This window comes from Eurypyga helias, unplaced genomic scaffold (assembly GCF_000690775.1).
Source record: "Eurypyga helias isolate BGI_N326 unplaced genomic scaffold, ASM69077v1 scaffold1046, whole genome shotgun sequence".
NCBI classification, from domain to species: Eukaryota; Metazoa; Chordata; class Aves; order Eurypygiformes; family Eurypygidae; genus Eurypyga; species Eurypyga helias.
This window is the reverse complement of record NW_010255797.1, coordinates 27,573-91,706: the sequence shown is the minus strand read 5'-3', so window position 1 is coordinate 91,706 and position 64,134 is coordinate 27,573. Positions and strand designations below refer to the sequence as shown.

General features: G+C 37.1%; 1 protein-coding gene across 1 annotated transcript; it reads left to right on the top strand.

Annotated features, from left to right (window-relative positions):
• Positions 1-25,043: 25,043 nt before the first annotated feature.
• On the top strand, positions 25,044-25,951 carry LOC104505190 (5-hydroxytryptamine receptor 7; the record flags this gene model as incomplete). The annotated part of the gene is made up of 1 exon (XM_010153404.1): positions 25,044-25,951. A coding segment is annotated over one exon (751 nt), but the record flags the coding sequence as incomplete, so codon positions are not given.
• Positions 25,952-64,134: the final 38,183 nt, after the last annotated feature.

The window sequence follows — 64,134 nt, the reverse complement described above, 5'->3', positions numbered from 1 at the left end:
GAGGCGAGAGCCAGCCTCGCAGCCTCTCCGGTCCGGAGGAGCCCGCCGGAGCAGGGTGTGCTGCCCCCGCCGCCCCGGTGCCGAGCTGTCCCTCTGCGCACCTTCCCTGCCACCGTCGCCAAGGGTCAGCACGAAACGGGAACGAAACCGTGTGCGTTTGCTGTGGCTCTAGAAATAATGGGGCATTCGCAGCCGCTTTGAAGTTTGCCACGTATGTATGTCTTTAAGCTGCTTTATACCGCGGCTAGATCTGAGCTGATTCTGCCGAACGTGGTGACAGTGTCACCCCACTGAGTTCAGTCGAGTTTTACCAGATCAGAGAAGGCTCAGGCTGGTTGGGGTTGGTTCGTTATTCTAATACAATCCCAGAATAGCTGCATTTCAACTGACAAAACCATTTTTGACAAATAAACTTTTCTTTGAAGGAAAATTGCTTTCAAATATTCCCCTCCCCACATCCCCCACCCCCTTTTTTAAAAAAAATTTCTTCTGCCCTCTTAAAAATCAAGCTATGCACACTGACATGTCACTGCTTCCCAAAGATACAGGCACTGGGGCAATAAGGAGGTTTATACAGACTGCAGAAGAGGATCCTCACATTTGGCCATGTCTAAGCATTCCTCTGCAGAGGGAGGCTAACAGATTGCTTTATTCCATGCCGCTCCCATTTTAAAATAAGTTGCAGTCTGTAACTTCTCTTCCACAGTCTGAATCCTACACCGAGAATTTCAGCATCTAGAGGGGGACTGTTTTCATTACAACTCAACACAATTAGCAGAAACTGAAGATCTTCATAAAGACTACTTTATCAAGTTTGATATCCAACAGCAGCCTTGACTGTCTGCTGCAGAAAGTTTTGGGAAAGAACTCTGCATTAGGCTTCCACAAAGTAACAGTGAGTTTCCCACAAAAGCCAGAGGTTGTCTTGTGCCAAGAAGCACCATAGTCTATATTATTTTCAAAACTTTAATTTCTCTACAAGCATCCTCTGCTCCAATGTGCTCTATTTTGTGATTTCTGTAATAGCTAGCAGTTGTCTGAATGCTGTAAAGCATCTCATAGCAATGAAATCCACATCCAGACTTTGATTGAGTATCTAAGGGTGGGTTTTTTTGCTGTTGTCTTGAAATTTGCTGTCTTTTAACTTGATTCCAGTATTGTAAGAAAATATGAATAGGCTTATTTACCTTCCCAACATTATTATCTGGTTTTATATCCTACCTATTTTTAAGATAAGCAATTTCATTTTTCCACTGTCTCCATGTGAAGTACTTCCATTCTTTGATTGTTCATGATGTCCATGTCTGAGCTCTCCGCCTCCATTTCAGATAACCTTTTGAAGACAGGTTAACATAATTAAGCTTTCTTACCCAAGTAAGGATGTGTGACTGATTCACATAGTAGCACTGGAGTAATTTAGTTTTACTCTTTTTAATTTCTTTACATTTGTGGTCACTGCTGTATGCTGAAGAGGGACTTTGACTGGACTGGTCACAGTGACGATCAGGTCTCTTGCTGTCTTCTCTCCATTCTCCCTCCACTGTCCCCAGAATACCAACAAGAGATATAGCTATGTATTTAGACCAGAATATAACCTATTATGGATGACTGATTTTCATTTACAAGTGATGGTTTAAGCCAGAGTTATTCTTCTTTTGTCTTTGCATTCCTACTTTCATCACTGAATGTTTACTGAGCATCATCTCTTCATTATGTTCATACTCTTGTCTACTCCCTACTTGAAAGCAAAATTCTGTGGATAATGATGCTTTAACCTCTGACACCCAAATCCATTATATGGTTAATAGAGGTGATGTCATCAATAAAAGGAGACAAACCAGCAATTTGTTAGCAAAGTATCTCTACCACTTTGCAATAAATAATAATAATAATAAAAATCTCTATGATTTGTAAACCTATTTAAAAATAAATAATCTCCTACTATTGTAACACAGTATCAGGCTAAAGATTATCTTGGGATGTTAACTAATCTTTGAATAGTGAATATGTACAAAATATGCATACCAGGGAGAAATTATGAAAGTTAAATGTGAATGATAAAATGCCACCAGTGTAGTATTGATTTTAATGGTGCTGTCTTACCTGCAGTTGTTCTTACACTTATGCAGTTAGGAAAGCCTTGGATGATCAACAAGGGAGATGTATCTGAAAAAATGAGTACCTCTAGATAAAGTATTGTATGTGATACAGGAGCTTGCAAATCACAGTGTCTATAGTGCATCAGAGGGTCAGGCCATTTTCACAAGGGCCATTTTTCCATGGGTTTGATGGAACATGTTTTATGTTATCTAGGAGGAGGAGATGTTCAGTGATACAACCCTTACTATCTCAGTGCAAAGAATACAAATACAAGAAGGACCAGGAGATCCAGAAGCAGGGGAGGAGTGAATGAAATTCACCATCCTTCAAGTTGGATGCTATCCTCAGTGCATTTAGATGCACTTAAATATTTTAGCATGATGAAGTGGTCCTGGGATCATGCAGGACACATTGTTTTAGGGAGAAGGGCTAAGACAGGGCAAAAAGGAACACTTTTGAAAAATAATTATGAATTTCACTGCCTCCTGGCTCTTTAGGACAGTTTAGGAAGCCTTTGTTGTGGTCCAGTAAAGTCTGTCCTAAAGGGAAAGATGAAGCTGTTGCAGGCAGTGTAGAGACAGCAAATAAGGTGGATATTTTAAAATTTTAGTTATTAAACCCCTAGATTCTTCCTGGAACAGATATGAGAATCAATTGAAGGTAAATAGCTGAACAAATGTTACTACTGAATTAATCCTTACAAGAAGAAAAGAGTTTGTTACAAACAGTTAGGCAAGGTTTGTAGAGAGAGGTAATATCTTTTATTAGACAAACAAATATAGCTGGTAAAAGAGGCTTTGAGGCCCTTACAAACAGGATAAAATGAGTAAATTGAAGAGGCTTTTTGATTTGTTTCTCTTGCACAAATATGTGCTACTCAGCTCATGCCAATGAGATCCGTGAAATGCCAGCAGCTGGCAGGCCTATCGCACACAGATATTTTCAGTTGAATTTATCAGTTGGAAATCTCTGAAAGACACAGATTAGCATGGAGTCTACAAAGGGACTGGTTTCATTCTGTTGAAAAAAAGCCATCCTTCTTTCCTAGTCAGACACATCAAATACTGCTCGTACTTTTAAAGTTGCTTTTACTCTAAATTGTATAAATGTTAAGACTGCACAGTATATGTTTGTATGCTATTACAGAGGATCCCTAACATTGTAGTGTACACGAGAAGGAAGCTTGTCTGGAAAGGTCATTTGATTATCCTCAAAGAACTAAATTTATACAGATCTTGAGATAATGTCCATAATGATACCAAGATTTGGACTATTACGCTTCTCTTCAGCTCATATCTTTATTTAACAACATGAAAACCTCTGCAGATCTTTATCAGGGTGACCTGAGATGAGCACATTATTTTTCAGGTATCTCTATCTTATTTACTCTCTGCTCTGGAATAGGGCTATCTGCTTCCAGGCAGGTCTGTCAGAACTAAAACAAATGTGATGGAGAAACAAGAGTATTTCTCCCTTTTTCCAATTTCATAAGGATTAAGCAGGCAAGACAGCTTGATATCCACACAATCTATATTAACTTTGCTATGCTCTCCATCCATTGTATGAGGGGGTACCTCTGGAGAAAGGTAGGAGTTACAGAGACTTTGGCAGGATAATTGTGTCTCAATAAATAATAGCCTCCCTGAAACATTTCTTATTAGTGTTGGGTTTTTTTTTTTTAATTTTTGATGTTGTTTTAGTTTTTGTTTGTTTGTTTTGTAGGTTTGTTTGTTTGCTTCTTTTCCTCTTAAGGATCTATTTTTCTGGCTCTGGATTAAATAAATTAAACTACATTTAGATTCCTTTACATTTAAGAGTAAGTGAACATCAGGAGTGAATTATGAGGGAAGGATACAAACCGTATCTTAGTGGGTGAATGAAGATATAAAGGGAATTAATAAAACTTAAACTTGTAGTGTTTGCCTGCTGATTCATCATGTTCTTCTGACCCAAGACAGCTATAGAAATCCTGTTTTGGAGAGTATCCACTGGATAAATGCATAAGTAGCAATTTTTAATTCAATTTAAAAATAGCTCTTTGGCTTAGAAAGTGATAAAGTAACATAACTACTCAGATAGAGTTGATGAATTATAACACTTTCCCCACACCCACACAAGTAATGAAACACTTTTTAGGGAACTTTTCCAATCTCTCTCTTTGCCAACAATTCACGAGTATTCCAGACTTCCATTAAAATGATGAGGACTTATAATTTGTATGCAAATCTTACCAAAGTGGGTCTTTTTATTGATCCTGAGATTTTTATACACAAGGATCAGTTTTGTCTCCTTCCCTGTTTGATCATTTTTGCCATGCTTCAAGTAAGCATGATGAGTACACTTATGCTTCCACTTTGAATATGTCAATCCTGAAAAGCTCACCCATTTCCAGTGTCCCAGGTGCATGCCTGGGAACTGAGGAACCCAGTGCATCAAAGGAAGAACTTGGGACTAAATTTAAATAAAGACTGAAGCACTTCAAACAGAATTCAGGTTTCTAAATTCTACCTACATCCAAAACTGATAATGTGACCTGAAAACCCTGTTGGCAATTTCCTAAGCCTAATGGCACTAAAGAGCCGTGCATGGCTTCCCATTCATAGGAAACTCTTCTATTGCCTTCAGGCCATGGGTGTAAAAGGCTGCTGTCTGTTTTGCCAGCCCAGCTCAGTTCCTTCAGAAAATACAGGTAGAATATATATGTAGAGATAAATGTGAAAAGATCCTGTAGGTAATCTATTTTGAATCTAGAATAAATATAGGCACCCACCAGCAGTGCCCCACATGAGATTTTGTTCAGTATATGTATTTACACAGAAATAAATGAAGAATCAGGGAAAACCTAAAAAGAACTATAGAAAAGTGTGCAGTGGAGGTACTGCAATCAAGGTCTATATGGCAGAATAAAGTTTTGGGATCGATATGGCAGCTAATTGCTAACCACGACCATCACAAGAGGCATTCTTTCCACTGTTCAGCCCGATAAATGAGAGTACTCTCTGAGTCTGTAAATAACTTGCTTAGCTTACAAAAGATACAGACAGCATTGATATGCAAAAGTGGAAAAAAACAGATTTTTTTATACCTTTCCATGTGGGTTTTCTAATTTTGTTCACTTAAAAAATATTCTTCAAGTTGTTGCAATTTCTTTTGGCAAAGAATAGTTCATGCTGAACACTTCTTCCATCTCCATTTTGTATTTTACATTGAAAAGAGGTACAACATAAATTCTTTACACCCAAATTCTTAGCTGAAGAAGTTGAATTTGAAGTTGGATGCATTAGGTAATATAAGGCAGTGCAATGTGTATCTCTCACTGAGAGCCAGCTCCAAAAGAGTAAGTGAGGCTGGGGTATTTTGCTGTACTGACACGATCACACTTCTTTAGGTACCTTTCTGTGGCATCTTCAGATATCTTTTCTCATGTCATGTAGGCAGCCTGCGAGAGATGCGGTTACTTGTAACCTGTTCTGGGCCATACAAATTGTTTTGTTATGTCTTTGCAGAGACATTATGCTTCATGACTAGACTGCCAGATGCACAATAAGTAAGATGGAAGGTACCAAATAAAAGATATTTCATCAAACAGATGAACCATTTTGTGAAGACTTAACAACTCAGGAGTAAAGGTGGTTCTTTTACCACCAAAAGGAGCGGAAGTTTTGTCCTTCTGCAGTGGGAACAGGCGTAAGATCTGAAATTTGATAGGTGTGTCTTGTGGCAGCACAGTAGAGGCTGACAGAAAGGTGACTGCAATGAGTAATGTTCCAAGGTATGCATGAATGGGGAATTACAGTTCAGTCAGTGCTAGGAGATTTCTAATTACACCACGTTTATGGGAATGTCTTTTCTTGAAATTGGCTATTGCTTTTTTCCCCCACATTTGAAACTATCTTCTGTTTGCTCCTACCAGGGTTTAACACTGGATGAGTTTTCAGAAGTGATTTTGGGGTCTCTAATTCTTGGGGGTTCATCCAGACATTTCAAAGGAGCTTGATAGTCAGAGGTAGGGGAACATTAATTCACATTTTTGCCAAGCAGGACATTCTGGAGATGTTTAAAAAGCGTTTTTCTTCCTGTCAAGGTCACAAAAATAGCTTCCGTAAGTAAGGTTGGATTTGATTCAAGATTCACAGGAAAAATGCAGTTCTAGAAATCCTCCTTTTAGTTTTTGAAGGGAGCTTTCAGAAATATCTCCTAATATAAGTCACAAAAATGCAAATACATATCATACCAGCAAGATGATGTAGTGTAACCTGTGTACATTCATCTTAAACTGTGTTTTCCTAGAACTAAATGAGTATCATAGAATGAAACATCAAAGCATTTATAAACATTATCCTGTGCTCGAAACCATGTTACTGTATCACTGGTAGCATGCTCTCACAACCTTCTAGAGGAACAAAAATTAATAAAGGAGTGTTCTTTGACTTTTCTGGAATAAGTTTCTCTGAACTTATTCCAGAAAATAAAAAAAACTTATTATTAAAAAGTTAAATAAGAAAAAAGTTAAAGAAGTTTAACTTCTTTAAGAAGTTGAAGAAAAAAAAAGTTAAAAAGTTAAATAAGAAAAACTTATTTATAAAAATCCCTGTAAACTATACAAGGAGAATATCTTGTTCCTTTAAAAGAAAGCCAGTATTATTTTTAATATTGTTGACTTTGAAACATTTATCGGAAACATGTGTAGCAACTTTTGAAACAGAACATCCCATTTCATCTGCAATTGATAGTGTACCTCTGGCACTGTCTTTCAGCTACAAACACCTCTTTTTTTTCCTCTCTCAGTAAATCACACAAAGCTCTGGTCTGTCCTTGGTGGACTAGGAAATCTGATGAAGGAGCTGACCATTGTAGGTGTTGCAGGAAAATAAAAGGACTTGACAAAAAGTTGAGTCTGCCAAAGTGCTGTTGTCGTACAAGAAAGACTGGGGAGCAGAATTACAAGTTCTGCTATCTGAGTGTACAGAGCATGAGCATCATAAAGCAAATGCTCACTGCAGTTTTGTCCTAATGGTCACTACTATTTGTAAGGTGAGGATAATTTCTTTCAGCTGGAAAGCTTCCAAGTTGGCTTCCAAGGATAGCCAACTGCTTCTAATGGCTCAATTCATAGTATATCTATTCCTGAACTGAAGATAGAAAAGAGAGATGTGTTTTTTTTTAGCAAACCCTTACTACAATGGTTAAGCTTTCCTTTCCAAAGACTGCAGTAACTAAATTTGTCATAGGGAAAATTTGTTTCTACTCTGTTTGAACTGACATAACAAAATTAAAGAGTGCAGCAGCTTTGTATTTATTCTTGTACCTTGCTGTTTACTCAGAAGGCTTTACATAGAACATCTAGATTACCTGATAGATATGGGCAGTTCTGTACATATTGGCATGTATGCAAATCAGGTAGTGACTCACCTCTAACAGTAAACAGTTTTTTTGGTAATGTACAGACAAGAATGTAATTTCTAATAGTGCCAGCTGTTCTAATAACACACAGAACTGAGATGTGCAGGGAAATCAAGTCAGTACTGACTATATTCTTCCTGTCTTTATCCTGGCTTCTGCTATCAGATTATGAGCTAGCACAAGAAACCTCTGAGGGGGAGTTAAATATCATCATGGGCAGCTATTTCACTGCAAAATGGTCATGACAAAAAAAACCCAAAACAAACAACCCCAAACACAAAGACAAGGAGGGACATTACAAAAATACTTCTTTTTCTTTCTTTTTTATTTTAGAGTAAGGAGAAACCAGGGTGAAGTCTATTCTTAGAGGTACATTGTGTCTTGGTGAAAAAGCTGGCAGCAAACTGTTTTCCTGAGATATATCAAGGAAATGGGTGTTTTTTTGGTACTGACAAAACTTGAAACCAAGTTTTTTAGCTTGTGGAAGTGTAAGTTAAAAATACAGCCAGAAGGAAAATTGGGCATCTTTTTTTTTTACAGTTTTTTATGTTCCTTTAAGGAGATTGTGGGAAGTGGAGGTAGAACCACATGAACCTTTCTCACATTGGAGCTGTTTGTCCTGCAGGGTGTAGCAGGTTGAGGAGCAGGCAGCAGCTTGCCACATATTAACAGTGCTGGAAAAACTGCTCACAGACCAAGGGAAGACTGGACAGAGTTTGTTGTACCTCAGACACCCACTGAGTTGGGTAAAACCAGACAGCAAGCAAAGGTTTGCTTTTTAAAAAAACACCCCTTTTTTTTGGAGAATTTTGTACAAAACCTTTTATTTCTAACAAACGATGTGATGAGTTTTCTGTATTTAAACAGATCAATTTTCTAGTTTTCATTTAAATAAACTTTGACTTTTTTGAGTTGAAAACTCTCCAGTCTTTCGGGGAGAGCTTGTTGTTGGAGACACATCATGAGGTGTCCTCCCAATAACCTGGCATGCAGCTGTGCCACCTTCACTCCCGCTGAAGAATACTGATTGGTAACCTTGCTGGCATTGGAATCATCATTCCTTATCAGCTACACAATTACCTGCCATCAGAGATATGGCCTATAGCTGCTGCAAGTTAAATTGATACAGAGCTTTCTTTAAGCACATTATTTATAAACTGTTTGCTTTCCATGAGAGATACGTTAGAAACTAGGTACAATGTGTTACAACATATGGTTTGCAGATCTCCAGAGAGGGACACAAAAGGTAACTGAAAAAAATCCAAGTCTGTTGTCAGTACTGTGTGTTTACTAGCTAGTTGATTGTTCCCATACTAAAAAGTGTAGAGATTTCTGAATCAAAGTAAAGAACAGTGGACTAGATTTAATCTGGTAACAGGTGTTTAGAAATTGGCAATAGGCATAAAAATTAGAATGTGAACATGGAAGGCATAAGCACAGATAACAGAAGTATATACTATTATCTAAACTTCATTGCAGAATTTGCAACATAACTGTCATCACGAATACAAACCATGAAAACATGTTGTGACTTTCATGAAATAGTTCAGATACACAGTACCATTTATCAGAATAATTTTCTGTAAACAGTTCTCTGTGTGGGTTGTTAAACTTTTTTTATTTGCTATAGAAGTCAACATCTAACAAATAATTGAAATACTAAATCCCTGAACAAAGTCAGTGTGCTGTCTAGCCACAAATTACTTGGAAATATTTATACCCATGACCCAAAACAACTACTGGCAAGATGCAAAGCTTTTCTTTAATAGTCTAGTAACATGTTTTGATGCTAAAATGATACAGTTTTGGCTCTAAAGACTTAATTTTTGTATTTTTATGTACTGCAGTTTCCCTTTTACCTTAACAGCCTGCATTCAGAGACCCACTTCTTAGCACAAGCAGTTTTAGTAACAATACTGATTGTAGTCTCTCAAGTCTATTGTCCCATATTAAAAAGCTATTGTTGCTAGATGAGTTTGGTCATTAGCAGAACACAAGCTTCATTTTTATAAAAATAACTGAAATTAAAATAGTATGGTGGACTGTTTGCTTGTAAATTAAACCACACAGGAAGGATCTTAACATTTCCAAAGCCTGTTACTTAACACGATGCTTCTGCACTGCTGCCTAAGTGTTGAAATGAAGGGGGCATCTTACCAAATATCCCAAACACCTGCAGTTTGCAGTGTGCTCCCTTGGATGTCCATAGGCTAGCTGTGGTGATTCATCCCACACTGATGCCAAAGTTCTGCTCCTAAATTCAAATGCACGTTTGAAGTTGTTCACCTGACAATGAAAACCGATAGTATTGGAAGCTGTAGGCACAGCAATAAACCTTAGGTATTTTAACCTTTATCCACACAAAGTTGATGCCATCACATCTCTGAGGAACCTTAGAGTTACCAAATTACTGCTGAGAAAAGCAATGGAATTACATACTGAGAGATGAGAAGAAGGGCTTTCTTCTGCTGATTCCACTTCCTTCACTGCTTTCATGTGTGGTGTAGCATCTGTAAAACGAATAGAGAAGAGAGATCTGGAATACTTGATAATCTCCAAATCCTGCTATCTTTAAAGATGTTGGAGGAGGCAATGGTCTCTCATCAGCTGTGGCTACTTCTGTTTTGGCATAAAAGGATAACTCTAAATTCCATGAAAAGGGAACATGAGAAGGCATCGTAAAAGAATTGAGATCCCTGCTCCCACACACACTGAGCTGGACAAATGGTCATTTGTGGATAATCAGAAGTTGAATCTGGCCTCAAATTTTGTCATTCTGTACAGAAAGGCCAGGAGAAGAGGGCCAAAATACTCCTCTCTTGACAGGAGAAACACAAAAGATTTATTCTATAGGTTGACTGTTTATTCTGTAGCTTCGTGCCTGTGAAGTTGGTGGTTGCAGTTTGTGTTGTGTTGAAATCTATTCTGTATTTTAAATATATGTAGTGTTGCAGATTTTACATGATTTTAAAAAGGAGAAAAATTATGAAAGATGTTGCTGAAGGGAAAGGGTATAGTCTAGTGGAAGCCTGTTGTGGGCAGGTCCTTGTTCAACAGACAGAGGGGACACATTATCATGGCTAATCTCCTTTTTTTCAGGTTTCCCGACCAGAGGTCTCTAAGCTTACTCAGAGCTACCTTTGCAAAAGTAGACATGGTGGTGTCTGAAACACAAACTATGAAATTCTGGATTTGGATCATTTTTTACTAAAGCAGGAAGCTGGAAAAAGCCAGCTACGTGGAACCACAGCTTGGCAGGTCTGAGCAAGACCCAGGAGGGTCAAAGTTCATTAGACTGGAGGACTGGTTAGCTAGAAAGTAGTGTCCATGTGGCCATTACCTTCTTCATTCCCAAGCCTGCTGGTAAAAATGAATAAATATTATGCTAAATGAACTATTAAATACTGTGGTTGTGAAGGGCTGAACATATGGTTTTACCCACCACAATTTGGGTTTTGTTGCTGTTATTTTTCATCACTAGGTGTTTCTCCCCTTCAACCTTCTCCTTCAGTTAAAGGGCACCTGGAGCTGTGTATTTAAGGATTCTGAGTGACTGCAAGAGGAAGAAATATTTGTAAAGTAATATTAAATTCCTAAAAATTTCCTATTTACAACTTATAGAGGAGAGCTTGTTCTGACCAATTTATTTATTGAAATCAAATTCTAAAATATCACTGAATGAGACATTTTCTGAGGAAAATGTTGGGAGGCAGGAGAATTACATGGGAAGGGAGAACTTGGGATCTGGTATAAGCATGCTGTAAATAAATATGTTAGTTAAGAGTACTAAGGAAATAAATAAGATGGTTGAAAGATGTGGTAGCTACAATAACCCTCACATTTACTGAAAGATGATAAGACTTGATAACCTCATCCTGTAGCACATACTGAGCAGACAATATACTGCTAAAATATCAAAAAATAACAAATAAATATATGTTTGTATAAATTACACAGAAAGAATCACCTTCTTATCTTCTGATAAGTCCATATCCAGAAGTTTGTGTTGGAAAGGACTGTGAATAGCAGTTTTTCTAAAAGGTTCTTGAATTGCAGATACACAATTTGATCTAACCTCTTTCCTTCCTTTATACCTTCCCCTCATGCTGTCTGCTCTCCAAACCACTGTCTCCCCTGCCAAAACAAGTTTTCCCATGATAGGACCTGTTCATATTAGGAAGTAAGACATGCTTTTACTACTGTAGAGGACAAACAGCTCCAGAGGCTGCATCTTTAAAAAAGTACCAGTATTGTAGGGGATCAGAATGTAATGTTCTTTAAAAAAAAATTAATTCTAGCAAAATCATCTCAATTTCATTAAATATTTTGATGAAGTAAAGTTATTTTCTGGTGATGTCCTCTTCTGATATTTCAGAACTAGCTAGTTCAGTTCGTGTGAAAATGAAAAGCAGGGTTCATAGCACCATTGTGTTTCTAACCAGTTGATTCAGGATAAAAATCAACTTTGGATTTTTCCTTCATAAAATTCAGAATAAAGGCCAGTTTTAAAGCTTTCCTGAAACACAGCACAGCTGGTTTCATTCTTCACACAACAGTGCTAGATATCAGTCAGTATGTGACTTTGAGTAGAAGTAGCTTGTTCTTTGAGTGCTTTGACTAGAATTGTTGCTTATACTCTAGAAGTTTATTACAGACTCCTTATCTCATGTTTTGAGTAGTTTTGTTGTTGTGGTGGTTTTTTTTTGTTTCTTTTTTTTTTTTTTTTGTAATTGATTCAGCTTTACAAAACTTCGTTGTTCTGTTTGCTCTGTTCTCAAGTAAAGCATCACTGACTGAAGTTAGCCAGAACATATTGGTGTCTGAGGAGATACAGTGTCCTGCTTTTTCATCTTGGACTTTTTTATGAAACAGAATTGCTTAGATGCTTTGTCTGCTTCAGTACCTCGGTTATAATACCAAAGTTGCCATTTCTCATTTTTATTCTGTCAGTGGTTTTTCTTCTTGCTTTCAGACCTCTTTACATTGAGAGATCCTTTGTGAGAGGGTTATGTTAGTGAAAAGTGTATTTTATGCTGAACTACAATATTTTAAAAATATTTTTCAGAAAAGAAGGGAAATTAAAACCCACGGTGCTCAATTTCTGGGAATAGTAGGTAGCTCTGCCTGACAATTCCATGGATATTTTAGACCCAGACCCTGTACAGACTCTATATAAGATGCTTTGCACATTTCAAAGTTTTAGAAATAAGACTTCTAATTAAACCTATTTTAGACTTAGGTTTTCCTGTATCTAACACAGTTCATTGATATACTGTGGTCTTTACTTGCTGAGCTTGGGCAAAATATTAAACTTGAGGTGAACATTCAGAAGTTTTACATACCCTACCTGATGGGACACAGCAAAATCTTTGTGTGACTTTTGACAAATTTAGTTCAATACAGCTATAGACAAAGCCAAAAATGTCCAAGTGGATTAGTTCTGTACTGAGATTCACCCATAATCACTGTATAGACGTTTGTTAGGACTCTTACAAAATTACTGTCATAGAGAAGCAAATAGGAGAATTTGGACCAGGTCCTCCCAGTATTTTTCCTGTCTCTTCAGAGAGAGGAAGAGAAAGAAGGGGGAGGAGGTACCCAGTATTCTAGAGAGGGTTGTTCCTTAGAGTGCTTTGTCTGGAGATATTACATTTAAATTGTTTGTATTCAAGGAAGGAAGAAAGGGGACATAAATATCAGCACGTTTAAATAGCTATTCCCTGAAGATACTTTGTTTTAATATAGTGGCATTATCAGTTCAATGGGCTGTGAGTTTTCATTTCATTCATCACTTAAACTGTGGAAGTTTCTGAAATGCTTAATTTAATTGTACTAAGGCCATCAGTCATGATTTTCTAGTTAAAGTTGTAGGAGGCTTTCATTTTGAAACACCATTATAACTTTCAAAATAATTCCTTTTAAGCTGATGTTTAGTGTCAATCCAAGTGTGACTCATATGTGAAGTTGGAGAAAATCACCTTAGCCTTTTCTACTTTATGGGAGTCTGATGAAGGTTTTTGTTTTTAAAAAGACAGTTTTTCATAGCTCTGAAATCAAGTCCCCTCCCCCCACATTTTAGTTGAAGGTATCTGTTGGCTTACCTCAAGCAACACAAAAAGTGGGTTGTGCAACTGAACACTAACCTTGGCTTGTGATGACCAGGGTCTACAGGTTTATTGTGTGGTTCTGGACAGGCAACTTAAGCTGCATCTAAAGCGACAACCTGGTATGCTCAGGACAAACCATGATATTCAGGTTCTTTGATCACCCAGAACAGAGCTCTGCAGCTCGCTGTGTGTTTAGGCTTTCTCCTGCAAAAAGCAAAGGACACAGGAGGTCTGGATCTTACGCCACTATGGTGCCATGGGACAACCCGAGTGCTCAGCTGGGCCCAGGGACTTGGGAGTTCTGCACTTTTGTGTTGTTGAACTGGGCATCCCTGTACTGTTTTGGCAACCTCTTCCTCCTGAGTACCATCTAAAGGCCTGGTGTCCCACCCCTAATCTCAGCCTCCACCACTTGTCCTGAGAAACTCCAGACTCCCTCAGCTGCATCCACAGGGCACCCTCTTCTGTGTGGCTGACCGCTCTTTAGTACCCTCTCTGCAGGTCCTCTAGAGTGTCATCTGGGTTCAACTGGTTTACAGCACATATATCCCGGGACTCACCTTGCTGCCAGATACAAAGGGGTCATCTGTGTGTGTGTGTGCATGTTCCTCCACACACATGGGAGGACAAGGTGCTAGACTGGTACGTTAGCCAAAATTCAGACAGATCCTGTGGGCTGCCTCATTGCTCACCTAAGGGGTGTTTGTGCTGGTGTCTAGCAGAGCACAGAACTGAGAGAAAACACATTGCAATTTTTACTGCAGCCTACTTGAATGCTTGCACAGAACAGAATGGTCCCAAGACCGTGTCTGGTGGCTGTCTCCTGGCACATCTCCTCTGGCCAGGCTGAAGCCAGAAGGCTGGCTTGGAATCATGAGGACTCGTCTTTGCCACAGGACACCGCCAGTCAGGATATGGGAGGGTGAGAGAGCTGAGTTCTGTTAGTAAGTTATGAGTTTGAGAACTAAAAGCCTTTCTGAAGACAGTAAGGGTGGCGTAGGGAAATAATATGTTAGAAGAACCACAGGCTTTGGCAAAAACCCAAGATTTTCATTAGCTTTGACAACACACCCCGGTGTGACAGACAAGAGGGGTAAGATGGGGGAAACCTGAAAGAGGAAAATGAGGATTCGGTGTCTTTTCCAGTTCCTGATCTGCAAAATGTCTTCTTTTCAATTCCTGTATTTTCTCTTGCTCAGAAACTGCATCTGTATAACACAGCAGGGATCTAATCTCAGCTGGTGCTTCAAGAAACCACATCTTTGCTTAAAGTTAGTCTCTGCCCCATCATGAGGAAAGCAGCATATAAACCTTTTCCTATCAGCAAATATCAACTACTGTGAATGGTTCTGCCTATCAGCTGGCCAGCTGGGGTTATCCTGATGATATCCAGTGCTTTCTTTTTTCTATACTGCTTAGCCCGTAGGATCAGATTAAGTCCAGGGGCTTGAACCTTATCTTCAGTTATACAAGTGGCTCAGGCCAATGAACGAATGGATCATGTAAGGCTGTAAATCCTCTAGTCATGAAGGTGTTCAGCCTTCAGCTTCAGATCATGGTTAATGCCTGTCTTCTGACATACGGTGTAATTTCCAGAAAGACAGTGAGGTTTATTGTGCAGGAGGTAGAAATGTTTGGGAGTAAGAATCAGAACATGAGATTAACTCCTCAGGAACTAAGGTATCATAAAGATCACTTCCAGTGCTAAGGCACTGCTCCCCAGTTTATTATAATCATCCAGTGGTCCTGCCTTTCCTCCCATCCATTCACTTGTTTCAGAATCTCTAGACTGATAAAAGGAGGACCAGGAGAAGTAACTCCCAGTACAGTACATCCCTGTCTTTTCCTCTTAAGTCCCATTAAGCAGTATTTCAAGTCAAGCCTTGTCCCTCCTCAGTAGCTTCTGACTTGTGTGCATCCATGCTCAAGGTTTACCTCTGCTGCTTCTCAATCTCATTGCCAGAGACACCTCCCCACCGTCATAGCAAGTCATTTACTTGTCATCCTCAGATTAATTTTCCCTTTTCAGATAATCAGTTTTCCTCTGCCATGCAAAAGGCCTACAAGATAAAATCTCTTTCTCTAGCTTTCTTCCAACATGACCTTTTTTACTGCACACCCAGTCTGAAATGAGCATTGCAACTCAACCAGACAGGAATGAAAATATGTTTTCCCTTTAATTCTTCTCTAGGACAAAGCTTTCCCCAACTCAGTCTTCTCAGATACTATCAGAGGGCTAAAATAGCTTCTTTGCCCTCTCAAAAAGGGATGAGGTATCTTGTAACAACTTCATAAAATGAGATACCACATCATATACATAAAGATGAAAAGATAGTTACATAAGACAGACATCAGTCTACATGACATTAGATATTGGGTAGGTACCACCATTGACATGATGCAAATGCACTTGTTACTATGATTCTAAAATCTTTTGAAACAATAAAAAGGCATTTAATGTGGTATAAACTGAAATGTCAAATTTAAACAGTGTTTTCTGAATATAAACCACCTTATTGAATATAGCAACAAACCACCATTTTTGAACATGTTTTCTTTTTTCTTCTTGATTTGTAAAACAACTTAAAAATTAGTGTGAATTACACCATAGGGTATGAAGCTGTAACAGTGTAGGAGGGGCTGTCCTTCAGGACTTCTGAATCGGTTTGTGTGTACACTATGATGAAGTCTACAAAGAAATTTTCAGTCAAGTGAGACATTGCTTAAAATTCCTGAGCAGCATGTCTGTAGGGAATATGCCCAAAATATTAGTAACATGTATTGTGAATTGTACTTTATGATATATTTTGTATAATACAATTTTTTAGTTTTGAAAAGAAAGCAAAACTTAGAAAGAGCCTCTTCTCACTTCTTCCACTATCACTTGTTTATTATCATGAGGAAAAAAGAGATAGAACATTATTAAATAAAGGTAACTCAAAACTCTGGGGGGAGGGAAAAGGACAGAGGTGGGTTGTGTGTCCCTTGGCAGAGTTATGTATTTTCTTTTTAAAAAGCAGGAAATTATTTTTATTTTCCCTCAACATCGCACATGATTGAACACTGTAAAGAAAAATGGGTTTTGCATATGTGCAACTTGCCCAGCTTGAGAGCACTTTTCTAGTGAGAGAGATTATCTATCAAGAAGTGAGGCAAGAAGCACTTTTGCCGTCTGTATATAATTAAACCTACTGCACGCTGTAACCAAACTATACTCATATACAGGAAACCAGAGATGATGAAACACACGAAATTGGAGTTCAGATGTTTTGAAAAAGTTTAAAAATAGGAAGACTTCCATTACAGCATGCAACTGCATTCTAAGTATTTCTTTATCAAAGCCTTGTCAGTTTCCAAATGTATCTAGGTTCTAGGAGTCTGGTGAGGGATGGAATAGGCTGAAATCCATTTCCCTCCTTGTGTCTCCTACCTTTACATCATTAGTGAAGATACAATAGAGGAAAAGATGCATGTAGTGTTGTCTTGAAAGACAATTAGTAGAAGTGATTAGTCTATGATATAAAGTATTTGAGTAATTACAAAATACTGGCTAGGAAATACATATTCTCTAACACTCAGGCAGTGTTACAAGATAAACACCAGCAACTACATGTTAGGAACTTCTCTTCCAAACAGTGTATTTTTTGAAGTAAAAAACCAAAGACTACCAAAGTGTTTTTTCTGAAAGCTAAGAACAAGGCAGTTACTGGTGACAAGTACTTTGACAGTCATGCAAAGGGAAAACGAAAAGCAATGGGTGAGGACAGGTAAAAGGTATTTGCTGAGATCTGAAAGGAAAGAGGAATCTGGTTTCAGAAATTATGACTAAGATAACAGAAGTTGAAGGGAAAGACACTGCACATCTCTTTCTGGCAATAGAGTTGTTACATATTTCTTAGAATGAGATGAGAATACCTCTCCCGATCTATGGGATGGATGTCTTAAATCTGTAGGCAAAAATGAAGAGGGAAAAAACCAGAACTAAGAGAGAAACAGAAATAAGGGAGAAAGTGAAGAAAAATAGAATGAGTGAAATAAAAGAATGGAAAATAAGCTAAAATAAATTAGAAAAATATGAAACTGTAAAGTTATGCAATATGAGAGGAAGAAAGTCTATGAAAGTACAGAAAAACCGAAAGGACTGTAGCAGAGGAGAACATAATCTTCTACTATGCAAATTACATTCCTTTAGAATGAACAGATATTTAATTTTGATTGACTTAATCCTCCCCCACTGCCAGGAAAGCCTACACTTCTTCAGTTCCATCAAAAATAAAACCCTGCAATGATTTTTGGGAGAAAGAAAAATCAAGTCAGAACATTTACTATGTACAATAAAAGTATAGTACTGTATTCAATATGTACCCACTCTAACAGTGGGAACAAATGCCTTCCTTGTGTAATGAGAATTTAAGGAAATATATTTAATTGAGAGCAAGAAGGGGAATAATGAAAAGCATTAACCTTGCTGAAAACTAAACAAATATTTTATTCTCATTGTTCCAAGTATCAAAGTATCACTGTTTCAATAATAAAAATAATGTTGAAGTTGTATGAAATATGAAGCATAAGCATCTGAAACAATAGATACCAAAACATTGGTGTAGATACCCCCTACATTTAAGATCTTTCACGTTACTACATTCAACATTGACTGAGAAGAGTTAAAGGTAGAACTTTAACTATTTCTAGCAAATACAATTAAGATGTGGAAGCTGGCCACTGTGCTAAGACTTTTGTATAACCATGTACTAATTCACTACATAGAAAAGATGAAACATTTAACTAGATGGAATACATAAATACATGAACAAAATTATTTTTTTCTTCACTGGGTAATGGATTGATTTTGTTAGTTCTGCTGCCTTACTCTAACATTGTACATTTTTTAATATTTAGGTTTTAAAGTGGTCTAATTCGAACTCTGAAAGCTGTCAAATATGTAATGAAATCAGTAACTTTGTTCACTTCTGAGAAGGTGAAAAGTATTTTGCTGCCTCTGAAATATCCTCACCTTCCCAGATGATAAACTGACAGTTACCATGATGTGATTATGAGGCCAGCCTGTATTGCACAAGGTCGGGCATCAACGCTGTCATACAATAATTAACAAGATTGCTTTTCACGTTATAATACCATAGTCATGCACTGTAATGCTCATGTCTCAGCACTTAAGTCTTTTTATGTTTCTATCCCTTTGCTTCCATCTCAGTTACTTAAATATGTCATGGGAAGAATATCTTCCTGACCATTTGTTATATCTTATTCTATTTAAAAGCAGGTCAGTGAGAGAGTGCATCCCTTGCTTAGTGTAAACACAGTATCCTTTAAAAGAAGAGAAAAATTTCTGCTAGGTCATTTGACACAGCCATAACAGAAATAATAGATTTGATCATTATTTCAACTTGTTCTATTTACATTTAGTTTACTGTTTAATGTATCAAAGTATAAGAAAAAAAAATCTAGATTGATCACTATACTAGGGAGAATATTTCTGAATGCTGTATAGCTTTTAGGAATTACTTCATGCTCCTATTCTTGTGAAGTGTCTCAATGTTAATGAATTTAACTGAAAAATTATGAAAGACCATGAGAGAATCACAGCCACTGAAAGAAGATCAGTACATCAGCATCACTCTTCAGAATAAGTTATTATTTTAAGTGAATCATTAGACAGGATTCTATAGCTGTGGGTTGACAAAGAAACCAGTACAAGGTGATACATGTTGAAGCTGGAAAGCTGCTGTACTAGTAAAAGAGCACAAAAGCAAAGTAGTAGGCATTTTCATGACTTTGAAATAAAACAGTTTTATGACTTTCAAAATTAAAAAAAGAGGAAGAACCAAAAGAACCTCAGGTTAAGGGCAACTCCTAGTGAAATGGTAAGTGATAACAGAACAGTAAGTCAGGATTCCTGATGTAATACACATCTCTGTAATTTCCAGTACAATGTTTCTAGTTCTATTCCAGAGTAATCCAATCTGCTTCATAAAAGCAAAGTCAGACAGTGAAAGTTGCTGATCTGATTCTGAAATAATTGTCTGTTAGATCATGCCAGTGAATTCTAAGAAATTAATGTGGGCTAATTAAAATAGAATTCTATCTGCCTATAAAGTACATGGAGACCAAAGGCAAAGGAATTATATGTGTGTGCTTCAAAAGAGGCATAAGCGATCCTGGTGTCACGGTGCATTCAATTTATTCCTGAGTTCGGCAGAAGGCTTCAAAACGGTTTTAATGCTTTTAGCTGTTAGGTTTTCTATTACTCTATGATTGTGCACACAGTGAGAAGCAAGTCCTTTTTTCTTTATCTTTTAGCCGTATAACAGATGGAATAAAGAGTGTGGACACAGAATCCCAAACTAGACCATCCTATTACTATTTTTTTTTTTATTGTTGAAGTTGATGTAGTTGTTAAGTCTCAGTTTGCTTTCTGGCTATTTTGAAAGGTATGAGGACTACACTCATCTCAAAGTTTCTGATATACCTATGAACCATTCACCATTTTTACAGCTTAAATATTACAGCTGTTTTTAGTTTTCTCAGGAACAAACACAAAGAAAAGGAAATTAACTTTTCTACTTCTTAAAAACAAATAAAAGTCAGGTTCATGTAATTAAAGAAAAAGGTCATGCCTGATTATCCTGACATGCTACCATTCCTGGAACTGTGGCTTTTTTTCTTCTTAGAGGAATACTTGGCATCTTCTTCTACATCTATAGAATTACTAATCAATTCAGCTACAAATGGAGAGTTATTTGCATGAAGGTGATGATAAGGATCTTCCTAAGAAGTTCTTCCAGTAGATAAGTAGATGGCTATGTGAACTCACTCCAAAGTAGTGCAGATAAAGCAAACTACTTTTCACGATTTCCTAGATTAGAGAATTAAATATATTTAAAAGAAAAAAACCCAAACAACCAAACAAAAAACATATCGAACACGCACATAGCTGAGACAGAGATAAATCTGGAGAAGGAATACAAAGAGTCACAGAAAGATAAAATTATGTGCCAGAGATAGACACCAGGGTCTGTGGATGCCTCTGCCATATGCCATTCTACTTTCCATATACATTACATCTTAATGCTTGCCGTAATGTTTAATGTATTGAGCACACTGTAATAAGAAGTAACTGTGTGATATACAGTTCAAGTGACTGGTAACAGAGACTGTTAGCCCTGTCAGATAAAAAACTGTTCTGTGTGGTTATTGTAATGCATCAGTACCAAAAAAAACCAGAATGAAAAAAACAAAACAAACAAATAAACCCACCCACAAAAAAAGACCAACAAAGCAACCCACAAACTGAATGATCTCAGGAGCAGTCCTGTACAGTTATAATGGTTTTGCATTAAATTATCCATCACAATTGCCTGCCATTAAATGATAACAATTCAGAGATACTGAGAAAGAATACTGAATCACAGGGAGCCAGATTTTTATTAAGCAAAAGGAAAGAAGGGACTTATTCTTTTACCATTTTCGTTGTTGGTATTCCTCAAATGAACGCAGCAAATGGGAACTGTGCGAGATATTTGATAAGAGCATCCCACAGAGGAGGGAGCTCTTTACCCCCACCTACGTGGGGTAGATTTAGATTAGATGTCAGGAAGAAATTCTTCACAGAGAGGGTGGTGAGGCACTGGAACAGGTTGCCCAGAGATGTTGTGGATGCCCCATCCCTGGATGTCTTCAAGGCCAGGCTGGATGTGACTTTGAGCAACCTGGTCTAGTGGAAGGTGTCCCTGCCCAAGGCAGAGGGCTTGGAACTAGATGATCTTTAAGGTCCCTTCCAACCCAAACCATTCTGTGATTCCGTGTTTGAACAGAACTCCAGAAAAAAGGTGGCAAGGCGTAACTTTTCCTTCCTAGAGTTGGGTACCCTGCGTGTGCCTTACACCTGTATGAGATGTGGCACAGGAGTCAGTTTCTGATCCTTCAGCGCGGAAGAGGACACACTGAAGAAATCCTAAGAAACCAATCCAGAATGGGGAAGTGCTCTTGTGTTGACACACATTCATTTTAAAACAAACTTACTCTGTCCCTCATAATTTGCCTTCTATTTGGTCTATGTTGTCTCCTCTTATTTTGAGCTCTTCAAGCAAGGGGCTGTTTTCCAGGTTTTAGTGACATAATACCAAAACATTCCAATCATCTTTGTTGTTGTCCTATCCCATTAGATACCAGTGCCAGCTTCTCCATACTCATTATTCTCCATTCACCCCTCAGCTTTTCTTCTTGGAATATCAGCAGGACCACGACTGGGACATGCTTCATGCTTCTCACAGAGTTGTCTGACAATTGTTCGCTGTGGCATCCTGCACTTTGGTGTTCCGTGTACAGCATCAGCCAGTGCTGAATGAGAAACACCATGACCAGTTTTATAAGAAATAAGGGCTGTGTGTCTGCAATACTGGGCTTTCATGGAGTAGCCTAGACATGGTCCTCACTGTGCTGGATGTAATGTCCTCTCTGGCAGAACCATATAGTCCAGAAACTCAGAGGAGAAAGAAAAGGAAATAGCATTGCCCCTCTGTTACCAGTGAGAGCTGAGGCACAGTTTCTGCCCCACCAAGATCAAAATGAACACCTGTGGCACATAAAGGAAACAAATCTCAGAATAACAAGTTTAAGACGCTCCTTTCTTGTGGGGGATAGTAGAGATAAATAAAATGGTCTTTTTTGGAAATTTGACTTCATTCTTTCCCAGCAGTACAGCCTCAAGTTGTTACATATTTTTCAATATCGTAACTTCAGCGGAGAGTTACCTTTAGTAATTTTTTTGGGAGGTAGTAATTAAAGATTAAGTATTACAAAGCATAATTTACAATGAATTTGACACAATACTTTTGAAGTTCATGAATCTATTAGGTCTTGGACACCCTCTAGTGTATTAGACAACAGCAGTGATTTACATTATTTTGAAGTTGCAAGTAAGTTTTCAAGGGTAATGGATTTCATATATAGAGATTAAAAGATAATGTTTGTTCATTTATGCCTGCTGACTTCTTTTCCCTACCATACTACTTTTAGCAAAAAGGGTAAGGCAGAAAGGATGCTGGAGGATTTTTATGTTAATTAATGTATTTTAATTTCAAATAGAATTTTTGAAGCTTAGATAGCTTCCAAAAAAGTGGTGCCAGGACAAAACTAATGAATTTTAATTTTTTTCAGTATACTTCTGCTTTCATCAGTTCTTTTTGTTATATTCTGAAGTATAAGAATGCATCAGTAGGCATTCAGCGCGTGCAGCCCACAGATCTGATTTTTACAGAAATACAGTTTGACTTTTTTAGCTATGTAATAAAACTTACCTCATAAGCATGTTATTTTTAATTACCAATTGTGTAATAGAAAAATACATACTTCAGAAAGGTGGACTAACTCTTTAAAGATTTTTTTACAAGTATCAAGAAAGCTTTCCGCACAAAGGATGCATTTAACTGTTTTGTGGCTAAATCATGACATTCTCACACAAATTTTAAGTGTGTGCCACTGTTCCAGAAGAGCTGCAGCTACATTACTTAGAGCAGGATGACATACCCCTCACTTAGCTAAACCCTGGAACTTCACCTCATTAACCCTGCTGCTATACATCTTGAAGCATCTTGGAAAACTCTCAGCTCCTTGGGAGCACAGTTTCGGCTGTAATGTTGTAAAACAGAAATCTTGATGGACTGTACAGTATGCCCACGGCCACTGGAGCTGGGACAGTGATTATGTTCTAATGCTGATGGTGAGGGGAACAAGAAACAGCCTTTTTTAATTGCATGTTCCATGTATCACAATGTTCTAATCCCAGCCAATTTTAATAACTCTTATCAGCTCACGGCCCCGCCAGGGACAGCTTCATTAACACAATACCAACCTGCTGTAATTTACTTGTGTGTGCTGTCAAGCATAGGGCAAAATAAACAGCTCTGTCCTTTGTGTAACACTTGCCACAGCAGTAATGTAAAATCAATGATGATGTTAAGAGAGATTATTGTTACTCATCAGACCAGACCATGAAATAATGCGCTTTTTTTTTCTTTGCTTCCAGAACTGTAGCATACCTGGGTGCTTGTATAAAGCAGCAGCACTGGCCATAATTTACTGCATTGCAGTAAAATCAACAATGCAGCATTCCACAGAGCCAGGAAAATACTCGATTTGCTAGGTGAATAGAAACAGAAAAAATGCTCCCGCCAAAATATTTTTAATAACGTTTCTATGTTTCTTGTTTGTAATCCTCCAAACCCTTCAGTGTGTAACTAACACTGGTACCTCTTGAAACCCAAATGTTCTGAAACCTGATTTGAAACTACTTCTTTTCGAAGTAGGAAAGTGAATCACAAAATTCTTTCTTCTGAGGTGAGGAAAAAAGAACAATTAGAGAGGTTAACCGTAACTCATAGGTAAGTTCCAGTTGAGCAGAAACCAAATTTTAAAGTGAAAATGTTAAGTGTAGAAAAAAGCATCCTGTTCTATCTAAGAGAAACTTCCCACAGTTAGGAAATAAAGAAATCTTCTGGCGCTGAGTTTAAACACGAGCTTAGGATATTGCTGTCTGGATACATATGACAGTAGAGAATTTTTTTTTAATTAGGAAAAAACTACATAGTTCAAGATGTCACAGTTTAGGAAATGTGGAAGTTGTCAAGACACTTCATTTTTTTTCCTATGAAGACTTAACACATTGTAAACATTTTTCTTGTCTATTTAGACTTTACAATCCTGAATGTAGCTTATGGTAAAACTACAGAGTTTTTCCCCAGGTCTTCTTGAGCTTACACTGTGAGAGAGTGTTATTTTGCTCACTGAAAGTATGAATATTGAATAAATGTAATTTCTTTTTAATTAAATGATGGTGAAAAGAATTATTATAGTACTGAAGTAACCTACTCTTGGCATAAGTGTGCAGTTTGTTGTTCCCATCTGAAATATGAAGGCAAGAAAGACAACTCGTCTTCTCAGTTTAGTGGCAGGGATCTTTGTGACTGATAATTACATAAAATGAATGAAGATAACGATGAATGTATGCTTGTTTTAACTTAAGCACGCACTCCACACAAGAGCAGTACGCTTTGTGGAGTGAGCATTCACCCATACACCAAGCAGTCAAGTGAGACTTAGGTTTCAGAATTTCATTAATGACCAAAAAATGAATTATCTGTATGAAGGTTGCACAAATTTCGTTAAAATCAGAGTCTGTTATGGCCAATGGGAGATTTCCTTCTAGAATGGAAGACCGTTTATACAGACTACCAGCACGTGGAATTTTAAAGTGAAAGACATGAATTTACAAGTTTAAAATACATTCAAAGAGAGGATTGAAAAATGTAAAGTAGAAAACTTAGCCAAAGTTCTTTTATTTTGGGACAGACTACATGAAATAACTTTTATCAGTTAACTACTGCACTATATAGTAACTGTATGTTATCGTTCTAGGTACCTGGGAATAACGAGACCTCTGACATATCCTGTAAGGCAGAATGGGAAATGTATGGCCAAAATGATCCTGTGTGTTTGGCTCTTATCTGCCTCTATCACTATACCTCCGCTCTTCGGCTGGGCACAAAATGTAAATGATGAAAAGGTTTGTTTGATCAGTCAAGACTTCGGCTACACCATTTACTCTACGGCAGTTGCATTTTATATTCCAATGTCAGTGATGCTTTTCATGTACTATCAGATTTACAAAGCTGCCAAGAGGAGTGCTGCTAAACACAAATTTGCTGGTTTTCCGCGACCAGAAGATATGGAAGGGATTTCTATGAATGGAGTTGTAAAACTGCACAAGGAATCTGAAGAATGTACTAATTTTTCACGTCTCCTAAAGCATGACAAGAAAAACATTTCCATCTTTAAAAGAGAACAGAAAGCTGCCACTACACTTGGGATTATTGTTGGGGCTTTCACTGTCTGCTGGCTGCCCTTCTTCCTCCTCTCAACCGCCAGGCCCTTCATCTGCGGTACAGCATGCAGCTGTATCCCACTGTGGGTTGAGAGAACATTTCTGTGGTTGGGTTATGCAAACTCTCTCATTAACCCTTTTATATATGCCTTCTTCAATCGGGACCTGAGGACAACTTATCGCAACCTCCTGCAATGCAGATATAGGAATATCAATCGGAAACTGTCAGCTGCAGGGATGCATGAGGCTCTGAAGCTTGCAGAAAAGCCAGAATTTGTTCTGTAAGGTCACCTTCACTAAGATAATTTATTGTTTTATCACATTAGCTTTTTTCCCCAGCAACTTGAAAGAAGGATTATGGAAAGAACGAGGCTTTTTGGGCACTGTTAATGTGGTCATCAAGAAACTGGAAGGTGGTGTTGTTATTTCCTGTACAGCCCACCAGTCCTAGTGAGTCTGGAGAATTTGGATGTAAGAGGAATGCAAGGAAGGGGGCAGGTAAAAGGTGGTGCAGGATGCTTGAACTGCTAGTGAGGAAAGAGCGAAGTTGGCTTAGAACATTTATTTGGCCCTTGTCCCCAAACAGCTTTTAGTAGGTCTGAATATTGGATGCATCTTTGCTGTAATAAAGACCCAAGAATGGTGAAGAGTTCAGTATAATTAATTTCAATTTGTTATTATAAAAATAAACCATTTATGATGAAGCTGGATCAAAAAACTTAATATTGCTTAGAAATACTCTTTATTTTACATATATACACCATTAAATGTTAATTTAATGGATTGTCTGGAAATAAACTACTTCTTGAAATTTAATGTTGCCTTTGCACAGCAACCATGGCACTGATAGAACATCTTACAATTCCAATGTGAATATAAGAGTTTAAGTAAAGTCTCACAGACCAACATCTACTGCGGCATACAGTCATGTAGCACAACTTGCTGCAGTGCTGCTATGCCAATTACATCAGGTAAGGGTCTTACCCTATGTTGCTAACATAACAAACATGCCCCATTACAGTTTATTTCAAGAGCTGTCTGGTCTTTATCCATCTCTTCTTTAATTCTCTTGGCTTTGTCAGTTGAGCTCTGCTCTAATTTAGATGAATACTCTGTCCGTGCTCAAGTCTTAGTTTCTGCTGATGTATGTTTAGTCCTTGTTCCACTTCAGTAGTTAATTTATTGTCTGTTTGAAAGCTTTTCTGACTTTTTGGCATTTCTTTCCTTTCAGAAGTCAGTAAAGAAAAAATAAACTGAGGACTCAATGACATTCAGAGACATCTAGACTTTATCCTTACACACTAATTTTGGTGATCATTTCTGCTTAGAATTATTTAAGGATTTGCCTTGTGTAAGAATCAAGACAATTTAGTATTTCCAGTTTGAGTTTTTTTACCTCCCCCAGTGCAGCTCACCAAAGTATGTGATTCTGCTTTTCCTGGTTTTGGCAACAAAGCTTTTCCCTCAGTGGAGCAGGGTCAAATAGCATAACAATATTTTCTTTATCACTTAATAAATGCATTAATGATATTACTATATTAGTAGTAATGTATTAATAGAAAATGCACTAATTATGTAATATGTTACTATAACAACATTAAAAACTTAAAACAACTCATAAAACCAAGATGCTTTCTCTGGACCAAGTTTGTACTGCACACCATGTTCCAGATGAAGCACAGGGTACATCAGGGAGCTAAGACTGTTTCAGAGCTCGTTCTACTCTTCAGACACTGGGGCATCGCTGCGGAGACAGTGTATTACCGAATCACCTCAGTACCAAGGCACACTTTAGGCCAACTTGTGTCCCCACTTTCTAAAGTACGAAGCCAATATGACCAAAAAGAATTCAGTGATGTTAATTTGTACTAAGCAGTGAGAAGCCTGTGCCAGATCCCTTCGTCAAAGCAGACAGAGATATCTGCAAACACTAGAACTTCCAAGTGGCAGACCCACAGGACCTGGATCAATGTGCTGAGCTATGTGTACTGAAACAAGCTTAAGCCATTACAGATGGATTTGTACATGATACATAAAGTAGGAAGTACATTTCGGTCTCATTTTTAGAGAAAGATAATAGTTTTGTAGTAGTAAGAGATAGGCTATATCCCAGCTTCAAAAAAGTTTTCTAAAGAAGTTTCAAATTGATTTGGAACAATCCCATTTCTTTTAAATGCTCCAAAATTATTATGTGCAGAAGGACAAGAAGATATTTTTGCCTGGAATTTCCACAAGCTCTGTGGCAGGGAGTAGAGCTGATGTTAATTCAAACATATTTTCCTCATTCTGCATGAAATTAATGATGTTTCTGACTCAGTAGTGTGTTTCCACCCCCCCATCCCCCCCATATTCTTTTTTGCTTATGTGAGGATATATAAGAGAATATACAAATAAAAGTATCTGTGAAGGTTCCAGGTGGGATTATAAAACTCTGAAGCTGATTTCAAAATTCTGGACAGAAGTTTAAATGATTTTTATTCTGTGAGAAAGTTGGAGTAGTTGTGTTTCCTCCAAATAAGATTTTTTAAAATTTTAAATGAAATATGAGTCAAAAATTGACATTTTCTCACCTGTCACTAAAGGCAACTGCTTTCCTCAGGGAAAACATCCTGCAGTACTCCACCTCTTGCTGCCATCTGTTTCAGGTAGTGACAGCCCAGGAAAGAACAAGAATTGTTATGGGCTGTGCATCAATCCTTGGAATTTTTTGGAGATAAGCAGCCACGTTTCATCTCTTTTGGAAAAAAAAGAAAAGAAAACTACCCAAGTTTCTGCACACAGTCAAATAAACCAAAACAGATCTATGGGGCAAAAGGAAGATGTTGTTAGATGGAACTGTATTTGGGAGAAAAAGTAAAGAATTTGCGAAGACTGTTGTTGAGGAATGTTCCATTATCCGAGCACACAGGTAACATAGTGCTGAGAAAAGGACAAAAACTTTCAGACAGAATTCTAACTGAAAGAAGCTTAGTAAAAAAACATAAAGAAGGTATTGTTTGGGTTCAAGAACAGGACATTTTATTTTTAAAAAGATAAATAAGTAGAACTGCATCAAAACACCAAACTACAGCAGTAGTATTTTTTTAAATTAGATAATTCACTACTCATCTGACAAAGAAATAACATAGGAATGGATGAACAAGTAGTTTACATCATTGTGTGTGCAGCCTTGCACGTTCTAGTACCAAACCCCAGAAGAGATCGCACACTTGGTCTGTGTGTCCTTTTACATATTTCTAGGAGAAAGCAAGAGGAGATAGTTGGGGTTGTGAAAAAATTGGTAATGAAATATCCCAGAACAAGTCAGAGCATAAGGAGGCCAACATAACACTAACTGAATGAAGATAAAGAGAAAAACGAAATATTGGAAGAAAGATACAGGAGCAGTTTCTAGGTTTCAGACTTGTGATTGCATAGTTACTTTTGGGAAAACATGCAAAATGTAGAGGCAACAAGGGTACATACCCAAGACTTCGAGGATGAAGATAGAAACCTTTCTAAAACATGCTTGTACAATCCCAGTGAAAAGACTGTTGCTGCCTCGTTGCTTAAAAGGTTTACAGGTCAGCACTGCTCTGAATTTAACAAAAGCTTTCCAGTCTTAAAAAAAAACCCAAAAAAACAAAAAACCAAAAACCCAGCACAAAGAGAATATTGACTTTAGGTAAAATATGTTGAGATGTAAAAGCAGTGAAATCTAAGCAAATTTTTCTTTTTTTTTTTTTTTTTAAGAAACAGTACATGTCTAAATCCACAAATGGTAGTCACACAAGGATGTGGACAACAGTGACAGCGAACTCTGTAACCCAACTCCTGGGAGGTTTGGAAGATTTCAGCTATCTCATCCTTAAGTCACAGTCTGAGATGTGAGAAGTCCCAAATTAACTTCAGAGTATGAAAGACTTGAAATGTTGCACAATCTCAGGCTTTCTATAAAGGTAGCTGTCACTTTGTGCAATGTTCAACTCTTTGACAGGAAAGGTTGGAGCAGATCCTTAGGTGCACAAGGCAGCACAGCCTGGAAAACAGGACAGACTAGAAAAGTTAACCTGGAGAATAGGTTTGCCCATTAACTGTAGCACAGAACTGGCATTGTCCAAGATGGATTTTTTGTCTGAAAAGACTCAATGCAGCATCTCCAATTAGAAAGCTTAGTCCTTATTTGTGTTCGTCCTAGACCATCTTTCTACAAGCCAATAGTTTGGAAATTGGTTTCTAGCCACTACGTGATTTCTGGATGGTGATGGTAGAAGGAAGACGGGACCAAATTTTATTTCTGTTTACTAGACTGACAAGTTTTGTAAACAGTTGTGCTTAGTTCATGCATACGTAGTACTTGTGTTTGCTTTCCAGGATCTCATGAGGCTGTTTAGCCCTTTTTAGGCTTAATCTACATCTCTCGAGTGGGAATTTTACTCTCCTTATTCAGGGAGGAAAGGAGTCACCACAAGGCATTTTTAGGTTAAGGCTTTTTTGCTTTTCTGGTTGGCATTTCTGAGTAAATGTAGCTGGCTGCAGTGGCTCAGGGGTTGATCACTCAGTTATACCATGTCTAATCACCAGGGAAAAACAAGGTGATACTGGGAAATGCTCAGGCAGCAATTTCAGAGTGATTACTGCAGTCTGTGCTAGGAACTGAGGAAATCAGGAAGCTGCTGACAGCAGTTAGACTTCATCGAGCACAGCAGCCGTGCAGACAGTCCTCAGCCACAGTCTGAGATCTTCAATTGCTGCCAGAATTATCTAAGCATCAACAGAATGAGATGCCAGTCAGACCTTCTTTACTTTATACATCTCCTTGTTCACCTCTAAAGTGTAGGCAAAGCTCCTTGAGAGCAGCCATTGCGTGAGGCAGTTCCCTCAAAGGTCTTTTAGGCACAGCTGTACCCAAGATCCTTCCCTGAGCCCACCTTTCAGTATCACAAACACATTTTACCTAAGATAAACATCAACTGTGACCAAAATAAAAGCCAAAGAGCGAAGCTCTGAAAGGGGAAAAAACCCCTCAAGATAAACCAAACCTTAAACAACTTATTATATAGTTTTAACAATACCCTGTCTTATAATTCAAAGATAACACCAGCTCTCAATGAATCCCAGGTGAGGGGGTGCTGGATGAGCCTCCCATACCTGCAACAGCCTTTTCATTGTATGCCTTTTCCCAGCAGACCACGTATTGGTTGTGGTTTACCAGGAGGTCCCTTGTATCCTTCTAGCCTCTTCCGGCTGAGATGCACCATATTTATGTTATTTTTCCTCAGTAACAGGGCAAAAAACACCTTACAGCAAGGCATTTAGATGAATAGTCTTAGCCTGAAGAATTGTCCTCAGTTTAAGGAATACCTTTTGGAGCAGAATTTGAGATAAGTGTTTTGTGAAGATTTGGGTTTGGCTAGTTTTGCAGCTTTCCCTGCCACCTTCCACCCTCCCATTTCTGTTTCTTTCCATTGAGTTAATCACTCAGCGCCAGATCAGAGCTCAGAGGTTCTCAAGTGTCACATATGACCATATTCTTCACTGCCATTCCTGCCAACAACTGCCTTTGTAAATGTACTGTAAACCACTCTCCCATTCCACAGCAGCAGTTATTCTGCAGCAGAACCAGGCAGTAACATACAGCATTCCACATTGTGTTTTTCCTCCTCATTCAAACAGAACTCCAGCTTTTGTTGCAGTATCAATACATTGTGAAAACTGTACTCCCCTTGCTCACTTGGTACTACTTTTTCAAGTAAGACCAGCTGTGGTAGAAGCCTCATTCCAAACATTTTCTCACAGCTCCCACAGTCTACCAGTCTGCAGATTTAATACTGTCACACAGTATTGGCACTTAAACTCTGCTGTTTAGTGAGAGTCTTACTGGGTAATAATAGAAATAGAGTAGCAAAACATGTGAATTTATGTTAATATCATTATTACTGCTTCACACTGCAGTTTCATGAAAAGGAAAGCAACGTTTTTCATACTCTGTTCAGATGATTTACTAGCTAGCACCACCTGCAGAAAGATATGTCAAATAGTGGAAAATAAATCTACTACAATGAAACACAGAGAAGACAATTATTTATAAAATTAGTACCATAAGTAATGCAGACAGGGTCCATTCACTCCCTCCCCTCCTGCTTTATGGCAGGAAAATGAATTTCCAACAGTCCCTGCTACAAACACGGGTCAGCACAGCATCACTAGAAGAACATTACTGAGGTAAATTTCAGCATCACTGACCAAGAATGCTGTATGTACAGTGCTGCGTCCAGCTGTGGAACCCACAACATCGGAAGGATATAGACCAGTTGGAGTGAGTCCAGAGGAGGCCACAAAGATGATCAGAGGGCTGGAGCACCTCTGCTATGATGAAAGGCTGTGAGAATTGGGCTTGTTCAGCCTGGAGAAAAGGAGGCTCCGGGGAGACCTTATTGCAGCCTTCCAGTACCTGAAGGGGCTACAAGCAAGCTAGGGGAGACTTTTTACAAGGCCCTGTAGGAATAGGACAAAGGGTAATGGGTTTAAATTGAAAACGGGGAGGTTTAGATTAGAAATCAGGAAGAAATTCTTCATGGAGAGGGTGGTAAGCACTGGAACAGGTTTCCCAGAGAAGTTGTGGATGCCCCATCCCTGGATGTCTTCAAGGCCAGGCTGGATGAGGCTTTGAGCAACCTGGTCTAGTGGAAGGTGTCCCTGCCCATGGCAGGGGGGTTGGAACTAGATGATCTTTAAGGTCCCTTCCAATCCTAACCATTCTATGATTCTATGACTTGGAAGTGTTTTGAAGCAATGCCATTTGCTCTGTTGCTTTTCTCTAGCTATCAACTTAGCTTTTATTATTATTTTTCAGGAAAAACTATTCAAAATATAACATTCTCAGAATGAGTTCTCATCTTTTAAAATAGTGTTTCTCAGGGAGACGTAGGGAGAGAGAAGAGTCACAGGGAATAGTCTTAATGTGCAAAATTATCAATATACTAGAATAGAAGAGTCTCACCTCTTATTTCAAAGCGTGAGGAGGTAGGAATGATGAGGACCAGCATTTTATTATTATTTTTTTCTTAAGTGGAGGGGCTCAAGTAAATTAAAAAAAACCCCAAAAACTAAGCAACACTGCCGTAGAAAAGCAAACTTTGCAATGTGTAAGAAATACAAATTTCTATCTGTCTTTACTGGTTTTAAGCTCTTAGTTATTGTCACTGAAGAGTGGGTTCAGCATGAATTTGAGGTGAATTAATAGTCTTTTCTATAACTGCTTTCTGAACATTTTGCCAAATAGGCCTGTCATTCCCCATGCTCTCTATTCTGGCACCTCTTTTACCTGCCTGGCTACAGTGCCAAACCCCTTCTCATGTAACAATATTTCCAACAGGGCAGAATGGACTTTATTCACCGGAAACTGAAAGGTTCTTATGCTTCCCAGATTAAGATATCTCTGCTGCAAGCAAATAAACCCACTGAGATATTGTGTTTTCTTAAAGATATTCATATACAGTTCCTGTCTGGGATAATATCTTGATGATTTGTATCTTTATGACTTTACCAATTGAAATTATTATTTCTGTCATTTGTGATCTTTCACATAGAACTAGTCAAGTCACTTCCAAAGAGAAGTGCATACAGATGTATCAAAGTTTCCAGGAGAAACCAATGCACTTTTATAAACAAACATACCAGACTGAATAAATATTTTGCCTTTAGTTTTCTATCTACTCAGTCAAAACCAACAATATTTCATTAATTCAGTAGTTGTGTGGTCTTTGCTAGTTCCAGAAAATTGTGTTTACAGTATACTCATTTTTCCTTTCTGTGAGAGAAGAAAAAGAAAGCCACTGTAGTATACTTGTTCAGCCCTTCTGGAGAATCTATGTTTTAAAGCATGGAAAAATATAGCAGAACACATTTGGATAAACTCTCTAATGTCTCAAAAAACTTTGCATCTTTGTCTAATCTAGCCAGGATTTCTTCGTGTCTTGATAAAACAGCAGGGACTCATCAGTCAAACCTATGATCCTGAAGATAGATGCAAGGAAAAGATAAAGTTAGGCAAATTCAATGAACATTTACTTCAGAACTTTAATTGCAAAAGGAAAACAACCCCACCCAATACGTAAAACCAATGATGATATTTTGGTAATCTCAACACTTTATACAGCACAATGCAAAATATTACAGCTGCTTCATAGAAACACAGAAATAAATAGCTTCATGGTATGTGCTTCCAAACTGAATTACCCAATATTTTAGTGACTGTTCCTGCACATTTTATTAATGGAGACTTTCACTAAGGAATGCTGGAACAAGCTGCTGTGGTTTTGCAGGCTAGTCAAATGATGTTACCTTAGCATGTGTTTTCTGTAAAGAGAATGTACACATTCTGTATACCAATATGCTATCGAGGACCTATTCAAGGTATCTCTTGCCTCTCCAAGCTAAGGCATTAAAGCCATCCTTATTTTATCCTGATAGAGAAGCAATAGCAGAAATAATGAAAAAGTAATATGGGGAACCAAACAAGCACAGGGAACTTGAAGCCTTTTGGGTATTTGATTGGAAACATACAGCCTATTTGTTCCTTATTAGAGTTTTTCTTAGCTTGTATACAGCAAGTATTTTTGACAAATCCTTAAATTATATTTCTCTCCTCAGTCAAGGCCATATGTACAGCAAGTACTGTGTAAATCATGCTAAGGACCTCCAACTTGCAGTTATAAAAACAAATCAAATGTTTAATTAGACAGATAAAGTTAATGTTGTAAAATAACCATTTAAAAAATAGTCGTCTTTTTCCAAAATAATTCCCTGTCAGCCCAGAAAACAAATATCATAAGCACCAAATTGTTTGGAATTACAAACATTTATAAAAGAAAGCTTTCAGCCATAATAATGAAAAACTCTTCATCTTTTGTCCATATATTTTCTTTAAAGTTGTTCCTCCAATGATTGCAATACATGAACAGAAAAAAAGAAAAATATTTTCTAAAGAAAATTATATAAATCCAGAATTTTATTCTGGCTTTAAAAAACACCTACATTAATTAAACATAACATTTAAAAAATCCTATTTTTTTATATCTAGTTTTGAACTTGGATGTAATTACCTGGTTAGTTCTCAAAAGGTCCTACCTACTTGTGTGTCTTTAATTTGGAAGCATTTTTGCCAGGATGTATTTTCATGTAAATAATATATTTGAACTGAGTGAGAATGCAGGTTTGTCTGTAAAAATGCCTGCTCCTGATACAGTTACTGATGGGAATAATGTAACTATTTCAACAAGGGGGCTGTAACAAGACAAAGGACTACCTTGCTGCATGCTAGACCTGGGCAGAACTGGCATTGGGATGCCCTGAAAACCTGCTTTGTAACCTCAGAGAAGTTTCTGTTACAACATTTTGGTCTGTTTACTGTAGAGAATCAGTTCTTCCCTTCACCAAACTTGGGAAGAGAGGCAGGAATTTGCCCTAATTATGATTAGTGTGATGGCGTTATCGGTAGGATAAAATAGAATGTCATTGCAGATAAGATGTGCAAAGCTTTTGCAGTAATTATTTTTCTATAGATGATTTTCTGAAATTGAGGAAGAAGTCTTTGTTATTGCTCTTATCCTTACTCCCTCTCTTGCATGCATGAGGTCTGCACGAGCATTGGCACACATCTAGGCTTGTGCTGCTACCAGAGGCTGGAAGGCTGGGCTAGATGTGGGGGTCTCGGTAAGACCAGCTACATTTTCTGAAATAATTTTGGGCCTCTGCCACTGAATGGTGTAAAAAGCACTGGGAACTTCCTGAGTTCTCACAGCAACCCGAAGTCCTATGAGTACAAAGGACCTGGAAACCACCAGAATCCTCTATTTTCCCCTAGCTTCCTCCTTTTTATGGGACGTCTGAGAATTATCTTATTAGCCATAACCTAACTGCCTCTTAAGAAATGTTTCCATTTATTTCAGTGGTATCTGGATCAGGATTTTTAGTTGCTCCAGGACAATTCTCATCTAATTCATTCACTTTTTTTAAAAACAGGAGAAGTTCTGATTTCTCCAGGGAAAAAGAGTCATGACCGAATGTGCATCAAAGCAGCCAGAAAAATCCAAGCCAGAACTCAAGAAGATGAAGAGTTGGCTTCTGAAGAACTGAACAGGTTTAAGAAATGTACTACTTTTGATGGGAATGTGCTAAAAATACTCAATGAGCTCAATACATTACACTAAATACGTTTCTATTGGAAGTAGTCACATCTTGTTTGTTATGGAGAAAAGTGCTGCTATATACAAATGAAAAGAGTTTTCTGCCTGAGAAAGCCAAATCACTTCAGCAATAAGAGTTTGGCACATGAATGGGGAAAAAAAAAAATGTAACTTAAACTCAAAGATAAATCACTGTACAGACTTCCACCACATTTAACAATGTATAAGAGCATTCATTTATGTTTATCATGCTTGTGGATCATAACATCAGTATTAATATTCAGGGACCATCAGTAATACTGAATGTATTTTGTTGTACTACAAAAAGAGGTTTTCATGCAAATGGTAGCTCTGCGGATGCTTTCAGGGCTTGTGTTAGAGATGCTATGCACCTGGAATGGGATGGAGAAAAGCAACAATAAAAGATTGATTTTTGTAAAAGCATTCTGTTTTACTAAGTAAATGTCTGTTTACTTGTTAACTTACACACGGTTTATTGTCCCTAACCTATAAAAAAAAAGCTGCCTTCAGTTACACTGACAAAATTTAAGGGACAGAATTAGAACACACACGTATTACACTACAGTTAATTCACAATTATGATTGCTTTTCTGTAATGTAATTTTGGTGATCTACCAATTTATAAACAACAATTTTCTCTCATTTTAACTTAAAAAATTATAAAAGTCTGGAGAGTTTCCATAGTACTTTGGTTTTTTATCTTACTGGCTAACCAGACTAACAAATGTTGTAATTCTCAGTCTATTTTTAAAAATATGTTTAAAAAAATGTTATTTCTGCCAATAGTTATAATTAAAAGATAACCCTTTGACTTGACAAAAATTAAATCGGTAAACCTTAATGACCATTTGTCCCAGGGAAAATTGATTCAAGGGATCATTCCTTAAATATATCTTTGAACTCCTCTTTTTTTTTTTTCCCAGCTTCTCATATATATTTCTCCTCAGAGTTCCTACACTACGAGTGGTTATATATCAGTGGGATATATCACTCCTAAAAGCTATCTTTAAAGGTACATCTTGATGAGAGCTTGCCTTATTTACACAGCTGTATGATTTGTGATAACTTAGTCTCCTACTTGCAGTTTAACCAAAATGCTGCTGGTAAATCATTCACTGACTACACATGCCATTACAGCCTTCATTTCCTTTGTTTGACTAACAAGCTCACAACAGTTACCTAAATAAGGAGCCAGGCATACCAGCACATGCCAATTCATTATTTATCAGCAGGAGATAAATACGGAATGCAAATCAGTCCATGTTAAGCCTATATAAAACCTAGGACAGAGAGCCTAACCCATCCTCTCTATCTCACCATCCTGACCTTATCCCTAAGCTAACTGTGGTAGATACACAAGAGAGCACTGGAGTACCTTATTTTCATTGTACTAGGTCAGCAAGATTCTTCTCAGTACTTCATAGACAGAACTAATCACCATGCGTTCTGCCTTTGAAACAAAACTAGTCTAACAATTTTCTTTATTTCCCCAAAGAGAATGACACAACAATGTTTTTTACTTGGTTAGCCTTAAATATTTAATAGGAAATGGGACAGTTATTTTCAATGGCCAGTGGACTATTTCTGACTGAATTACATGTGAATACATTCAGAGAAACTCAGCTGAAGTCAAAATTACAATAGCAAATAATATTACAGCTGGACCTAATGAGAAGAGGAGACGATAGATCCATAAATATAACAGTAAAAAAACCAAACCCAAAAACAAATAAAAAAAACAAGCCCCACACCAAAATCCATATTGGTTCTTCTTTTAAAAACACCAAACCTTAAAATAGAGGGCAGTGATAATACTCTGAAACTTTAAGCTTTATGGTCTCACTAACATATCCATTTCACAAAGGCAATGAAAGAATTTTATTTAGATGAATTGGACTGTGGCTTGCCTTGTTCATAATGTTCTGTCAAAACCTTAACTTCAGATTAAATGGAAAAATCATACATCATATGAATAATCTAAATTATTAAAAAAAACACCAATTAAACAAACCCTACTATTGACACCTTTCTGTGAAAATTCATGGGTTTTTTTTAATGCTGTTATTTTACACTTAAGTGAAAATTTGTGTTTTAGGAGAAATCTGACGGAGGGCAAAAGAGTCAGAAAGAACTTTAATCTTTTAGAAATCTACAGTTCTAGATAGATATATGTAACACATCCATCACTCCTATTTTAGAATAGTATTGCTTTATGAAAAGAAAGCAACAAATATAATATCACCTAATAAACATTTGCTTCATTTGATATCTATTAAATTTCTAGTATCTTGCAGAAATGATGAGAAAACTTTAGAATAAGTTGCAGCATCATGGACCTATAAAGTTGCAGTTCTGCCTGATTTTTTCCATAAGGAGTTTTTCATCCAGGATTTTTCAGACATAAACAACAAAAAGAACATTGAGAACTACAGAATACTGATACTTTGTCATACAAGATGAAGCTAATTTTTTTTTCCTACTGTAACTGTCAGGTGTGTCACCTCTCTCAAACCCACGCACAAACTCACGCGGTAACTCCAGAATCACCCCAGGCTAAATACATATTCGAGACTAGCAAATAACGCATACAATGTTTTAGAGGATTAGGAAATAGTAGGGCTGATCAAATGAAGCCAAGCGATTCGATGGCCTACTGGGATAACGAGTTGAGCTTTCTATAGTTTCTGTAGCCAGCGGTACAAAAGCAGCACATGGACCCGCTCTACACTGAGATACCCCAAGCCTCCAGGCTGCAGACAGAAGTCAAACAGTGAGTAAAGCCAGAAGCAAGGCTCAAACTTGCAGCTTTGGAGCTATAGAGTGTGCCTTTCCAGCTCGGTCACCAAACCTGTTCTGAGGTCTGGCAGCAGTTTGTGTTTTCAAAGCTGACTTAAGGTAGTTGCCACAGCATTTGTCAATTTTAATATAATTTTACGGACTCCTCGATCTTTCACTATGAGCTCCAGCCTGCCTTGTTCTCCATCTGTATTCTTGGAGTCAACAAACAGACATTTGGAGGACCAGACTACTACACCCTTCTTTTGTATCTCCTGTCCTTCCCTCATCATCTGTTTTTTCCAGGTTGATCTGTTATGTACAACCTTAACACCTTTACCTAACTGCTCCCTTGAGTCTAGTTGTTGCTAAATTAGTTAGTTCTAATCCTATGACAAAGTGATCAATTTACTTAAGACCAGAGCAAAAAATAAACACAATGATAAAATGAGAAAGTTTTTCTTATTACCGCAAGAAGCACTGTTGAAAAGGTTATGTGAAAGCAATAAAAAACATCTTTATGTATAATACAAAAACTCAGATGTTCCTGATAATTTTAATAGATAAAAGTGAATTTTAGATAATATTTCAGTCAGCTGTGACTTTTAATATGCAAAAGTCACCGGAGGATTGAGCTGGAAATCTGTGTATTTTAACTCATGTATTTTTCACTGAGAGCTAGTAACACGTAAAGGTGGTTGACATAAGACACTATTTCCCACAAATAGCTTACCAAGAAATATAAATAAAAGGAAATTAGGCTCTTCAAAATGTAAGCAGCCTGTGCTGAAAATGTTGAATGTCTTTGTAATATGAGCCTTATTTGGGAAAAAAAAAAAAAGAATTGCTGCCACTTGACATTGCAAATTATTCAAATTTATACAGCAGACTAATTTAGTAGAAAAAGACATACGTTTTTTCTGTATTAGGTACTGAGTTACATTATGCTTTTAAAATGTATAAGCCCAGAGGGATATTAAAATGTTAATTTGGATAGTATATAAAAGGTAATTACTTTTATACAATAAAACAAGAAGTCGACTGAATACTAATCCCCATGTCATGTGCTTTCTTTAAACTAGAGCTACAGAAAATAGAGAATCCATTTAAGTGATTTTAATTTAGATTTATGGAAGACAAATCTCATCTCCAATATTTTTTTTTTCAGCTTGGTTTATTTAAAATCCTTGCCGTATCAAAATTAGCATTAAAGAAAGGTATATACACTTGTATGATAGCACTGAACTGAAAGAATAAGAGATGGGAAATTTTAATGAGTCTGATGATGAAAGGGTGGTTTGGTTTGTTCAACAGAAGCACTACTACAAAGAACACAGGCTCAGTCCCTGCCGAGTAGGCTGAGTTTGATCACTCCTAAGCAAAAGCTGGTTTCACCTATTCAAGCCTTTTAAGGGAAGGGCAAACACTCAAAAACTTTAGTTGCCTTTCAATTCAGAGAAGACTGCACAGGCCAGAAAGGATATTTTGTCCAACTTCCTGAATAACAATCTAAATATGGATATGCCTCCAGTTCTATTTAAAGTCATACAGCACATTGTCTAGGAAGTCCTAAGACATAGACTTGTTTATTAAAAATGGATGACCTAACATTTATTTAAAAAAAAATCCAAAGACCTTGACTAGTGTAGTGACAATTATTTTAAATTTTTATATCTTTAAATGTTTTAAATGTTTGCATCTTACTTCCATTCAACACTCTTCTTTTTCTGTTTCCTTGCAAGGGTGCATATATGAATATTATTCAGTTTTCTTCTTTACTTTTTCCCATAATTTGCAGACCACTTTCAGGGTTTTTACTGATAGTTGTAGTTCCAAGGCCAGTTCAAAAGACAAGGAAACCCAGACCTACAAATTCTCAACTCCAACATGCTTTAGATAAACAAGACCTTTAAAGTATGTACTTACAGGTATATTATATCTTGATGACCTATTCAGTTCTCAGAAGGCATCCATCTTGGGACATCCACAGAAAACAATATTCAGACATATTATGTTCTGTTTATAGAAGTGTTTTGGTTTTGCGTTTTTTTTTTTTTTCTTTTTCCTCTATTGTCTTAAAGCTTATTTCTTTAACCAACATCCTCTCTCCTGTAGTTGATACCTATCTGAATAATTTTGTTAAAAATACCGTGTATCTAAGTTGGGTATTTACTTGAATAAGTAGAGTTGATTTCCAGCTGAATGAAAATAAACCAATAAATGAGACAGCCTCATATGATAATCTGATTTTTTTTTGCATATCAGAGATTTTTAGAAGACAGAATATTTTAAAAATGCTCACAAAAATGATCAGTTTTATGTGTAACCTTTTGAATTGTTCTGATCAAACCACACACCTTATGGGTTCAGTTACCAGATTCAGAAAAGACAAAAGACACAAACAGTAACAGAAACCATGATGGGAAATCACATCATAGAAAAGCCTGTGAAAGATGTATTTGAGACAGTAAACTTACACATGCAGGCCTACAGACCCACACACAAAGTCAAGTCACCAAACCTTCACCCATGACAGCCCAGGTCATAATTAGCCCTCTTTTCTTGCAGAAGTGTGCCCTGTGAAAGGTCCCTTTGAGGAGGTAGTTGGTGGAAATGAAACAGAGCCAAAAAGCTTCACCTTTCCAGTTCCCATCTTTGTGAATCTAGCTATCATTTCACTGAATGGAAAGGAATCTTTCTGCTATATGAGTTCTTAATTTATTCTTGAAAGCCAGACATCTATTAATCATTACTTAATTTTTAGCAAGATTATGAAGCTGCTCTTAAACTATTTCCAATGAAGTTATAGCCAGGGCAGATGAACTGCGTAAGCTGCTTTCACATGGTGAAACTTAGGTTGATCTATACTTAAAACGAGAAATGCCAAGAAATGCTCTGCTCTCCTAGGCCATTTACATATGCCCACTCTATATTCATTAGTTTGACATTTACTGCTCTTATTCTGTCAGCAGAATGTTGATTTGATTTTCACTCTTGCTATTACAATGTCACAGGTATAATAGCACTATGAATGGTGCAGTAGATTTACAGATTGAATAAAATATTATTTCTGAGGAATAATTACTGGTAGGAAACTCAATTTAAATAACTTACAACTGAATAGCAATTAGCTAAATAAAATTATTTTATTAATTATCTTGATTTATAGATGAATCATTGGAAAAAACCGCCAAACTACAAGCTTATTTCTCATCTAAAATGTTATGAAGATTAAGATACGGAGAGTGATCAGTGTCTTGAAAAAAACAGTGAGGGCAAGAAGGAAGTAAGGACAGTAGGAAAACAAAAAAACCAACAATAGAAAAGCTGCTGCCTGTTTCAAATCACACAGATCTCCCACAACAGAAGAGCTTACTTTCAAATTTGAGTGGATAACAAAGGCAAACCAAACTTTAATTTTGCTACAAATATGATCAACCAATAGTAATTTTTTAATAGGAATACAGTATATCTAAGAAAAAAAGGAAATATTTGTGGGATTGAATAAAATATTTCTGGAATTGTGATCCAAAAAAAACCCCACCTAGCTGCCACCATAGCATGGACATCTCTAAAGAGCTCACTTCTCTGACTGTAAGCTCCTGCAAGGCACAGAGGTCTGGTCCTGAGGCAGAGGACTGCAGAGCTAGAGCCAGCCCATATGAACAGGAGATCCTCTGCCCAAACTGCCAGTCAACAAGCACAGACTGAGAATGTGGACTGTGCATCCACCAGAACCCAAGCTCTCATGTCACAGACCTAAAAGGTCACCTCCATTTAGAGATAATTGTGCAATGATAGTATCTATGTTTCTTATAAAATGATCAGAGCACTTGGCACATGGAAAATCTGGCATCAAGGTTCACATCAAATCCACAATCTCATTAGTCTCTGAGTGCTCCAGCCAGGAAGCTATTCAAGGTGACAGAAGGAGAGTCCTTACTGCAGCCTTCCCATACCTGAAGGGGCCTACAAGAAAGCTGGAGGGGGACTTTTTACAAGTGCAGGTAGAAAAGGTGTAATGACTCTGAACAGAAAGAAGGTAGATTTATATTGGACATCAGGAAGAAATTCTTCACGGAGAGGGTGGTGAAGCACTGGAACAGGTTGCCCAGAGAAGCTGCGGAGGCCCCATCCCCAAAAATGTTCAGGGCCAGGCTGGATGAAGTTTTGAGCAACCTGGTCTAGTGGAGGGTGTCCCTGGCCATGGCAGGGGAGTTGGAACTAGATGGTCTTTAAGGTCCCTTCTAGCCCAAACCGTTCTATGGTTGTCTGTCCCTTCTGGTAAAGACACTTTGCAGAAAACAATTCAGCCTTAATTGGATCAAAATGAATCTGAACATGACCCCATAGCCTAGTACTTCAGATGTTAGTTTACTCTTAAGGAGTTTTTATCCAGTGGATATATTGTAACAGTACAGTCCACAACAGTAAGTTGTGGAAAAAATTCTGGGAACAGAAACTGACACTCAAGTTTACTCTTTGTCAGATGATCTTCATCACCTTATCCTACAGATTCAAGCCTCTAGAGATTCTGTTTGACCCACAGATCGAATGTTTTTCCCCATGAAAGAACATTACTTCAATAGCAGAAAGGGAAACCATTCCACCATCAAGTCAGACTATCTTGGTAATTCAGTGCTTTACTGAGAGACAGCTGAGGATCAGCTCTCTGCAGGTAAGGGTCACTGTCTATAGAAAGTGTTATAAACACTAACTTTTTTTTTTCCATAAAATGCCCACAATATAATTGTTCTTTCAGTGGAGAGCTCAGAGAGTTTCACTGAGATCTTCGAAAGAAAATGAACCCAAAAAATAGTAGGCATTTTCCACTTCCATAAAGTAGTTTCAAGTATTGCACAGAGTATTATAATGGCTAGTAGAAGGAAGCTTTACTGACCTCAGATCTCACCCTGGGGTTCCAAGCCTCTTCTCAGACACTGCAGAAGCAGCCTATATACCCAACACAGGCATTGGCCTGTGTTCAAAATCTGGGGCACCAAGCATGTAAGAAGTTAAAGTCCTACACTGGATTTGATGCAATTGTTATCAAAGTAGGCTGGCACAAGCATATGGATGAAGTAAGATATTATATTACCAGCTTTAGTTAACTAACAGAAAACATATACAGTTCTCTCTGAGGATCAACTAAGATGTAATGAAAATTATTAAGTCTATAGAGTCACTGTGCAGCTAGCCCAGGGATAAAAATATTTTACAGTGAATGGTTATATTCATTAATACAGCTTGCCAGAGAGCAACTTAAACCTTCATTTGCAAATTTTCATTTTTGTGTATTTGAAGACATGTTTCTATTAGCAACAGTAGTAATTCCTTTGTTATGATGCATTTTGGAGTTATGGTAAATAAGAAAAATTCCCAGTGCTATTGGTAATTTGCATATAGATAGTGAACTTCTGTTAGATGAAAACCAAAACCAACCAATGTGCATATTTAAGTCTTATCTAAAGCCTTTAATTCCATGTTCATCTTGCTGCTTGAATTACTAGTTCATATTTACTTTTCAAAGGCTTTAATGCTACACATGCACTAGCATTTCATATACTCATTGGATATAAAAGTTTTGATCCATTATGGATATTTTGATCCATTATTATTCACTTAATAACAGAAAATGAATGTATTCAAAATCATGCTGAGATTATCAGCAGCTATTGTTGTTACACACATTACTCTGCATCTCAGAGCAAGCCAACAGATGATAATAAATGCCTTTCCTCATATAATTTCATCCAACATGGATGCATATATTACACTCAAAAAACGGACTGTCTTAATAGGTCACTTCTTCACAATGTGTTTTTGCAAGATTATTTTCTAACCCTATAAAATATTGACATTTCCTATCAAAGCCTCTCATGGAGTCATAGGATAGTTTAGGTTGGAAGGGACCTCAAAGATCATCTAAGTTCCAACCCCTCTGCCATGGGCAGGGACACCTTCCACTAGACCAGGTTGCTCAAAGCCCCATCCAGCCCGGCCTTGGACACTTCCAGAGATGGGCAATCCACAACTACTGGAAACCCTTTATCTAAATTCATTGCTACGCTTTACTTCTAGATATTTCTTGCACCCCAAGGCCCTCTTTTCCAGACCAACCAAAATACCCAGTCCGACCTTGCCGCTATGAAGCCAGATCCTAAAAGCAGAGATGTCTTCCCTGCAGTTCAGTCACCGTGTCTTTGACTTTGATCAGCAGTTGACATCTGCCATGCAAAAATAACCATGCATTTATTTTAAAGATGACCTTACTTAAGTATTAATTCAATTTTAACTCAGCAAGACTAGGATCTCATTGCCCTATGTGCTTCATGAAAATGCAGGAAGACAGCTAGTTTTCTGCTAAAAAAAGGCAGAGTGGGGAGTGAATTTCCTGTAGTAAAGTCTGCAAGGAACATGGCAGGCCAGATAAACTCAAAGAGGGAGCCCAGAGAGGGAGCCCGCTGTAGAAAAGGCTGACTGTGCCGATTGTTTAGTGCAGCATGAGTCTGTGACAATTCACAAATATACTCTCAAAATGAAAAAAAGAAGTTACCTTACATCTAAGTGATGGTTGAAACTTCACAAGACTTTAAGTAAGAAAGCACTAATATTTCACCCAATAATGAAAAACTGAGTAGGTGTTATGAATATGAATTAATCAGAACCTGAAAAATATCACTTAAAGGGGGGCTTCAGACTGGAGGCACTTGTTCAGCCATCATATTACTACTGTTGTGAGATTACTTGCTTCAGTAAGGTCTTATGAAGAACATTCTACATCCTAATATTTGGCACTTGGAACTCATAATAGAAATAGGGCAAGTTCTGTTATTCAGATTTTATCCCCAGCTATCCCCAGAATTTTAGGTGACAGAAATACTTTCAGAGAGCATAAACGAAGTGTCTGATGCATATCATATGTTAATATTTTACATGATATAAGCTTGAATTTGTCACGGTAAGCCTAGGTAACAGTTCCAAAAATATCAAAATTCAATATTGAAATCTTGAGAATTGGCAACTTTTACAAAGTGCAGCCTGTTATTCTTCTGCTCCAATATGGCTTTTCTAGGTGAAAGATCTTCAGACTGTTAAACGTAAAAGCTTTGATACTAAAATAAGCTTAAAAATGATATTCAGAATTATTCTGCTGCTACAGAGGTACACTATAGCCTTTAAAACACTCCCTTTAGAACTGACCCAGGTAACTGACAGGGTGAAAGAACATTGTTTAGTTTGTTAAATTATGACACAGAAGATGCTGTAAATAGATCAAATTTGCTCAATTTCCATGAATTGTCCTACATAATTAGCTGGTTAAACAATGCAGCAGGTTGCAAAATGCATACCTAGAGAAAAAATAACCTGAGTTCCATAAACATATTTCTCTACCTGCTCTAGTTCCATAAACTGCAACTCCCACAGCTATACCTTCTTCCATTTGGACTTCAAACTCTTATCTGAGAGTTACAGCCTGTAGAGCCTAATCTGTGGCTTAGTGAGCAAAGTGACAGAAAAGACTGACTAGTTCTGATAACACATGCAGAAAGATTAAACCTTTTTTTGAGCAAATAGTCCTGAGATTACTTGGTATACAAACTCATATGGGTATCTCTGAAATATTTGTCAAATGTCAGTTGGATGACAATCTTTTTAATTTGTTGTGCAGAATTTCACTTCTTGGCTAGAAAAGGCTTTGAAAGAAACTGGAGCACATCAACCTCTGTGGATTACAGTGGAAACAAATAGCTGTGTCTTCTTGGTGCCATACGAATTCATCTGCCAGCTGACTAATTTGATTCCAAGAGGACCCATGAAGCAAACTTGTTCCAGTCATCGTTTACTAAAGATGTAGGATTCATTTTCTCCCTCTCATAGGAAGAGATAAGCAAACCACATTTTTTTTTTTTTAAATTATGGATTTTTTTCAGCAAATAAGTAGCTCAAGATGATGGGCTAATGGTTGTTAAATATGCTATGGGTTGCGTACTTGAGTCTGGATACAAACTCTTCATCCCTACATCCTTTACACCATGTTAGCAGCCAGTAGTAAGAGCTCTAGTTTATGCTGGTTATGAAAGGCCACAAAGGACCAAGCTACAAAAAGGTTTCTTCTCCTACACTTCTTTTAACCTGCCATGATGATGATGATTCAGCACAAAAAGTTATACTTTCAGAAGTTCACCTTCTTTCAAAATTATCTTGTAGTGATTATACAATACTGTTAAATCAAAATTCTTAAATCATTTAAGATTTAAACTAACAAGAAACAATCTTTGTTTTTTAAAAAAAACAGTTTTAGTCTTTGCATTTGTGCTTTCTGCTATCTTTCTAAAGGATTAAATCTAGTGAATTAGAAATTATTGACATGTACCAATTTACAGATTAATACAGCCTTTACTTAAAAATTGATATTTGCCTTTCATGCTCATTTTAGCTGGAACATAGTTAATTTTCTGCACAATAGCTAGTATGAAGATATGGTTTTGATTTTCGCTGAGAGGAGTACTGATAACACGGTGTTTTTAGTTGTTGCTAAGGAGTTTGTACCAAGTCAAGGACTTTCCCAGTTTCTGGTGCCGCACCTGTCTTCCCAACTTCTTTGCTACAAGAAGCTGGGAGAGGACACAGTCCAGACAGTTGACTCAAACTGAGTAAAGGGATATTTTATGTCATCAAACATCATGTATAATAAAAATTAGGGGTGGGCCGGGGGCCGTGTTGGCTTCCTCATTTTCTCTCACTCGTTGGGGCTTGCTCCGAGTCTGGTGCAATCTTTCTCAGGTTTTTGGGCTCTCTGCCTCTCGCTACCTGTGGTCTGGCTGGACATCAATTTTCAGGCAGTGAGCAACTGTATAATTGCTTGTATTTTCCATTGTTTTAATTGCATATTATTATTCCTAGTGGTAGTATTATTTTCATTACATATTAGCAGTAGTAATACTGGTTTTATTGATATTGTTAGTATTACTGGTATTGTATTATTGGTAGCACAATTTTATTTATTTATATTCAGTTGTTAAATTGTTCTTATCTCAACCCATGAGTTTCCTTGTCTTTTCCTTTGATTGTTCTCCTCCACTGGAGGAGAGGTGAGATGAGCGAGTGGCTATGTGATACTTAATTTCTGTCTGGGATTAAACCACGACACCTTGGCTGACCAAAAGGATAGGTGGTAGATGTTCAAGAAGTTAGTTTAATACAAAGGTATTCAGAATCTTAAAATTTAAGTTTTGTAACAGGTGAATGACATTTCTAATTAGATTAACAGATCTGAGCTACAGATTAAACCCATTTTAACTGATGTTACAAGTCAAACTGGTTTCAAATGGAAACTGAATTTAATTAATTTGAAGAAACCCACTATTTTATAATTGATTCATTATAATCCTTTCTCCTTTTTGTTGCATAAGTGTTTTGCACTTCAAAACCTGATTTATTAACTTATAGTAATAGAATTTGTATTTAATAAGCTGAATTAATGGGTTCCTGGTCCCTCTGTCCTTCAGGGTTTCAGAACTCACTGGTAATAATTAGTTGCACACTTCATCTATGGATTCAAATAGGAGAATAAACCTTCCCGATTTTACAGTGAATTAAACTAAGAAAACTCAAAACAGGACATTTTGCCCGAGATCATATTTACCAAAACTGTCCTGGCAGTTAAAAACACTGGTGTCAGCTTTATAGTTTGAGACTTCAATTAAGTCAATAATTCGACCTTCTGCAAAGTAGCAGTAAACATATACCATGGGTTGTCACTGATAAAACTAATTTCTTGAATTTTGAAGACATATTTTTATCTAATATTATAAGTTTCAGGCAAAGGATTCACTCCATCATAATCCTTTTGTTTCAAGCATTGTTTAGGATACAGTAATAGTATCAGAACAAGTTCTTCATAGCCCATTGAGGATGACAGACAGATTACCTTCCAGTTTTTTGCCATACCGCTACCATAAACAAACCCCTCTCATTGATATTTTCTATTTAACAGAGTGAAAAGAAAGCAGCAGTTTGTGAATGAGAGCTCTGTTAAGTATAAACTCAGTTATCTTTATGAAATATCCCCTGGGGGCAAAAACCTCCGCGTTTATAATAGCAGGGAAAATACTTACCTTGTACGTAAGTCAGTAAACCTCAGAGATAAAACAAAACCTACCTCAGGAATCTCCACCATTATTGAAAGTAAAACACAGAGCCATGCAGACTGATAAGACTATGTTCCAGATGTTTCTGCACAGCTGGAATAAGAGAGGCGTCCTGTGGCCTTATGGTTCAGCTTTCCAAATGATGTCTGCGATCAAGCAGGGTCTTCAATGTAGGTATGCAATAATCACGTAAGCTACTTTGAAGGATGACACTAAATTGTATTTGCTACAAGCTACTTAATTATTCCCCTTGGGAATGCATGCCATTCTGGAAAAAAACCCAAAATAAACACACCCCCAACTTTTGGACAGGTTAGTTTGTTAACACGTACACTTGTTTTCTTAACTCCACTGTGTTTTCTATCACATTATGAAACTATTTTTCAATAAAGGGTAATTACTGGTAATTTGTTACTGAAATGTAGGCAGTTATATTAATAACTGGTACTTAAATTTCCAGTCAGCATAGATAATTTAACATCAACAGGTTAATTATCAAATCCCTTGCTTCTCCAAGCATAATTATTAAGTCTTTTTTCTTACAGTCATAAAGAGTCCTCTTGAATCAAAACTGTGATTGTATCAAATGCTTTTCTAGCACTTTATCACAAAACAAAATCCTTGTTCACCTTCTCTTGTACTAAGTTTGCTAAGTATGCTGGTTTTGATTTGGATACATATGATTGATCAATGGGCTAAAGCCAAGCTTGAAATTAAAGAATGTGCATATAAGAGTATAACTCACGATGGAAGCAGAGAAACAAATGCAGGCTGACCTGAAAAGAGATCAGACATTAGCAGATGAACATGGCTGAAAAACAGGAGCATGTGGTGAAGCCACAATGGCAAAATTAATGATGTGAAATGTATGAAGATTGATGCAGTTTGTCAGGGAACTCTTATTATTAGAGGTAAAGAAGAACGAAAATAAAAATGCAGCCCTTCCTAATATGGAGACAGCAGGCTTTCCAGGGAACTCTCCTACATTTTTCCAGGACTGTACAATACCTTTAGGTATTGGGCATCAAATAAACATACCTGAGGATGGGAGGAGATCTGATTATCACATCAAACATGGTAAAGTTTGACACTATTGTTATAGCCCCTTCCATCTGCTACAAAGTCTTTGCAACAGCAGAACTCATGTATGTTGAATTTTTATCCAATATTGCTGTGAGGCTTGACTGAGAGAGGAAGTCTTATGATATCTTCTCTAGAGGGTCTGTCATACAGCACTTTTACATGTTGCAAAAGTCCATGCTGCAAAGGACTGGCAAGGTAGAGCTCCAATACTAAGACAACTTGACTCTGAAAAATATTTGGATTTATTTATTGCTCTACTTACTGTCTGGACATCCAAGCCATATTGTGCATGTGTATATTTATGTGTGTGTATATCTATGTGTGCATAGTTATGAATATATATACATTCATATTTAAAAGACAGGCAAACAACATTGCTCTGCTTCAGTAAAGTATTTAAGTAAACATTTAATTCCTTCATTAGTGAGCAAAGCATATAGGCCTGTGCTTAATCATGTGTCAGTCTCATTGAAATCAATAAGATTAAGTGGAGCTCAAGTGGTCTGATGAAACAGAGCCCCAATTAGACAGAAATGAAGGAAGAGAGAAGAATTAGTACGGCTGTATCTGAGACAACTTCTGTTTGACATTTTCTTTGAGGATCTTATTTCAAAGCCATAAATAAATATAAAAACATTTGTGTGAAAACGTAAGTATGACGGTCTCTCTACATTAACACAGCAAAACCCAACTTTGCAGCTATTTCTGATCCAAGAAGGACTTCTGATATCTAGAGGATCTGTAATGGAGATATTGATGGGAGATGAGCAAAGAGGGTGACTTCCAGTTTAGTGAATTTTTAAGAACTCTTTCTCTCTTAACTTCTTGCACATGCTATTTAAAACTATAAAAGCTTCCTTTTGTGGTTTAAACTGTTAAGTTATTCAGGTTTTTAGAATCATAGAATTGTTCGGATTGGAAGAGACCTTAAAGGTCACCTAGTTCCAACCTCCCCTGCTGTGGGCAGGGACAACTTTTTCATTCAACCTGCAGTGTAACATTCCTGTACACAGTTTAGCTGCCAGTTAAATTATTTTTTAAATTAACTGAAATAAAATACTACAGAAAAAAATGTGAAAACCATATACATGAATCCTAACAGCATAATTATAATAAATGTAATAATCTTAAATATTTTGAGAATATTTGAGAATAATGGATATACAAATAGGAAGATAAAAACATAAAGCAAAGGAGTGTATGTGTCATTTAGCCATTTAGGCAGAAGTGACCATCAAGTGACGTAACTTTCTTTGCACTGATAGTGCTAGCTGTCAGGATGAGACAACTATGACTGGGAAACCAATTCTTGCATTTTTTCTAGTAAAGATTTTCTGTAGAGAAACAATTGCTAACCAAGGTGGCAAGGTGGTGCACTATCATCACATTCCTGAAAACATTTCACAATGAGATACATTTGAAGTCAGCTTGCATGTGCTGAAATTAAAAAGCCTCAGATAAAGAATTTCAGACATACTGTTTTTTGATTTTGTAAATTACAGCTACAGCCTGCTCTTCTCACAGCTGTCTTAATGATATTCCACTGGTAGGGGATTAGTTAGGTCAAACAACATTTAGATCTTTGAAGTAAATTAATTTATATCTTACAAGTGTAAATTTAGACAAAATTTTCTCTGATAATGAGACTACATTTCACGAATGATCAACTCTGGGTATTTTGTGACCCAACTGCACCATTTATTTTATTATTTTATAATAACAGTCCTGAAGTTTCCAAATTGCGGTCCACTTAATTCATAACTTCAACCACCTCTCTGGATCTGCATTTTTTAGGCTTTTTCTAGATTTTGCTGGTTTTCTTTACCTAGATATCTTAAAAAACTGCATCATCTTTTCTGTCATTCCAACCACATCTGCAAGATCTCCACATACCACGCTTAAACTTGCTTTTTATAAACCTCAACTCTAGCAGCCTTTTTGTTTATTTAAAGCAATGCCACTGAAACAATTTTTGCTGATCCTCTATGCTCCTCCATTTAATCCCTCTGCTGGTTGCCCTTTTACCACTGGCAAGTCTTCTTGTTGTCCATTAAGTCCTTTTATCATTTAATCCATCCAAGCAGTAATTGAGTATCCCATTGTGATGTTAGTCTCTGATGTCACCATCATCCTTCATCTTTATTGACCACCCACCAGCTTCACCCCTGAGCTTCTCTCAGAGGAAAAACGTTATGATTTTTCTCCTGATATTTTTTCTGCCTAAGAAGAGCTCCCTCAAAAACATCCTTGTCAGTCTCATATGCTTAGTTCACCTAGACACATTGCAGAGATGAAACCTAGTCATTTACTAGTTAACAAGAAGACAGGGAAGTTATATTGATCTCATCTGAGAATGCAAGAAGCAGTTTAGAGCACAACCATGAAAAATGACAGGTGAAAGCTGTAATTCATTTTCTTTCCCCTAGGACTCTGTGTCTACTTATAAAGAAATAGCTCTGATGCTGCTTTAAAGGTTAGAAGTTTAGTGCTAAAACACTCATCATGCTGCCTCAGTGCAGACGGTGAACTGGTGGCCTTTAAACTGGCATGAGTTTATCTTATCTCCTGAGCAACATACTCATAGAATCACAGAACAGCCCAGGCTGCAGCCTAGGAGGGAGAGTGGAGCACCAGCAAGGAGATGGGAAAGCAATTTTGGTGTGACAGGAGAAAATAATTGGAGGAAAAACAAAGCTGTTAATCTTCATTAGCTCAGTTTTCATCAATTCATAGTTTTGATTTTCTACCTGAATGAGTCTAATTATATAAGATACCAGTTTCTATATTCCACAAGACAGTCTTCAGCACACTGAGTAGACAGCTGAGGGAAAGCTCTCTTACAAAATCAACATTCTTTCTCAAACTCTACTTTGGGCCATAATATTTTACCCGCTTTAGGTTCATTGTATTGATAAAATATGACATATCCAGAAAACTGTGGGTGTTCCCTAAAATACACCAATATTCCTTATGTGACCAACTGGTAATCAGCATTTGTAGAGAAATAAGCTACAATATATGGGATTCTTGTTATGGAGAATGCAACCTAAAAAATTCTAGTATTTGCAATGTAATATAATAATATATTTATTGAGTATTATACTATAAACACACGTTTAATCTTGTAAACATGAGTAATTAAGATTTCCAGCCAGGCATTTGGCTACTCACAATATTTGTAGGAGTGGCACCGCATTGTTCATAGAGTATAAAATTTTCTTATCCTGCATAGTCTAAAATCTGTGCGGTCTGAATTTACAGCAGTTTTACACAAAGTCCTCACGCTTAATAAAATGACCGGCAAACACAAGAGGAAAAGTTGCATTCTGTGTTGTATAAAAGCAGTAGTGGAGGATTCATTATGAGGACACAGGCCTTTACAATTTTCATAAAAGAAAACTTAATTTTCTTTAGAAAACATAATAGGAACGATAAATGTATATTACTATTCCCCCTGCCATTTGATATGTAGCTATCACTTTGCTATGTACTTTGCCCCAGAAGTCATACAAATGCGACTATAGATGGTGTGGTGTCTGAGGAGACACATTAGCATTCATTAGTAGGAAACACTGAAGAAAGATTACTTTAATGTTTATCTTCTCTCATTGTCATTCAGCTCAGAGCATAGTCACCTTGCAAAGCAAGCTTTAAGTTCTTTTTTACAATGCTTAATTAGAATTTAGATTTAAAATAAGAAATTTAGATAGAGAAAAAGCTGCACACAGATTTTAGCAGATGTATTGAAACCTAACTCTCGCTTGTGATTCTTCTGTACTATACTGAAGATTTATGCTGAAATGGCAGTATTAATTGATGGCACCAGAATATTGACAAGCATAAGTAGAATGCAGCTGAAGTCACGCTGAATCTTCAACTCAGAAATTTTTAACAGTAATGTTTGTCCAGTGATTAAACAACCATTTTAAATAGTACATTTTTGTTACATTCAATAAAAGTTCGTTTAAAAAAAAATATAAAGGGCCATGCATTAAAAAGGTTTAATTAAGTGCCTTAAAAAAAATCAGCAGTATTTATTCTTCACAGGTACAGGTTTTACAAGAATGGTGCAGTGCCAGAAAAGGTTCCAAGTTTAAAAAGGCTACAGTGCTTTCTTTGGCTTCATTTATGCAACTTTCTGTGAACACTATCACCAAATGGTGCTTTTCTTTCTAAAGAAAGATTTTTAACTTTTTCCATTGAAAGAAAACAGAAGTCCAATTTCCCTGTGTTAGCTGTATTTTCAGTGATAAAGAACTACTGACTAATGTAAAATGGCAATAGACCCAGCACTACTGTTTAAACAACCAGAAGCTATAAAATAGAGGAAATCTACATAGAAAAACTAGGCCACAGTTACCAGAACATGTTTTTGTCATGTAACCATCAGTTTCTATTACCATTGCAAAAGTCGCTAGAAAATATTTGAGGGATAAAGGATAACGAATTAAATGAGAATTACTATTTGCATCTTAATTGAGTTCCAGACTGACAATTTCATGAGCTCCCCAGCTGAAGGAAGGGATGTCCATCACATCACTAACAGCCAGCTCCAGACAAAGCACAGCCACCGACTGGCAGAGTCTGTGCTTGTGGCTGCCTCTCCTATTCCCAGCCACAGGTTCCTTTAGAACCATGAATGTTTTGGGTTTTTTTTTCCTCCATATAATTACTTTTTGGTTTCTTTAGTTACTTTTTAGGTTACATGTCTTGCTTTCCTGTTCCCAGGTCTTGTCAGAGCAGGCTTGCATGCTGGACCATGAAATTCCCCAAACTGTTACTTACTGGGGAGCTAATTGCAGCAACAACAAAAACAGGAAAACATTTTATGCATAATCCATAAGCAGCACATCTAAAATTAATCCAAAAACAAAAAGTACAGATGGAAAGAGTCCAACTGTTGCTATTCTGATGCTGTCACAGATTTCAGAAGAATATCAGATTTCATTTAAAATCATCCTGGTTCTTTTGATAGGAAAGCACTTTCAGGCAGAATCTGACCCTGCTGAAATGTGATTAAAGTGGACAAACCATGTTATTTCAGCAGAGAACATGTTGCTGGTTTCCATCTGATGAAGGTACACTATTAAGGCTACTCATGTAGACAAAGTATGTAACATGCTACAGCTTTTATTTTGAAAGTAGAGGAGCACTTCTGTTCCCAAACTCAGCTTTTCCAGTATAAATGAAACAGTTGGGAAATTTGAGACATACCGAGTGCTAGTTCTGTCATGCTCTGTTCAGCCAACCTCACTAAATCCTGCTTTGGGATGTGAAAACTGTCAGTAGTTCAAAAAACCATCGACAATTAATTATGTGTCTGTCCCTCTGACTTGGACCTATGTAAGATGTAACAAAACGCTGATTATTTGTCAGGTACATCAAGCTTTGACACAATGATAAAGCATGCATCTGTTTAATATGTTGGAGCTACACTGCAAAGGTAGGATTGAACATGAAGAAATACACTTGGGAAAACAAAACAAACAAACAAAAACACAATCAAAAAACCCTCAACAAAACCCAACCAAGCTAAAAACCCCAACAAACAGTTGCAAAATAATTATACTCCTGGAAAAGAAAGCAAAAAATAGAAAGAATAAGACATGAGATAAAGTTACAAAGGCAAGAGTAGTTAACCAAGCACTTACTGCTTATTCCATATAATGGAAAAGTAGAGAATATATTTATATAAAAGAAAGAGGGACTCACACACTTACAACAGTCCACAAATGCAAAGTTTTCTCTTTTATATCTTTTTGCCTCATTCTGAAACCAGAGCCAAATGTTCCAATGCCCCAGAGCTCCTCCCAACACAGCAGAGGACAGATAGCAAACTACACACTTATTTCTGTCTCTCACAGCTCCACATTAGGTTCATGCAAACCAGCAGCCTCTCCATCACCTATCAACCACAGGAGCACAAACAAGCTCTGCTCCATGTATCCCCCCTGCTCCTTTCCATAATCTAAATGGAAGGAGAACGCTCGATATGTGCTAAGTCTGACAGGAAGGAGTAAGAGCTGTCTTCTGCTCTTCTCCATGATTCCTAATCAAACACTGAATTGCAGAAATGTCACTGTGGTACCTCCTAACACAGCTGTGTGCCTTCTGCTCTCATCCTGGGGATGCCAAGTCATTACACTGGTTATGTTTCCATGAACATGGTGAGGTAAGAAAGACACTTCTGGCAATGCCTGTCTAAGGATTTGTCAGCTACAGGGGCCATAAAACACCCTAGACATGAGGGGAGTAAAACACTACTCAAAGTGTTACCTCAGCACACTTGACTTGCGGAATCAAGGGAGACTTTTGCATGTACAATAAGAAGCACTTGTTACAAAATAAAAACAACCAGAAAAAGACACCCAAAGGTATGTTTGACCAGCACCACACAGAGACAGCTCTCCACTTACTGGAGGTCCTCTTCGTGCTCCATAGGAACCCACAACAAGGGAGCTGCAACTGGTTTCTCTCTTGCTTTCAGAGTGTAGAGGAGGATGAAGCCCATCTGTTAAAGGGAGGCTACCATCAGTTCTTGTAACGCTGTGTGTTTAACCAGGAAATGCTGAACCTGAGAGGAGCCAAGTCATTTGGACTTTATTTCTACATACATAGGAAATTCAGACGAAGCTTAATCACTTAAACATGCACAGTCCTTGTGAGTTTGCGTAATTCTAAATCCCACATCTATTTGCATATATCTCATTATTATGAATAATTTGTTTAAAATAACAGTCAAAATTAATATGAAAAAGCTGTGATTAAATAACTTGTTTTCCTTTTATGCTTCTTTATTATGACTAGTACTCATGTATAAAAGTGATCCACTGTGTGGTCCGTGAGTATATACATTTTGAACTTTTTTTTTTTTTTTTAAACACACACAGCAGAATGCTTATTTGGGAAACTCCCGGTCTTTGCAGAAGGACTGACTCCTAATGTTGCCTGTAAATCACTGAATTTTCAAAACAAAGCTAATTTGCAGAATTCACAGTGATATACACTATTATGTTACAGATACTCCAGCAGTAAGTAGCTACATTCATTTTCTTATGCTCAGCAAGAGAAAATTATTCTATCAAAATGACCCGTTTTACTACATTTTATTATCTGGGAATTATTCTAAGTGAATAAATGTTGAAGAGCTTCATTAATTTATAATTCTAGAATTAGTATGATTTTGTAAAGATTCTAAATTAACCCAAAAGTGGTTTGCCCAGGTGGTAGTACTTTAACTTTAGCCTCAGGACAAACCAAAATAACACACCTTATCAAGATAAAATACTAATGGAGCAAAATAAGAGTTAGACGCTTCAAGAATATCAGAACAAAGTAAAAGCCTATTTAAAAGAAGTATCTTCCTACTTTTGCAGATGTGCTCATAATTTTTTTTGCCTCCAAACATAGTTTATGGAATGCATCCTACCAATGAACATATTTTTAAATGGCTGGGAAAAGGTTTATAAAGCAATCTTCTTTGGATGAAAATATACTAAACAAATAATAAAAAAAGGACAAGAAATAAGACATTCTGTTCCAAATGTGTGACCATGTCTTAGATTGACATTAAAAATCTATATTTATTTAGTAGAGAAGATCCAGCAATTCTACAACTCTAACCTAAATTTACAGCATCTCAAACTTTTTTTAAAGGCATCTGGCCTATACAGCAAAATAGAAGCAATGTCTATGAATGACCATCAGCCCTCCAAGAAAACAAATTCATGTGTAGGACAGCTAAAGAATCTTTTTATCTAAATCCCAATCTGTGAAATCTAAGAAGCTGGCATTGAAAATAACTTACTTTAAAAATAGATGCTGTCAGTAATAATCAACAAGTAATCTAAAATAAAATCACTTCCTTATGAAGGCATAAGTAAAAAAAAAAGTGTTTGGATATCAGAAGCACCTTTCTTTACTGTTATTTATCATAAGGGTATTTCCAGTTTGAGCCTGTCTCCACAGAAGACAATCATCATAGCTATTCTTGAGAAGAATTTAAATTGCCTTAACACAAGCCTACATGCAGTACGTAAATAGAGTTTTAGCCTGTTCAGCTTACTTCATTTAACTGTTTCCAGTTATAGAAACGTAGGTATCCTTTGTTGCAGATTCTGCATGATGCAGAAAATGAGGGCAAGCATGAACATGGCTCTGAAGCTCACTAGTTAGGGCCACCTTCTAAATGAAGCATGTTCATTTATGGTTTCTGTTCTAGGCTATCTTCAAGGCCAGGCTGGAGGAGGCTTTGAGCATCCTAGTCTAGTGGAAGGTGTCCCTGCCCATGACAGGGCAGTTGGAACTAGATGATATTTAATGTCCCTTCCAAGCCAAACAACCCTATGATTCTATAATTTAATTTCTACAAAAGTAGTCAAAGCAGAAACTGGAACCATAGACTCTTCTCTCCAAAGTAAAAGCCCTAACCGCTGGTCTATAATGTTCTGATCTGACTTAACTGCACTTTGTCTCCGCTGAATCACTTTCTGCACAAGAGAACAGATGAAAGCAGAGAAGGGAGGTATAGTATGTGACTTGGTATACCAGCAGTCTTCCCATGGGTTGGAAGAAGGGAGTTTAAGTCTCTTGGATTTATTTAAGAATTGAACTTCTCTTTCTTACATCTAACTTCTCCAAATGCAATGCTAATGGATTTTGCAATAAGGAGGCAAGAAGGGAGAAGCTAGTGCCATATTACTTTTAGAGAAGCCCAATTCTGTCAGTGACCATTAAGGTATTTTCCGAGAATGGCACATAGAGATTTGCAGAGGCTGAAAACCACACCATCTACTTATAACATTGCAGAAATGAAGTAAAAACGTCAGTGACTTGCGAGGCAATTTGACTTGGGAAAGGAAGGGAGAGTTAGATGGGACATGGCTGGAATTACTGTTGATGAACCAAAACACCATGCAAGAAAAGTTTCACTCACAGAGAAACTCAGAAGTATTAAATTGGAACTGGAGGCACTCACCGACACCTCTGGGTCAGCTTTCCATGAAATACAATGTCTATTCCAATATACTAAACTGTCAAATAAAGGCTAATGTATCAGTTTTCTCTAACATTCAGAACTTCTCTTTCTAAATTATTAAGTAAATAAATGTGATTAAACTTCATTTGAGACACAGCACATAGATACAAGATGCTTTAACCAACAATCCGTGCTGACATGAGCTCTGCTAAGTGGGAAGGCTTTATAGCTCAGAGCTCAAATATGAGGTATTATTTTTCTCATTTCATCAGCTGTACTGATTATTTCTGTCAATCCTGTGGTCCTCAGGAGGGACTGGTCGGTCTAGTCCTGACATTTTTCTCATTTCTTTTGTGAGGTTTTATTGTTACAAGCTCATTTGCAATCAGGTGTCAGACAGTAATCAAGCGAATGAGCTCAGTCAGAGCACAATGCTAGTTACGGTTTTATTCCCACAGAGATTGCAGTGAGCACTGATAATCAGATGTTCTTGTGGGCAGGAGCAAAAGAAGAAACAAATTTATGTTAGGAATGACAAAAATTATATTTTAAGCTGAGTTTAAAGAACTATTTACAGGAACAGGCTCAAGCAATTATTCCACGTGGGAGATGACAGCAGAAATGATAATCTGTAACAATGTTACACATCATCAACATACAAATCTTTCAAAACAATTCTGAATTACATAATTCCCTCTGTTTTCTATGATTTTTATCTAGGTTGCAAATTCACCCAAATTCTTAGACATTCCATCAGTTTTTCTACACTCTCTTTGGCTGCCAGAGAACCTTAAGCTAAAGAAGATTAATAGGTGATCTTTGCTGTTGGACCATGAGTTGGCAGCCTACACTGTTTAGAATCCATAAGATCAGAAAACAGGAATACCTTTATGCCAAAGTCAAAGAAACCAACAGAACTCTTCGACAAGCACACAGCTGATGTCATGTCAAATTCCAGGTTCACTGTTTTATATCAGTAACTCACGAGACCATGTCAACTCAGAAAATGATTTGGAGTTTGTTTGTAGCTCTAGACTGCCTATACTTTTGGAGGCATGGGGAAAAAGTAGTGGCCTTCAGTCTCAAAGTGTGTTTAATTGTCTGTATTTATTTGGAGGTGTGTGTGTTTGTAATTTACAAACCTAAGCTTTGCTTACTGAAAATGATAAAAACGTTGCACTGAAAGTATTTGTATTGCTTCCAAAAATACAAGTTCTGTCAATCCCAAGTCCTGAGAGAGACTCATTTAGACAACCTGTAAGTAAAAGAGAAAAAAAAAGGAAATAGTTTTCTTTTTCAGGTTGGTAACAGACTGGGCATTGACACTCCCTGACTCATGGCTGAAATTGTGAATCATCAGCCGAGATCTTGCTCTCAGGTGAAAGACTGGACCAGAGAAAAGTCCCTTAGCCTAATGCAAAAAAAAAAAAGAGCAGGTCTGTCTTTTTCCAGGATGCAAACCCTTCAAAGCCCTCTGAATCAGTAGAGCCTTAACAGCTCTTGATAATCAGCCAGAACACGTTGAGCGACCTGAAAGCCTTCTTGGTTGACAGCCCTACATCCACAGGGAGTCCAGCTCTTGGAGAATAGATTACAAAAAGAACATAAAATTGAGGTTATCAAGTGTTCTCTTGGGTATATAATTCTCAAGACTTTTAATCTTACATATAAATATCCATTGACTAAATAAATCCCACAGTGAGGAGGTGGATACAAGAGAACATTTAAAAGTTATTATGAGAGGATTTTTAAAAATATTGAAGTGCTGAAGAAAATTTTATCCTGATTTAGATTTATGAAAGGGTATAGCAGTTGCATCATTCCTGTCAAGAACCTGAAGCTCACAACTGAACATAGCGAGTAGTTTTCTTTCTGTTCTCTTATTTATAGTCTTATATCTATACCCTAAGTTGTTATATGTAAGCAGTGCCTTTTCACCTCTTTTTGTGAGACCTCTTTTATTCCCACATGGAGTTGCTACTGTTCTTTAACATTTTTCCTTCCTGTTCTTATCAGCTTCAGATAATAGCATGGTTGTGCCTTTTAAAAACCTGCTTATGATTAATTTCTTCTAAATGGCTCAAGTGGTAATTAGCTTCTTTCTTTTAGAGCATTATGGAGCAGGTTGTAGTCTTAATTTTACTTTTTAGCTTTGTGGCTAGTGCTGCTGAAATAGTCAAGACTGATAGCCAGTAATTTGCATTCTCCAGTAATGACATATACACTGGCCTTTTCAGGGTAAGGATAAGAACATAACTTAAAAATGGGATTCTTCCAGCTCCTGGATTAAGATGAACACCTGTTGTAATATAGGATATGATGTAAATATCCACAGATTTAATTTAGTTCTCAAATTAGAAATTGAAGTCTTTAGAGACCATGCTTGCTGGAAACTTGAGAATCAGGTTCTTTCTCCTGTTGCTGGATGTTATGCATTTTCTCACTACTGGCCATCTGCATATTTATCCCTGATTTTGGCTTTAGGATTTCCTTTAGATTCCTTTTGTGGATTACAGCAAGTAATCTGCAGTCCCCTAATGCTTTTATTTAATAATGACAAATTACATAGGTGTGGTATGAATTATGTTATTGCTACTATAAATGTACACAGTTGCTTAGCAGGTCAGATATTAGACTTTGAAAAGACACATATTGATGTATGGGAAAGACAACTACAGGGGTCTTAGAGCCTTCACTTCCACAGCCATGATATTTAATATTTAGTGTTTGCAACTGTGCACATGCCTGTATGCTTCTGGATACCATTGCAGAAGCCTTTCCTGCATTTTCTGTAAACAGTGTCAAATACCTTCTCTTTTTCCTTTTTCAGTCCTGCTTGCTTTGGGGATGAGGATCAAGTTCCACTCTCTACTAATCAGCCAGACTTGCAACCTGTAAACTCCTCTTACTATTAGGAACAGCCATTGCTCATTTAGGCTGGTAATAGAAGCGAAGATATTTCTAAAATAACAGTAAATGTGGCAACATCTGACCCATGCATCTTACAAAGCAAACAAGTAGGATGGGATCAACACAACAAGAAATAGGAAATTTTAGACTAAGCGTTCTTACAAAAACTCTCAAAGCGTTCTCCCCAGATATTGCTGAAATAGAAAAGCCCAACTGTTCTTGACCAGCACACAAAGTTAATAAAGTCACATGGCAAAGTGTATCTTCACTGCCCTCATTATCCCAGAAGTCCTTCTCAACTGACAGAGACACCTAGAATGTAATGTTGCCTTCCATTCTTACTTGAGTTAATAAATTACCTTAATGGATAAATGCTTTTAATTTAAGATCTTAAATATTTCATATGTTTTATAATTTCAAAGAGTAACAAAGAAGGGAAGTTAAAATTGATTTATCATGAGATCCAGGTCATTTTAAAATCAGATACATTAACAGGGATAATAGTTTCTTTTTTAGTCTAGATGAAGGCAATTTATGAGCACTAGGAAATTTCGCAGATTGCCTGTGGGTAGAGCTTGGCATCTGTGTAATTATGTGGGATCTCTAAAGGCATTTAAAGGCCAATTGACTGCTTTTAAATCATCTCTTTAAACTGGTGACAACTAGGATATAAAGATTTTGTGGCCAAATGAAAGAACAGTATTTCAATGTTGCCAATTCTGGCCCAGCAATTCATGAACCTTGGAAGTTCATACTTGGATATATTTTATAGGATATATTAAAAATTAATCACAAAGTCAATGTTAGGAAAGACTAATTAATTAATTTTTGGAGAAATGAAAACATTCTAGAGCCACTGGAGAAAAAAATTGAATTGGTGAATGCTTTAATTATAGGAAGTAACTCACAAAGCTTGCCTGGTTATGGGGATCAGATCCAGGAAAATCAGGTTTTCTTGGCTGGTTCTTCATATATTTCTTCATGTATGCCCACCAGTATTAGCACTCTGGCTATCTATCAGAAGGGAATTACTGTGCACACAACTGTCACTCTGCTCTTAATTACAGACTTCCCACACACACACACTCTAACACATGTATTGAATCATTCCCAGCATCCAATTTTATTGCCTATTGTATTTTAAAAGGCAGAAGCAGCCACTTCCTTCCTTCCTCCATGCTGTTCCTATTATATATATGTATATTATATAATAGAGAGATATGTCTCTCCATCATCTCTTTGGACTACAATAAGACCCTATGCATTGGCACAGTTCTCAATTCCTACCATGTAACTGAGCTGTGTATTTTCTTATGGTTGTTTACAGTAACTTGGGTTAGATACATTAAAGGATATTATGGCATGACTCAAATTTTCAGTAATAGCTGTTTTGAATGGGTGGTTCAGTGTACTAATAAGTAGAGCTGCTAATTTTGTCACACAAATACACAGGAGACCATTTCTGACTGCTTCTATTTCATCTTCCAATTTCTGTCCACCAAGAATCATTCCATTTGAAATCACACTGCACAGAGGCACTGAAGAACAGGGTTTAACCAGTGACAAGTAGTAGTTAAAAGTGATGTAACAACTGCTGCACTCAGATCTTCCGCATCCACTCACAAGATTCTACTGCTTTTGACCACTAGTGTGAGGCAGCCAGACAAAGTGGAGCAGCTGCTAGTACTCAGATCATCCTGAGCGAGCCAGGCTGTGTAAAGTACAAACCTCACACACCAACACAGCTCTGTGTTGCATGATGCTGAAAGGAAGAAAAAAAGAAAAAAAACCCACCACAATGGCCACACTCTCACAGAGACTGTCATTAAGACTATTACATATTAATACAGCCCATTACAGACAACACAGAAAATTATAGGAAAAAACAATGTCTTTCATGCATTACAAATCTCATGAATCCAGAACAATTTCCACCAAAATGTCAGCAGAAAAAAAACTCACCAACCCCACAAAAACTATTACAGAAGAGATTTTTCTTCACAGAGAATTGCAAATGCCTGTATTACTTTTGAAGAGCATAAATTTTAGGGCTCAGCGTTGGAAGAAATAAGGGACTGCTACTCTGGGCTCTAAGAATTAAAAAATAAAAAGCTAGTTACTAATACTGCTGTGAAAGTGTGATGTATTTCACTGTAATTTCTAGAAGGAATGAAAATACTATTTATGCAAAAAATACTTTACTTCTATACAACAACTAGGTTTTTAGCTACTCCTAAAGATCTATTTCTTTTAGATCAATTGTATTCAACATATCTATTGAATCACAGAATTAGAGAACTGCAGGCAGTACTAGGAAATCATTTCATGGATTCTACTTGCTTTGTTCCTGACAGATTTTTGTGTATCTTGTTCTTAAAAACATCTGGTGATGAGGATTCTCTAACTTTCTCAGGCATGTTATCCCTGTGTTTCATTTTCCCCAGAGTCATAGAAACAGCATGTTCTGTTAAGATTTCAATTTCTAGCTGGTTCCTTCGATCAGTTCTATGACAAAGTGACAATAACTACAAAAGAA